Below are 72,089 nucleotides of genomic sequence, written 5' to 3' on the forward strand. Positions count from 1 at the left end.
GCATTAATAAACGTCTAATGGCATCCATCTTCATTGGACCTTTGCTTTTTACATTTGCTCTGATGTATATCCTGTTAAGGCCGTTTAAACGTAGATACTCTAGGGAAGAGGATACCCGTCGTTCTGCAGGATCAAATGAAGTCGTGGATACTCATCGTTCTGCAGGATCAAATGAAGCAGTGAATACTCCTCTTTCTGCAGGATCAAATGCATCAGAGGATACTTGTTTTTGTGCAGGACCAAATGAACCAGAGGATACTCGTCGTTCAGCGGGATCAAACGATGCCAGAGATCTCAAAGCTTTTTCACATTGTCTAATTCCTTCAGCTTGGTGGATCATCGTTTTGTTCCTTGATGGTGATTATCTGGCTTGTGGCTCAACAGAGTGGGAAGGAAGTTATGTTTTTGATAGTGACCTAAACAGAAAGTGGTGTCAAACTAATGACAGTCTACTACGACATGACTATCGGGTGTTTATTGGGGAATCTCAGGTAAATGTCACATATGGTAAGAAATGGTCTTGCTGTTAGTTATAATTTGAGCAAAGAAAGTCATCTACATGTACCCAAACATATAGAAAAAGTACATTTGTGAAATAAACGTATTAATAAATATAAATGTATGAAAAAATATCTGTCCAAAAACTTTTGACTACTATACTGTAAAAAGTAAAAGTTTGATTAAAATTTCTTCCATTTGTAATTTTTTTTCACCTTCAATTTTTCATTTATAGTTCGAAAAGTTAAGTTGATTAAAACTCAAATACTTTAAGTGTTACGAATTGAAGTGAGTGTATTATATGTTGACTTATACCAACCCCAAACCTTATTAAGTTGTAACTCTTTTGATGTATTTTTATCATTTATATTTAACTAATTATGTGTTATAATTTGTTCTGTGTTTGTTTGTTTCAGTTCTATGGATATGTGATGCTTGCTGTTTTCAGTGTCTTGATCCTAATCATAGTGGTAATTTATGACCACAGGACACCCCCACATCAAGAGATACAGGGGGACCACCAAGGCGAGATGCATGATGGGGTTAGGCTTCAAATGTTTTCTTTTGACAAGGCCAACATCTCCATTAACACAAAAAGACAAAAGAAAAAAACCTGAATCAACTAATTTACAGAGCCTGAGTTAGAACAACTTCCTGTTTCATTGCGAAACACAGAAATTTGGCAGGCAACCACGGACACACCCTAAATCGAAACGTCAAGATCTCTACAATTAGCATCGCAAAGGCCTTTACATGACACAGACCAAATATGGTGATGATCTGATTCAATTTCTAGGAGGAGTTTGTTAAAGTACGAACCCCAAAAATGGCAAAATTTGCACTCAAATTACAGAGAAAATTGAAAATGGCTGACTTCCTGTGTGATTTACAGCCTGGCTCCAAGAGACTTTTTTGTAGGTCTTGGAGTGATACATGATCCTACTGCATTTCGTATCTGTATGTTTAATGTAGCGGGGGGTTGCTCTCTTGAATTTTTGTAGGTGGCGCTATAGAGCCACTTTTACACCCAGTTCTGAAGCCTATTTCAAATTAAAAAACTGCCACATTTGACAGGTGTGCAACGTTTCATGACTTTTTGAGCTTGTTTAGGCTGTCAAAAATGTGATTCATTTAGCGATACTTTGCAAGGTCGCCACGGACAAGCCCTTTAATGAAAAGTCAAGGTCGTCGCTATTTATAATCACAAAAAGGTCTTGAGATTACACTGGTGAAATATGATGTTGATATGGTTAAATCTCTAAGAGCAGTAAGTCACATAATAAAATATGGTATTTCCTGCTGCCTCTAGGTGGCGCTATGACTGTTACTGAATTATGCCATGTTGATGTGTTCAGACCAGACCCCTTATCAAACGTGTGAAGTCTGAGGCAGACTGAATTACAACAGCTTCCTGTTTCATGGCGAAACATCACACTTTGCCAGGCTGCCACGGACACGCTCTTCAACGAAAAGTCAAGATCTTTGCTATTTATCATTGCAAAGGGCTTAAGATCAGTATGACCAAATATAATGATGATTTGATTAAATCTCTAAGAGCAGTAAATCACAGCATAAAACATGGCATTTCCTGCTACCTCTAGGTGGCGATATGATTGAAGCTGAATATTGGCATTGAAATGTGTTACGACCAGCTCGTTTAAAGCCGTAACACAAAAGAGGAATCACACAAACCATATAATTAATGTGAATTTTATTACATTAAAACATATGCCACAACCAATAATAATAAACAAATGTCTAGGGAAAAATAAAATAATACAAATTACCAAAACAAAATCTGGACGCTACATGTGAAAGAAAACCATAAGAATGAGCCACTCGAGAGGAAAACTTCCCCCAAGAGTGCCTGCCTCCAAATCAAACACGGAACTTTTATATTCTCTTGGCTAACTATCAATTAGCATGGGCAAAGCCAATCAGGAACTCCCATGATCTGCACCCATGGAATCAGGAAGTAACTCAGGGTCGTCACACCTCCCACTCGAAAAGGAAGTTCTCCCAGAGAACTGACAAAGGGAAAACAAAATTACCAAAACAATACCACCATTTAAATGTGAATGTACAATAACTTTAATACTCATCTCTATGAATCTAACTCCATGTCACCTCCGGAATCCTGGGCCCTAGGACATTGAGGAGAAAAGGAGAAAGAAGAAAGAGAAGAACAGAGAAAAAGACCAGACTCTAACGGTACACGTTACATTCGGGAAAGAGCATCAGCAATGATGTTTTCCTTGCCGCGTATGTGTTTAATCTGTAAGTGGAAAGGTTGTAGAATAAGGCTCCACCTCATAATTCTTTGATTTTTGCCTCGCATTCGATCTAAGAAAGTCAACGGATTATGGTCCGTATATACAATAATGGGACCACAGATAGAGCTCAGATAGACCTCAAAATGCTGAACGGCTAAGACAAGGGCTAATGCCTCTTTTTCCACTGTAGAGTAGACGTGCTGGTGACGATTGAACTTTTTTGAAAAATATGGATGTTCAACTCCGTTACAATCTTCCTGCAGAAGAACAGCACCAGCCTCATAAGCACTAGCATCAACGGCGAGTAAAAACCGCTTCTCAAAATTAGGGGTAACTAGCACGGGAGCATTTGCCAATAAAGATTTCGCATTCTCAAAAGAACACTGACATTTCTCAGACCATTGAAATGGTCTCTTTGGGCTTAACAGGTCAGTCAGAGGGGCAACTACACTCGCAAAATTGTGACAAAAACCTCTATAGTAACCCACCATCCCAAGGAATCGTCGTAACTCACGACGGGTAGTTGGTTTGGGGAAACCGCAAATCGCATTCACTTTAGCATGAATCGGTTTCACACAACCCCGGCCAACCACCTTACCTAGATATGTCACAGTTGCCTTTCCGAATTCACACTTGGCAAGGTTTATGGTCAAGTTGGCTTTAGCCAGACGCACAAAAAGCTCTCTAATTTGATCAAGATGTTCAGACCAAGTGGAACTATAGAGAACAACATCATCCAGGTAGGCCTCACAACCAGTCATCCCAGACAACACATGATTTACCAATCGCTGGAACGTAGCCGGAGCATTTCGGACCCCAAAAGGCATAACGGTATACTGCAGGAAACTATCAGGGGTGACAAAAGCAGATAGTTCTTTAGCACGAGATGTCAATGGCACCTGCCAGTAACCTTTTAGGAGGTCAAATTTGCTAACAAATTGTGCGGAACCAACCCGGTCAACACAATCATCAATTCTTGGTAGGGGATAACAATCAGGTTTTGTTAAAGAATTGAGTTTCCTGTAGTCGGTGCAAAAACGATACGAATTATCAGATTTACTCACTAAAATACATGGAGAACTCCAAGAACTAAAACTAGGTTCTGCCAAGTTATGATCAAGTAAATAGTTCACCTCTTTCTGAAGTAACTTCCTTTTTATAGGATTTACACGATATGCATGTTGTTTCACTGGCTGTGCCATACCCACATCAATGTCGTGCTCAATTACAGACGTTCGCGTAGGAACATCAGAGAAGAGGGTTGGAAATGAGCTTACCAACTCTATTATATTGGTCCTCTCTGACTCAGACAAGTGAGACAGATGGTGAGCAAAATTAACAAGAACTTCAGAGTTATTTAATCGCCCTTCCACTTCTCCTCGAGAAGGACCCTTAAATTCCTCTAAATGGTCATCCACCTCTACAGATGCTTCTGAAACACTTTCAGTTACAGTCATAACATCAACAGGCAAAGAAGGTACTGGGGTCACATAAGATTTAAGTAGGTTAACATGACAGACCTGTATTTTCTTTCGACGATCGGGGGTACTTAATAAATAGTTGTTATTCGGAAGACACTTCGCAATTGTATAAGGTCCAGCAAATCGAGCCTTGAAGGGACTAGTCAAGACAGGTAACAACGCCAGCACTTGATCACCTACTTGAAACTGTCTGGACTTAACGTTGCGATCAAACAACCGTTTCATCTTTCCCTGAGACTTGGCTAGGTTTCTTAGAGCAATAGCTCTAGCTTCATAAAGTCGATAACGGAAACTACTCACGTAGTCTAGAACATTCTCAGACGGGTCAAAATTCGTCCACTCATCTGCCAAGACAGCAGTAGGTCCCCTAACAGTGTGTCCAAATACTAACTCATTAGGGCTAAAACCTATGCTCTCTTGTACAACCTCACGAATAGCTAACAGCATCCAAGGAAGTCCTTCCTCCCAGTCACAGTCGAGTTCAACACAGTACGACCTCAAAAGTGACTTAAGTGTTTGATGGAACCTTTCTAGACCTCCTTGGCTTTGAGGGTGATAAGCACTTGAGATATTATGTTTAACTTCAAGTTGTCGCATGACCTTGGAGAAGTTTCGGGACATAAAATTTGAACCCTGATCAGATTGAATAGTTTTTGGAATACCGAAAATAGACATGAAACTTGTTAAAGCCTTTAAAATGGCTTTGGTAGTAATTGATCTAAGGGGGTAAGCTGCCGGGTAACGTGTAGTCTGACACATTATGGTGAGTAAATAAGCATGTCCAGCCTTAGATCGTGGTAAAGGGCCAACGCAATCAATAGTCAAATGTGCAAAAGGAGTGGAACATGCAGCAATAGGCTGTAAAGGAGCAACTGGAACTTTTTGATTCGGCTTTCCAGTCATTTGACAAGTATGGCAAGATCGTAGAAAGTTAATCACATCTCGTTTACATCTAGGCCAATAAAATCTCCTTAACACCCTATCATAAGTTTTTCGTACCCCCATATGCCCAGCTACGCCCTGATGCGAAAGCTGTACGAGGTCTTGACGAAACTTAAGTGGAACCACAATTTGGATTCTGGGATCGAGTGAAAAATCAGAGCTCATAGGCTGTTGTCTACAAAGCAATACATTTTGGAGAAAATAGAAAGGATATGAAGTTTTGTCTCCAACTTCATGAGCTAAAGAAAACAATTCCTGAAGAGTATCATCCGCCTGCTGTGCTTTAATAAGGTCATCTCGAGTCATACTATAAAGCGGAGATAAAGAACAAGTGTTAACATGGTCACAGAGAAATGGGCTTTCTGGCTTTAAATTAACCTCATCTACAACATGTGACTCATTTACAGGGATCACATTTTCCACATCTGTACACACAGTACTAGGTTCCAACTGAGAGGAGTTTCCTGAAACCAGAAAAGTATCAGAAAGAATATTTTCAGTTTCATCTGGCACACATTTCTTAGCCATTGCTCGAGTTATGGCACATGCAGGGTATAAATCAGGACAGTCAGAAGATCCACTTAACTTCTCAACAGTAGACATCACTATAGGTGGAACACCCCCATCTGACTTTTCCCAAACATTTCCCCCGGCTAGATCATTACCGAGTATGAAAGTGACACCAGGGACAGGAAGCATAGCACGAACTCCAACGACCACATCACCTGACACAAGTTTAGAATTAAGATGAATGCAGTGTAGAGGAACTTCTGTAAACCCCATCTCAAGCCCTCTGACCAGTACATTTGTTCCTGTAGCAGTACGTTCAGACAAGGGCAAAAGTCCTTCCAAAAGAAAAGATTGCCCTGCCCCTGTGTCACGGAGGATACGTACAGGCACCGCCTCATCGGAGTTAGGCAAAGCAACAGTCCCTTCAGTAAGAAAAGGTGCAAAATCAGCATTAATTTTAACAGTCTCCATCTCAGTAACATCCACTTGTTTAATATGCTCGTTACATTGAACAGTAGTATGCTTCACATTTGATGTAGAAATTAAACCAACCGGCTTTATCCCTTTCTCTTTCTTTTTAAGAGCAACACAGTCTGAAATTTTATGTCCTGGTTTCCTACAATAAAAGCAAACCATCTCACCTTTCGTACGTGTACCTGAGATATTATCAGCAACATTTGGGGCACCATTCTGACGTACAACCATCTTTTTACTTTTAACAGCAACATTGAACTTAGGCCTGCTCAAATCAACAGAAAGCTGATGAGTAAGAACAAATTCATCCGCCATAAGAGCAGCATCTGACATTTTGCTTACTTTGTGTTCATTAAGATACATCGCGACAGCATTTGGAACACAGTTTTTAAACTCTTCTAAAAGAATCAGTTCTCTAAGCTGTTCCTTAGTGGTTACTTTTACTGAGGTACACCAGCGGTCAAACAAATTTTCTTTCTCTCTAGCAAACTCAAGATATGTACATTTTTCAGCCTTTTTAAGTCACATGCATTAAATGTTAAAATGTTGCATTATTGGAAAAAGAAGTTTCTAGAAATTTCACATATAATTATAACTAACATTAATGCTTGCAAGATTAATGTTTTTTATGCTTCTGTTCTGTATATTATAAAGCTCAGATATGCGTCTGACATGTTTTCTTAAATAAGAATTTTTTAATGATTCAGATTTGTTTTTGTATATGTAGATGAAGAAGCAGTTGTATTAAATAAATAAAAAAAGAATAATGCCATTGAGTAGTTTGGTTAAGAAACATTTTTCAAAAATCAATTAATATCAATCAAACTGCAGTTGTTGTTTTTTATTTAAGCCTCGTAACAAAAAAAAATACAGCTAAGTAGCACAATTAAACACATAACATAATTATAAACATGTTTTGACCAAAAAAAAGAAAAACTGAGTTATCTTGTTTTGGAACCAAGCTCTTCATTTGTTTATGTATAAAAAATGTGATTTCGGCCATGATTATTCAATCTTTCTATAAATGTCTGAACTACTGTCTGGTTAGTGATGCACAACAGGTTAGTTTTTTACTAGAGATTAATTCATTCCCATGTAATAGTTTTGTTTATAGGAAACTGGATATGATCCCATAGCTGTTAGGAACGACACAACTCAAGAATCCCAATGCAGAGGGTTTTTAATGAAACACTGTATCAGTAGGGTATGTATAATAGAAAAACACTCAATGTCTTCATGTAATGGATGTGTGTATGTATGTATGTAAATGCAAAACACTCTAAGTGGGAAACACAGCAGGGCGGTAGGACATCCACTTTCCGTAAACACTCAACGATATCTTCACAGGGCACAGAGAGAGGTTCCTGGCGGGACAATGAGAGAGAGAGGCGGTCAGATACTTCAGCAGAGTCCGTGCTGGACAGCGCACTGTAGCAGTCCGAGTAAAGCGCAGAATTACGCGCCCGAGAGCGCACTGCGGCTGGACAGCGCAAGGTGTAGAGCAGCGCTCGGAGATTCCACAGACAGAGTGTTCACAGAGGATAGACGGTTGACACACCAATCGGGAGAGACTGTCGGCAGGACGGGAAAAATCTGAAGAAGCAAAGGCAGCAGAGAGCTCGGTGAATAATCCAATAAACGAGAAACAGAAACTTGACACAACAGGACTAGAACTAGACAAGCTAGCGGGCAGGTACATACAAAGACGAACTTGCAAAGAACAAAGGAAACGAGGGGAATTTAAATCAAACCGGATTGGACAATAATAAGAATCAGGTGCGGGACGCAGGTGAGAGAAGTCAGAGGTAATGAGATCACCAGGTGGAAGACGCGCACGTGTGGAGCTGTCAAAACAAAAACACAACACATAGTGAAACAAAGACAAAGCAGCCAATAAGACCGAAATCATAACAGGACTCCCCCCCACGACCGCCACCGGGCGGTCCATGAGGAGGCTCACCCCGTCGCCGGCGGAGATCCTCTATCAGCCCAGGGTCCAGAATGTCCCGGGCCGGTACCCAACACCTCTCCTCCGGACCATATCCTTCCCAGTCTACGAGATATTGAAATCCCCTACCCCGGTGACGCACATCCAGTAAAGACTTAACTGAATACACAGGGGCACCATCTATAAGCTGAGGGGTGGGAGGGGTGGGGGCAGAGGGAACAGGATTAAGGTGGGAAAAATACACAGGCTTCAGTTTAGACACATGAAAAACTGGGTGAACCCGACCGAGTGCTGGGGGCAATCTGAGCCTGACCGTCACGGGATTAAAAACCTTAACAATGCTGTATGGCCCAAGGAATCGTGGAGCCAGCTTGCGAGAAGGCTCACGGAGAGGTAAATCTTTGGACGAAAGCCATACTTTCTGCCCACAGATAAAGCGGGGCGCGGTTCTACGGTGACGATCGGCCGCGGCTTTGGTTCGTCTGGAAACCTGACGTAATGTAAATCTAGCCTTTCTCCAGGTGCGTTTGCAACGACGGACAAAAGCAAGTGCAGACGGAACCACCGCATCAGGTTCTTGTGACGGGAATAAAGGGGGCTGAAACCCCATGGACGCCTCAAAAGGGGACATGTTGAGAGACAAAACAGGGAGAGAATTATGGGCGTATTCAACCCAGGGTAACTGTTGGCACCAGGAGCTTGGATATTGCGATACCTAAATCTTGGTTAGCCCGTTCACATTGCCCGTTGGTCTGAGGATGATACCCTGAAGACAAGCTAGCTGTGGAGCCTATTTGTCTACAAAATTTCTGCCAGAAACGAGAAATAAACTGAGGACCCCTATCTGAAACAACGTCTGTGGGCAGACCATGTAAGCGAAAGACATGTTCGATCATTACCTGGGCAGTTTCCTTGGCAGTGGGTAATTTGGGCAAAGGGACAAAATGAACCGCCTTGGAGAAGCGGTCCACAATGGTCAAAACAACAGTGTTTCCCTTAGAACTAGCAAATTGGTTACAAAATCAATGGCGATATGTGACCAAGGATGAGAGGGGATGGGTAACGGTTTAAGCAGACCAATAGGGGCTTGATGAGAGGCCTTATTGCGGGCACAAACCTGACAGGCTAACACAAACTGTCTGACATCGGGACCCATAGAGGGCCACCAGAAACGCTGACGTATGGTAGCCGACGTTCTCCGAACCCCCGGATGGCAAACAAACTTGGACTCGTGACCCCACCGGATGACCTCGGAGCGAAGCGTATTCGGCACCCACAATCGACACGCTGGGCACCCCTCTGGCACTTCCCCCTCCCGGCCGGCACGTCTCACCCGTTGTTCTATTCCCCAGCGCAGGGCACCCACCACCCGCCCCTCAGGGAGGATGGTTTCGTCCCCAGCAAAACCGGGACTTTCGAACAAACGAGAGAGAGCATCGGGCTTGGTATTCTTTGAACCGGGCCGGTACGAGAGGGTGAAGTTAAATTTGTCAAAGAAGAGTGCCCAACGAGCCTGACGAGAAGATAACCTCCTGGCTGAACGGATGTATTCGAGATTTTTATGATCCGTCCAGACCAGGAAGGGCTCCGAGGTCCCCTCCAACCAGTGACGCCACTCACCCAAAGCCAGTCTGACCGCCAGCAGCTCCTGATTACCTATGTCATAATTTCGCTCTGCTGGGTTTAACCGATGGGAGAAAAAGGCACAGGGATGCACCTTGCCATCCTTAACAGACCGCTGAGACAAAACGGCGCCTATCCCGACATCCGAAGCATCCACCTCCACAATAAATTGAGCAGCCGGATCTGGAATAGAGAGAACAGGAGCAGAGATAAACCGGGACTTTAAATTATCAAAGGCCTCCTGAGCACTTGAATTCCAGATAAACCTCTCCTTAGTGGAAGTGAGAGCAGTAAGAGGCTGAGCAACCTGACCATAATTTCTGATAAATCGCCAGTAAAAATTGGCGAAACCCAGAAACCTTAATAAATCCTTACGGGACTCGGGGACTGGCCATTCGGCAACCGCTTTGATCTTGGCTGGATCAGGACGGATCTCACCTGGGGCGACAACAAAACCCAAGAACGAAACTGACTTACGATGGAATTCGCACTTCTCCGCCTTAACATACAACTTATTCTCTAACAACCGGTGTAAGACTCGGCAGACATGCTGAGTGTGTTCCTGCATAGAGGGAGAAAAGATGAGAATATCATCTATGTACACAAAGACAAATTTGTTAATCATGTCTCTCAGCACATCATTGACCAGAGTTTGGAAGACTGAGGGAGCGTTACAAAGCCCGAACGGCAGAACGCAGTACTCAAAGTGTCCAGTAGGGGTATTAAATGCTGTCTTCCACTCATCTCCCTCTCTTATACGCACCAGGTGATAGGCATTGCGTAAATCTAGCTTAGTAAAGACCTGCGCTCCCTGCAAAAGCTCAAACGCAGGAGACATTAAAGGAAGGGGGTACCTATTCTTAACAGTAATGTCATTCAAACCCCTATAATCAATACAAGGACGCAGGGAGCCGTCTTTCTTTTCAACAAAGAAAAACCCCGCCACTGCGGGCGAGGTGGAGGGACGGATGAGACCGGCACGCAGGGCATCATTAATATACTGGTCCATAGCCTCTCTCTCAGGACCCGACAAAGAATAAAGTCTACCTTTAGGCGGAGAAGTGCCGGGGAGGAGATCAATAGCGCAATCATTATGGCCGGTGAGGAGGAAGGGAGGTGGCCCGGGCTTTACTAAACACCTGAGCGATATCCGCATACTCCGCCGGGACCCCGGTCAAATCGACTGCCGGAACCTGAGGAAGAGAAAGAACAGAACCAGAAACAGCAGAACCAAGACATGACACATGACAAGACTGAGACCAAGACAAGATAATACTATGCTGCCAATCAACGTGAGGATTGTGTTGCGCTAACCATCCATGCCCTAAAATAATAGGAGATAGAGACGCATGGAGGATATGCAACACAATCTCCTCACGATGATTACCAGACACAGAGAGACTCACAGGAGAAGTGCAGTGTGTAATCCGCGCCATCTGCTGCCCCTTAAGGGACCAGACATCCAAAGGGGATTGGAGAGGGACAACCGGGACACCCCAGGCGCGAACCAGCGCTTCATCAATGAAGTTGCCCTCCGCGCCAGAGTCGAGAAGGGCAGTGGATGGATAGTCCCGCCCAGCGAAGGACAACATAACGGGGAGTTGGGTACTGGAAACTGGGGAGAGTTTTGAAGAGGTGGCGCCCACCAGGACTCCCGTAGCCACTGATGGGCGGCGGCTTTTAACGGGCAAGTCTTGGCGAAATGTCCGGGCTTTCCACAATAGAGACAGAGGGGCATTCTGTAACCGCCTCTCTCTCTCTCTCTCTCTGTGACAGGCGCATGCGCCCCAGTTGCATGGGTTCCGACTCGACTGAGGGTGACACAGGGGCCGATGAAGAACTGGAGGTCTCATCCACAAACACACGCTGGCGCAGAGAACGGCGCTGACTGCGAAGCATCCTCCGAGCTTCGATCCGAAGAGCAAGATCAATAATGGCATCAAGAGTGGGGGGGAGATCGTGAACAGCGATTTCATCCTGAAGCCCGTCTGTCAACCCCTCGACAAACTGCGCTCGAAGAGCTGCTTCGTTCCAGTGGCAGGCAGCCGCTAAGGTCTTGAACTCTATGGCGTACTCGGTGACTGAGTGTCTTCCTTGAACCAAATGTGCCAACCGAGCCGCAGCGGCGTCCCCGCGAACAGAGCGATCGAAGAGTTTCTCCATCTCCTCGCGAAATTCATCAAAGGATCGGCAGCAAGGATCGCCGGCATCCCAAACGGCTGTAGCCCATTCACAAGCCTTGCCAGTCAGCAGGGTAATAATGTATGCAACCCGGGTGCGCTCAGAGGCATAACGACGTGGCTGGAGGGCAAAGACCAAGGAGCATTGTGATAAAAACGCTCGACAGGAGGCAGGATCGCCATCGTATGTTGGTGGGGCTGAGGCATGGGGCTCCGTCTCATGCTGCTGACTAGTTTGCGAGGTGTTCTGACGCACTTGGTCAAGACAAGAGGAAAGGTCGGACATGCGTGTGGATAAATCCACGACCTCCTGTGACGTGGTGGTGAGACGGGCCGAGTGTTGACCTAACCATGAGCCCTGCTGGGCGAGCGCCGACCGGAGAGCATCAACCTCCGCGGGATCCATCCTGGCAAGTTCGTCCTGTTAGGAACGACACAACTCAAGAATCCCAATGCAGAGGGTTTTTAATGAAACACTGTATCAGTAGGGTATGTATAATAGAAAAACACTCAATGTCTTCATGTAATGGATGTGTGTATGTATGTATGTAAATGCAAAACACTCTAAGTGGGAAACACAGCAGGGCTGTAGGACATCCACTTTCCGTAAACACTCAACGATATCTTCACAGGGCACAGAGAGAGGTTCCTGGCGGGACAATGAGAGAGAGAGGCGGTCAATACTTCAGCAGAGTCCGTGCTGGACAGCGCACTGTAGCAGTCCGAGTGAAGCGCAGAATTACGCGCCCGAGAGCGCACTGCGGCTGGACAGCGCAAGGTGTAGAGCAGCGCTCGGAGATTCCACAGACAGAGTGTTCACAGAGGATAGACGGTTGACACACCAATCGGGAGAGACTGTCGGCAGGACGGGAAAAATCTGAAGAAGCAAAGGCAGCAGAGAGCTCGGTGAATAATCCAATAAACGAGAAACAGAAACTTGACACAACAGGACTAGAACTAGACAAGCTAGCGGGCAGGTACATACAAAGACGAACTTGCAAAGAACAAAGGAAACGAGGGGAATTTAAATCAAACCGGATTGGACAATAATAAGAATCAGGTGTGGGACGCAGGTGAGAGAAGTCAGAGGTAATGAGATCACCAGGTGGAAGACGCGCACGTGTGGAGCTGTCAAAACAAAAACACAACACATAGTGAAACAAAGACAAAGCAGCCAATAAGACCGAAATCATAACAATAGCTTTGTCCGCCTATAGGTATTATATCAAATATAATATTAGGGCAGGGATTAGTGTCAGGTAGGTTGGTCCAGCTAATGTACTAGGTGTTCGGGACCTTAAATCACAGGCACAGAATGAATTTCTACCGAAAAGCAAACTTCTAATTTAATTGTAAAATCTTGCATGATCATCTGATAGCTAAAATGACATTTCAGGAACTACAGTACTACCAGGCACCATGGACCTACATAAGTAAGTGGTTAACGATTACCAGACAGTGAACAATTGTTTTATTTATTTATTTGAATTCATCTCACACTTTTTAATCAACTTGGTTTAAGCCTAGGCACACATATATACAGCAATCACTCTCTGAGAGCTACCTTTACAGCATTATACAAGTGTATTTACACTAATATTTATAAAACTGTGATGATTAGTGTGGATAGGGGCTCCCACACATCATTCTAGCCTAAATGGCCCAAGACTCGTGCTATGTCATTAGTGTCTGAGTGCAGTCACAGGCTCTTTTGTTATTGATCCTTCGCCCTCTTTGTGGACTACTTAGGTTGCATCCTTCTAAGGCTGTATCCCTTGTAGTCTTCATGGACTTCTGAGGTTGCATTTTTCTGAGTCTGTATCATTCTGAGGCTGCATCCTTCACAGTCTTCATGGACTACTGAGGTTTCATCTTTCCGAGGCTGTATCATGCTGAGGCTGTATCCTTTACAGTCTTTGTGGACTACTGAGGTTGCATCCTTCTGAGGCTGTATCCTTCACAGTCTTCATGGACTACTGAGGTTTCATATTTCTGAGGCTATATCATTCTGAGGCTGTATTCTTTGCAGTCTTTGTGGACTACTGAGGTTGCACCCTTTCTTAGATTGCATCCTTTGCAGTCTTCGTGGACTTCTGAGGTTGCATCTTTCCGAGGCTGTATCATTCTGAGGCTGTATCCTTCACAGTCTTTGTGGACTACTGAGGTTGCATCCTTCTGTAGCTGTATCCTTCACAGTCTTCATGGACTACTGAGGTTTCATATTTCTGAGGCTATATCATTCTGAGGCTGTATCCTTCACAGTCTTCATGGACTACTGAGGTTTCATATTTCTGAGGCTATATCATTCTGAGGTTGTATCCTTCGCAGTCTTCGTGGACTACTGAGGTTGCATCCTTCTGAGGCTGTATCATTCTGAGGTTGTATCCTTCGCAGTCTTTGTGGACTACTGCGGTTGCATCCTTCTGAGGCTGTATCCTTTGCAGTCTTTGTGGACTACTGAGGTTGCATCTTTCTGAGGCTGTGTCATTCTGAGGCTGTATCCTTTGCAGTCTTCATGGACTACTGAGGTTGCATCCTTCTGAGGCTTTTTCCTTCGCAGTCTTCATGGACTACTGAGGTTTCATCTTTCTGAGGCTTTATAATTCTGAAGCTGTATCCTTCGCAGTCTTCGTGGACTACTGAGGTTGCATCCTGGGCAGTCTTCATGGGGTTCTGAAGCTACATCCTTGGCAGTCTTTGTGGACAACTGAGGCTGCATCTTTCTGAGGCTTTATCATTCTGAGGCTGTATTTATCGCAGTCTTCATGGACTACTGAGGTTGCATCTTTCTGAGGCTGTATCATTGTGAGATTGTATCTTTTGCAATCTTTGTGGACTACTGAGGTTGCATCCTTGGCAGTCTTCATGGCGTTCTGAAGCTACATCCTTGGCAGTCTTCATAGACTACTGAGGCTACATCCTTCTGAGGCTGTATCATTCTGAGGCTGTATCCTTTGCAGTCTTCGTGGACTACTGAGGTTGCATCTTTCTGAGGCTGTATCAATCTGAGGTTGTATCCTTCGCAGTCTTCATGGACTACTGAGGTTGCATCCTTCTGAGGCTTTTTCCTTCGCAGTCTTCATGGACTACAGAGGTTTCATCTTTCTGAGGCTTTATAATTCTGAGGCTGTATCCTTCGCAGTCTTCGTGGACTACTGAGGTTGCATCCTGGGCAGTCTTCATGGCGTTCTGAAGCTACATCCTTGGCAGTCTTTGTGGACAACTGAGGCTGCATCTTTCTGAGGCTTTATCATTCTGAGGCTGTATTTATTGCAGTCTTCATGGACTACTGAGGTTGCATCTTTCTGAGGCTGTATCATTGTGAGATTGTATCTTTTGCAAGCTTTGTGGACTACTGAGGTTGCATCCTTGGCAGTCTTCATGGCGTTCTGAAGCTACATCCTTGGCAGTCTTCATAGACTACTGAGGCTACATCCTTCTGAGGCTGTATCATTCTGAGGCTGTATCCTTTGCAGTCTTCGTGGACTACTGAGGTTTCATCTTTCTGAGGCTGTATCAATCTGAGGTTATATCCTTCGCAGTCTTCGTGGACTACTGAGGTTGCATCCTTATAAGGCTTTTTCCTTCGCAGTCTTCATGGACTACTGAGGTTTCATCTTTCTGAGGCTTTATAATTCTGAAGCTGTATCCTTCGCAGTCTTCATGGACTACTGAGGTTGCATCCTGGGCAGTCTTCATGGCGTTCTGAAGCTACATCCTTGGCAGTCTTTGTGGACAACTGAGGCTGCATCTTTCTGAGGCTTTATCATTCTGAGGCTGTATTTATCGCAGTCTTCATGGACTACTGAGGTTGCATCTTTCTGAGGCGGTATCATTGTGAGATTGTATCTTTTGCAATCTTTGTGGACTACTGAGGTTGCATCCTTGGCAGTCTTCATGGCGTTCTGAAGCTACATCCTTGGCAGTCTTCATAGACTACTGAGGCTGCATCCTTCTGAGGCTGTATCATTTTGAAGTTGCATCCTTCACAGTCTTCATGGACTTCTGAGACTGCATCCTTCTGAAGCATCACCCGAATAACTTTGAAAGATGCAGACTGCGAAGGATGCAGTCTCCGAAGGAGAAATAACTGTAGCTAAATCTTCATCCATATATTTGTAGTGTTAGCTTCAATACGTGCATTTCAATAAAATATGTCAAAGACATTTCTCATTAAAAAAGTAATTTTGTTTATTCATGCAGGATTCTGGAAAAACATAAGTTTTGGAAAAACTATTAGACACGTAGAAATATAATTCCTCAATGCAAAGAAGATCAGCATGCAGGAACAAATATTGTCACATAGATTAGTTACATTTTCCAGGGATTTATTTTATCAAGCATCTTTTCATTTGCAATGCATTACTTGTGAAGGATATTCTTCTGGTCATGGTTAACTGCCAGTATCAGCAGGTGCGAGATATTTGAACATTTCTTGATTAGAAAAGTGTAAAGATTTTCATCATGACTTTAAGAAATGTATAGCAAAATCATAATACACATCCTGTAATCCACACGTATGCAGTTATCATGTCACCTGAGATAATCATCTGTTCATTACTCCCAATGAAAGAGTCAATGGACAAATATGTGACCGTACAGCTCAAGATGTTGAAGTGTATTGTTGGTTCTTTAGGTGTTGGCATTATTATTGTAATTTAAAACTGGTTCGATTACTAACAGAACAACAATTGTCTAATAACCCAGTTTAATCCTATACTGACTTTAATAAAAAAACTCCAGAACTACAGACTACAGAGGTACTGTACTTGTATTGTACGGTTACATATAAAACATGGATGCATATGAGAGACTTTATGACCTTATTGAACACAAACGTTTTAAATTGAGCAAAAATAAGCATTGAAAGTCACACAATTTGATTGACCTTATTTAGTTTCGCTTTGCAAAGAGCATTTTGTTTTGCAAATCTTGTGGGCGTGTCTAGACCTTATAAAAAGAAAAACAGCTCCTCTTTAAACTAAAGCATCAGATGCATCTTTAAACTATGGATTCAACAAAATTTTTAACATCCTTAAAACAATTTCTGGGCAAATCTCAGATTTTTGCCTCTGGTCCAGCAAGTATTTTATTATATGGATTAGAGGCAGTGATTGGACAAAAATTTTCCTGCCCGTGCAGTTATCAGCAAAATATATCTCGAACAGCGTCCATCTTCATCGGACTGTCTCTTCTTACATTCGCATTAATGTTTTTCATGATAAGACCATTTAGAAACAGATGCTGTCAGTGTTCTGCAGGAACAAACAAGGCTAAAGATGGCTGGAAGATTTGTCTAAAAGCTCATTTACATTGTCTGATTCCTCCTTTTATATTGATCACCACTTTGTTACTTGATGGGGATTATCTGGCTTGTTACTTGACGGAGTGGAAAGGAAAATATGTTTTCAATGAAGAAATAAACGGCATGTGGTGTAAACCCACTGAATGGCCACAGACAAGAAAGGAGAGCAAACTTCGAAATGAGTATGTGGAGTTTATCCACCGATCTACGGTAAATAGATATCTTAAAATACTCTGTGTTGTTGTTATTACTATAAAAAAATAATATTGTATTATTTTACATTTCTTTCTGTCTGTATTTTCTCCAGACTTACGGTTATGCAGTGATCTCTGTCCTCAGCATTTTAATCATTTCAGTGGGTTATGGTAACTGCTGCTTCTGTATAAAATGTTCAGATAAACAGACGGATCTGCATGGACAGAAAGAAGGACAGGAACTCAAATCACCTGTTCCTCTCCCCAATCCCATCTCTACCACTTCAGAAGAGAGTGGACTAAGAGAAGAAAACTCATGAAACGTCATATTACTTGTTTATGTTCTTTAGTTATGTTTTTGTGGTAAAAAAAAAAGTTTCACGGGGAGCGATCAAAATACAATTATCTTGTTTGACTCTGTGGACCCTGTACCGGGTCCAGAATTATCTTATTTTGACTTAATTTAAAATATTCCTTAAATTTTTAATGGTCTGTCATGGACCCAGTACCACATATGAGATACTGTTTGAAAGCTTAGACTCTCTACTTTCTGCAGATATGCATCACTTTGAGATATGTTTCACTGTAAGAAAGTTAGTTACACTTAATTTACACTATCACCCCCCCCATAATTTTTTATATCATTTAATATTCACATATTTCATATTTTTCAAGTATGACAAACATGGGCAAGTCTTATATCAAATGAAAGCTCTCACTCTCAGGAATAAGGCTGCAGTGTTATTTTTGTCCTATTTTTATCACATATCCAACAATCGTCAAATGAATAATAAGGTAAAAAATGGTCTTTTGTAAACATATGGGAAACTTGAGTGTGGACTGCCTCAGATAGCACAGATAGCCACAAATGATACACCATTTTTTCTCTTAGGTCCTACTCTAAACAATGAGTCCATTCACAGCATTTTCTTTGGTTGTGTGCATGAATTATCCTTTGCTATTTATTATATGTGCAAAACAAAAAATCAACATCTACATGAAAAATGCATTTTCGCACACTTCAGTAAAATGAGAATAACTTTTGAATGCGACATGCTAAAGAGATCATTCTTTTTTTGGGTGTTTACTGTCTGCTGCTGATAACAACCAGAACTGTCTGCATTCTGCTAGAGCACACAGAACCAGAGTTATACACTATCATAGACAGTATTTACAACATAAAAAAAGAAAATTTGGTGTTTTATCATATGAAAAACCACACAAACAACAATATTTGTGACAAACAGCAGCTTTTTATGTAACTTCAAAGGGTTTTCTGCAAAATGATATAAAGATATTGCATTTATTCCACTGTATGTGGTTATGGGAGCACTTCAAATGTTTTTTGGCAGAAATTGTACTCCATAAGCGTATTATTCCTCCCATCAGTTGGAGTAAAATAACTTTTGCATTTATTATGATAGAGAAAAAAAATCCTTTTTCCTCTGTAAGCTGGCAATTTCTGGAATCAAACAAAACTGTCTGCAGGTTTCGTTCCCACTCAGTGCCAGAGTTATACACTTTTAAATAAAAACTTTAGAAAAAAAACATCAAAAAGCGCCTATTTATTTTTGTGTTTATTAGAGGACTGACATCTCATACAACCATGTTTAGCACTTTCAACAGTGTTTTATGTAATTTCAAAGGGTTTCCTGTAAAATGATACCAAACTTTTGTATGTGCACCTCTGCTTGTGGGTAATGAGAAGCTTTTGAAATTGGGTAGGCCAAATCCAGGCGAAAATCCCCAAAATAGCCTCTATAATGAAAATAATTATATACAATAATTTAAAATCTTAAGTTAGTTTTTAAAGCGACTTGCATTTGTTCCTGCATGCACAAATATAAATAATGATTAACTGTTCTGCTTCAGTGTATTCATTTATTCACGGATGTCCTTGAAAAAGATTAGACATTTGTTTACTACAGTGAACATATATTTAAGAATTATACACTAAAATTGTCTGAACAAGCATTGATCAATGTGTCAGCACAATCATAGGGGCGAGAAAGAGAAAGTAAACCTATTAAACATATTATGTTTATTACGTTGCTAAGGGTGCTGTGCATTGATTCAAAGAATCATTGGGCGCAGCATGGTGTCATAATTTTAAGGCTTGAGCTTTTATAGGTCATAAAGGCTGCAGTTGTCGTAGTCTTCATAGACTTCTGAGGCTGCATTTTTCGGAGGCTGCATCCTTCAGCTATAGCTGTGTCAAAATTCGAAGGCTGAATCATTCATAGTCTTAGAAGTCTACAAAGACTGGAGGCATAGGTCATAGGTATGATGCAGCCTCAAAATGACATAAATATGTACAGAATTTGATGGAGAATTTGTTAACAAGCATTCAGAGAAGTCATTGCAGTTAAATCTTTATTAATGCATGTGTAGTTTCAGCTTCAATATTTTCATAAAATATGTGGGGAATTTTTGTCTTTCGGAAATGTGATATTTTCCAGAGATTTGTTAACTTTTATTTAGCATTTTTTCATTTGTAAAATAGTAGTTCTGAGGCATATTCTTCTTGATAGTGACATGCTTACCTGCAGCAGCCAGCAGGTGTAAGATATATGAATTTGTCTTAATTAGAAAAGAGTAGAGATTTTCCAATTGTGTTGACTACAAACTTCAATAGCAGAATGTTGAGACATATTGTTGTGTCATCTGAGAGAATAATTTGTCCATTAACCACTGAAAGAGTCAATCAACTCTCAATACTCCAGATGTTCATCAGAAACTTTTGTGAGTATTTAAAGGCAGCAGGTGGCACCGAACGCTCCTGTCAACCTAAATCACTGTCACTAGATACTCATAAAAATCAATTCAGCAAATCAAGAAAGGTAATAGTTAACATCTACTTTACAACGTTGTATTTGTGTATAGCAATTGCATTAGCTAACATGAACAAACAATGAACCATACAGTTTATCAGCGATTTAGCAATAAATAATATTTGTTCATGTTATTTAAGGCAGTAAAATTGTTCATGTAAGTTTGCATTACTTTTAAAAAATATATTTTAAAATGTATTAGTGAAGGCAGAAATTAACATGAACTAAGATTAATTAAATCTGTGAAAATATTAATAATTTTAAGTTTCAATTAAATGTAAAGAGAATTTGAAGAGATCTGTCAGACATCTGTGCTAGATGTTGGTCTGAGTGCATCTGGCAGGACCGTGATAGTATTATGTTCTGTGTGGGGACATGTGGAATCACATTGTATGCGTGGTTTCCACATGTTCCCGGTGTCTTGTGGCTGTCGTGATCTTGCCAGACCTTAGTATAGGTTCAGGTCTATGTTAGAGGGGAAGACCATGGCAGCCCAGTGTTTTGTGGCTGTCATGGTCTTGCCTGACTTTGGTTATAGTCCAGGTCGGATGTTGGCAAGATTATGGCAGCATTGTGTTTATGTGGGAACACGTGTGTTTTCACATCATGTATGTGTGACACGTGTTCCCAGTGTCTTGTCACTTTTACCCTACTCCCTTATGTATTCGTGTCTTAAGTGATTAATTATGTTCACCTGTTCCCCATTGATGTGCTGTCTATTTAATGCCCTCGTGTTCTCTGTGTGGTGTGCGTGCGTTGTTGTTGTATTCCTGTGTTATGCTTCCCGTTAGCTGTTCCAGTTTTGTGTTTCATCACAGTGTTTTTGTTCCTTTCTGTTTTTACCCCCTCGTGGGTGTTTCTGTTTTGTAAATAAATCATAGTTATATTTTCATACATCCTTTGCATTTGGGTTCTTCTTTTGTTACCACAATCCGGTGTTAAACCGAACGTGACAATCTGCCTGTTTAAAAAGTCTGTTAAACAAAGATACTGTTGTAAATAAATTAATATTGACTGTAAATCTGTTACTCATATTATCTTTACATAGATTGATGTTGATTCAAGACACTGTAAATATGTAGTCAAAAGTGAAAGTGAAACTAACTCAAAATTGCAACATTATTACAATACTTAATTTAAATATTGCATACAAATCCATTACAGCACTGAGGCTATAAAACCCTTTAAGTCCTAAAAACTCTTTTCACTTCATTGTGATGCTTGGGGAAAACACACACTATGGAAAATGTACAATATAAAAGTTGTTAGTTTATATTTTATACATGGGTCGCTTGTTTATTTTTTAGAAATTTTAAAAAGGAGTGTACTGTAAGAAACAATTGATACTTCTCATTGAAACAAACATGCTGTATATTCACCTGCTGTAATGTTATTTTGGTATTGTAACGGGGCGTGCTTTGAAGAAAGCGAGTGAGAGGGTGAATCCATGTGCAGAAGGTGTTTATTATGTAAAATCCCAAAAAGGGCCAGCAAACATATCCATAAAGGGTGATCCAAAAACGTAATCCAAATCAGGCACAAGGTCAAGGCAGGCAGAGTTCAATCAAAAATCCAAAGAAACAGGCACAGGTCAGAAACAGGAACAGATACAGATAACTAACAGATACAAAACAGGATAACAGGTTGCAACAGGCTAAACATTAATCAGCCAGGAGCAGGTGAACAGGAAGTGACTTATATACAGACAGACAGGAAGTGTGAACTGTGACATGGCATGATGAATATCAAAATAAAAGTCAGAACAGAGCAGGGTATCAAAATAAAAGTCCAAAATACAAAAATACACAGAACACAAGTAAACACAGAACAAAACCATTACAGAACCCCCCCTCTAAAGGGCGACTCCCGGAGCCCAACAAACAAAACATACAGTCCAATAGAGGGTGGGCGGGCGGGCCAGGACCTCTTGGCAAAGGCAGGGCAGTTCAGGAGAGGTCCTGGGTCATATGGCCAGTATGGTCCAGGAACATGAGGCAGATGCGGGCCTGGGTCATGGGGCAGATGCGGGCCTGGGTCATGGGGCAGATGCGGGCCTGGGTCATGGGGCAGATGCGGGCCTGGGTCATGGGGCAGATGCGGGCCTGGGTCATGGGGCAGATGCGGGCCTGGGTCATGGGGCAGGCTAGGACCTGGGTCATGGGGCAGGCTAGGACCTGGGTCATGGGGCAGGCTAGGACCTGGGTCATGGGGCAGGCTAGGACCTGGGTCATGGGGCAGGCTAGGACCTGGGTCATGGGGCAGGCTAGGACCTGGGTCATGGGGCAGGCTAGGACCTGGGTCATGGGGCAGGCTAGGACCTGGGTCATGGGGCAGGCTAGGACCTGGGTCATGGGGCAGGCTAGGACCTGGGTCATGGGGCAGGAATAGACCTGGAACACAGGGAGAGGAAGGGTCCGAGCACACTTCGGCCTCCGCCTTGGTGTCCTCTGCCTCCTCCCTGTGTCCGGGTACTACCCCCCCAAAAAAAAACTTGGGAAAGCTCCCAAAGCCCAGGGTGGCGATGTCCCAGGTGGTGGACCAGATGAATCAGAATAGTCAGTTGAGCCAGGTGAATCAGACAAGACAGGTGAATCAGGCAAGACAGACGAATCATGTGAATCAGGTGAGTGAGACGAATCATGTGAATCGGGCAGGACAGACGAATCAGATGAATCGGGCAGGACAGACGAATCCGATGAGTCGGGCAGGACAGACGAATCAGATGAGTCGGGCAGGACAGACGAATCCGATGAGTCGGGCAGGACAGACGAATCCGATGAGTCGGGCAGGACAGACGAATCCGATGAGTCGGGCAGGACAGACGAATCAGATGAGTCGGGCAGGACAGACGAATCAGATGAGTCGGGCAGGACAGACGAATCAGATGAGTCGGGCAGGACAGACGAATCCGATGAGTCGGGCAGGACAGACGAATCCGATGAGTCGGGCAGGACAGACGAATCCGATGAGTCGGGCAGATCCGATGAGTCGGGCAGATCCGATGAGTCGGGCAGATCCGATGAGTCGGGCAGATCCGATGAGTCGGGCAGATCAGATGAGTCGGGCAGATCCGATGAGACGGGCAGATCCGATGAGACGGGCAGATCCGATGAGTCGGGCAGATCCGATGAGTCGGGCAGATCCGATGAGTCGGGCAGATCCGATGAGTCGGGCAGATCCGATGAGTCGGGCAGATCCGATGAGTCGGGCAGATCCGATGAGTCGGGCAGATCCGATGAGTCCGGCAGATCCGATGAGTCGGGCAGATCCGATGAGTCGGGCAGATCCGATGAGTCGGGCAGATCCGATGAGTCGGGCAGATCCGATGAGTCGGGCAGATCCGATGAGTCGGGCAGATCCGATGAGTCGGGCAGATCAGATGAGTCGGGCAGATCCGATGAGACGGGCAGATCCGATGAGACGGGCAGATCAGATGAGACGAGCAGATCCGATGAGACGGGCAGATCCGATGAGTCGGGCAGATCCGATGAGACGGGCAGATCAGATGAGGCGGGCAGATCCGATGAGACGGGCAGATCCGATGAGACGGGCAGATCCGATGAGACGGGCAGATCCGATGAGACGGGCAGATCAGATGAGGCGGGCAGATCAGATAATTCCGATGGTTCAGATACAGAGCCTGGAGGAACACAGGGGACAAACGAGCAGAAGGCAGACCAAACGCACCACAGGGCCATGGCAAATTCAGAAAGTATACAGTCACTGAGACATACCTCTGTGGTGGTCGATTCGGGCATGGCGGCCATCTTGATGTCAGGTGCTGGGTGACTAAAAGCCCTCGTGAGTACAGGTGTGGTGGTGATGATGGCCCTCTGAGTCACAGGTGCAGGAATGATGGTCGCTCTCATGAAAACAGGTGCAGAGACAGGCAGGATGGCGGCCATTTTAGGGACAGGCAGGGTGGCGGCCATTTTGGGAGCAGGCATGGTGGCGGCCATTTTATGATCAGTCATGGTGGTTGTTTTCTCAAACCCAGGTGCAGAAACAGGCATGATGTGGCTAGGCGTGTCGTGAATATTCACTGGAGGTGCATCCCCAACACCCACAGTGAATGGTGAACCACACAACAACAGAGCGTGATCGATATACTGTTCTAATGTCCAGTGTGGTGTATGGAGTGGCATGGAACGGGCAATGTCGCGATTTAATCCACAGTAAAAAATGTCCTTCAAAAATGAATCTTTAAAGTTCACCAGACCAGATAGTTCACAGAACTCTTCAACAAAATCCTCAATAGGTTTGTTACCTTGACGAAGACCAACAAGACGATCCGCTGGAGTCATGCTGCTGGTGGGAAATTTCCAACCTCCGCTGGATTCCGGTTTTGGCTGATTAATCTGTAACGGGGCGTGCTTTGAAGAAAGCGAGTGAGAGGGTGAATCCATTTGCAAGAGGTGTTTATTTGAAAAATCCCAAAAAGGGCCAGCAAACATATCCATAAAGGGTGATCCAAAAACGTAATCCAAATCAGGCACAAGGTCAAGGCAGGCAGAGTTCAATCAAAAATCCAAAGAAACAGGCACAGGTCAGAAACAGGAACAGATACAGATAACTAACAGATACAAAACAGGATAACAGGTTGCAACAGGCTAAACATTAATCAGCCAGGAGCAGGTGAACAGGATGTGACTTATATACAGACAAACAGGAAGTGTGAACTGTGACATGGCATGATGAATATCAAAATAAAAGTCAGAACAGAGCAGGGTATCAAAATAAAAGTCCAAAATACAAAAATACACAGAACACAAGTAAACACAGAACAAAACCATTACAGGTATTAACTGTTTTAAAACTTACAATGTTCCATTACACATATTATAGAAAAGATAAATCTAAGCTCATGAAATAGCTTTTAATATTCATTATTTAGTAGAAGAATCAATTAATTAATACACATTTTATTGTAACTTAGTTGTATCAAAATATTATTTTTTTTAATTATTTAACCATTTAATCTGTAGTGATAAAATACAGCAGCAGTCTGGGAACATCTAAATTACATAAAAACATCTGTAAATGGGCATACTGTATTTAGTATGTGGGTGTAAAATGAATTTATTCTGCATTTAAGTGATTTTTCCTAAAACAAATTAGGCAGATTTTTCCTAAAACTAAATTTTTTTCCATTATCTGATTCCTTCTTTGATATAAATCATAACCTTGTTACTTGATGGGGACCTGGATTGTAGCTTGATGAAGCTTTACAAAATTTTTCTCTTAAGGAAGAAGATGAAGATTTTATTGGTACATACCTAGTGTTATGCTGTACTGACTTTCTTTATATAGAAAGTAAAATGCAAGATACCCACCCATGTATACATTTAACGTGTTGGGACTGGTGAGGATAAGTTGAAATCAAAGAAATATCATCACAACAAGACAAGGGCACGTACAGTAACTCTAAAATCATCTCTCCGCTTTGATATACCTTTCTCTATAAACACTTTTTTAAAATGATGTCTAGTGTGTTAACATCATAAAAGTAAAAGGTTTATATCAATTTCTAAAATATTTATCTGTATTTCTTTTATAATTATGACTATTTTCAGAGTAGTATAAATAGGGCTTTGTATACATGTATGTTATGTCATCAATTGATCAAGTTTGATCGGTGGCCTGTATAAAGGTTGACCAGATGACTCTAAAGCAAATAACTGGGGCAAATTTGTCCGTAACTGATTTCAAAGAGCATAATGCCATTTTATGAATGTTTCTGTTATGTCTCGTGCAATGTGAAGCATATCGGCTTCAAGTGACGGCCGGTGACTTCTTTTTCAAGGGCACTTGATGTGAAGTTCGTCACAACATGTATGTAGCCCGTCATGTGTGTGGTTCATAATTTCAAAATATGTGTTCTGCACGTCGAGTGATCCTATATGCATCACGTGTCTTGTCAAAATAAGTGCCCGCTGCTAAAGGGTTTATGATAAAAGAGATGCTCGTTTGCTCAGTTACTTGCATAATCTTATGCGTAATCAGAATTTACTGTTATGGGAGTGTCTTGCATGTATTTTGTGAACGTGAGCGTCTCTTTTATCATAAACGATTTTGACGTGTGTGCAGCAGGCACTTATTTTGACAAAACACGTGATGCACATGGTTCACATAACGCAACAAACACATATTTTGAAAACAACACACATGACACTCCAAACACTTATTTTGAATTTGCACCCATCGGAAGAGCCGCCGCTGTTGGCTTTGCAGTGTTGTACTTTTGCATTTTACATGTGTACTTTTAACATGGCCATTTTAAAAACATTTACTATGATTGATAATAAATGTAGCAAACTTTCTACAAAGCCATAGTCTTGGTTATAATTGCTCGAAAATAAGTTGGTTATAGTTTTACTAATAAATTGAATGAATTACACTGGTAATATGAATACAGGTACACTGTAAGCCCATACAGGTTGATTGAACCTAAAAAATGTATGGAAACTCGTTGCCCTAAAAAAGTTGATTTTGCCTCGTTGAAATAACAATTAATTTTAAGTTTAATGTACTTAATGTTTTAATTTCTTTCAATGCACTCTTAACCCAGATTAGATGACATTACTAGAAATGTGTGAGGAAACCTGTTGCATATAACTTTAGTTTTTATCACTTTATATTACTTTTGATGTTATAAATGGTATTATAACAAAATTAATGACTGACTTTAAGTCAATCATTGAATAAACGTGATTCTCCACAGAAACACACAAAAAATGTGTTTTGACATACATTGTAAGTACAGTGGAGAGAAATACAATAAAATGTTTTGAACAGGGTTCATGTACGGAATCACTGATCACAATTATCATTTACAACAAAACAACATCAATGATATAAGAGCTTAAACCTATATGACATTTTATTAACAAATATTTGAATAGAGAAAGTTCTTATCAGTTTTTAATTTGTGAAAAAGTAAAAAATAATCTAAATAGTCAGGCGCAAAGGATTATGGGTATTCCTTACAACATGAACTAATAATTTTAAGTTCATTTTACTTGAATGTTTTAGTTTAATAGATTTTGTAAGGTTAACAGTTAAATCAACTAAACTTTTTAAGCTTTTGCTTCAAAACAGAAAATATTAATGATTTTTCCTTGATTGTTTGAGTAAAGACAATTTCTGGGTTAACAGTGTAAGTCTAAAATCATTTAATAGACTGCATTGCCTGAGACTTTTGCAGTGTTTGCAAAATTGCAGCTATAGAAACAGTGAAATATAAAAGCCTAATGCCTTTAAATGCTAGAATTAAACAAACTTTTTGATAACAGATTATCTTTTAACAGAACACAAAATGACATCCTACTAATGTAGTTAAGTGAAAGGTAGTGCAGATTAAGAAATAAAAAAATATGTAATTGTTGTTTCACTGATATAAATAGTAATTTAAATTTATTATATATTTTCTTTACTGAAAGGCATTTGAATGTCCTGTGGATAGAACCACTGATGTTTTGAGAGAAGGATAGACGAAAGTACCACAAAAGATGCCTTCACCACAACATTTTTTACATAACTTAAAAACAGTTCTGACATCATCTGCTGGTGTTAGCTCTGTTCCAATGATTCTTTTGTTATTTGGACTGGAGAAGTTTACTGAATCGCAACTTTTATGCCCATGCAAATATCCGTGGAATAAACTGTTAATAGCATTTATCTTCACTGGACCTTTCTGTTTGACACTGGCATTAATGATCATTCTGTTCCGACCCTGTAAAAACAAAACGAGATGTGGTACTGCAGGATCAATCAATGCTGGCAATAATGCTCCTTCTCTTAGACCAAGTGACGGTACCAATGTTGCTCCTCCAGGACCAAGTGATGGTGCTAGTGCTGCTTCTTCTTCAGGAACAAGTGACGATACCAGTTTTGCTACTTCAGGACCAAGTGCCAGTGCCAGTGCTGCTTCTTCTTCAATACCAAGTGACGGTACTAGTGTTGCTTGTTCAGGACCAAGTGACGGTGCCAGTACTGCTTCTACTTCAATACCAAGTGACAGTACCAGTGTTGCTGGTTCAGGACCAAGTGGCGGTGCCAGTGCTGCTTCTTCTTCAATACCAAGTGACGGTACCAGTGTTGCTTGTTCAGGATCAAGTGGCGGTGCCAGTCCTGCTTCTTCTTCAATGCCAATTGACGGTACCAGTGTTGCTCATTCAGGACCAAGTGACGGTACAAGTGCTGCTTCTTCTTCAATACCAAGTGACGGTACTAGTGTTGCTGGTTCAGGACCAAGTGGCGGTGCCAGTGCTGCTTCTTCTTCAGGACAAATTGACGGTATCAGTGTTGCTCATTCAGGACCAAGTGACAGTGCCAGTGCTGCTTCTTCTTCAATACCAAATGACGGTACCAGTGTTGCTCGTTCAGGAGCAAGTGGCGTTGCCAGTGCTGCTTCTTCTTCAGGACCAAGTGACAGTACCAGTTTTGCTCCTTCAGGACCAAGTGGCGGTGCCAGTGCTGCTTCTTCTTCAGGATCAAGTGACGGTGCTAGGGTTGCTTCTTCTTCAGGAACAAGTAACGGTACAAGTGCTGCTTCTTCTTCAGGTCCAAGTGACGGTACCAGTGCTGTTTCTTCTTCAGGACCAAGTGACGGTACCAGTGCTGTTTCTTCTTCAGGACCAAGTGACAGTGCTGCTGCTTCTCCAGGATCAAGTGCTGGTGCCAATGCTTCTTCTTCTTCAGCACCAAGTGATAGTGCCAGTGTTGCTCCATCTCCAAGACCAAGTGACAGCGCCAATGCTCTTCCTACTGCAGAAACAAATAATGTTGCCAGTACTGCTCCTTCTCCAAGACCAAGTGACAGTGCCAATGCTCTTCCTACTGCAGAAACAAATAAAGGTGCCAATGCTTATCCTCCTGCAGGAGAAAACAAAAAATGTTTGCAAAACATTGCACATTGTTTTAGTCCTCCTGTTATGTGGATCATCATCTTGTTAATTGATGGTAATTACGTGTCTTGTTTCTGGACAAGTTGGGAAGGAAAATATGTTCTTGATGAAGAGATAAAAAGAATGTGGTGTCAACCCACTGAACAGGCCCATAAAGGAAATGAGAGTGATTTCCGAATTGAGAATCAGAAGTTTATCTGGGGATCTCAGGTAAATATTACATACAGTAACTTTTTTTCTCTCAAAAACATAACATTTAAGCAAAAAGGCAAGCCATATACACAGTGAGGGTTGAAACAGTGATGTCATATCAACAGTGCTTTGTTCAGTCCTTTAAAATTACAGATGCTGGTCATATAATTAGAATATGATCAAAAAGTTGATTTATTTCACTAATTTCATTTAAAAGTGAAACTTATATATTATATTCATTCATTACACACAGACTGATATAGTTCAAATGTTTATTTCTTTCATTTTGATGATTATAACTGGCAAGTAAGGAGAATTACAAATTCTGTACCTCAGAAATTTGGAATATTACTTAAGACTACAAAGAAAGGATTTTTAGAAATCTTGGCCAACTGTAAAAGTATGAGCATGTACAGCACTCAATTGGGACTCATTTTGCCTGAATAACTGCAGCAGTGTGGCGTGTCATGAAGTTGATCAGTGTGTGTCAGAGCTCAGGTTGCTCTGATATTGGCCTTCAGCTCTTCTGCATTGTTGAGTTCAGCATATCACACCTTCCTCTTCACAATACCCCATAGATTTTCTATGGGGTTAAGGTCAGGCGAGTTTGCTGGCCAGTTAAGAACAGGGATACCATTGTCCTTAAACCAGGTACTGGTAACTTTAGCACTGTGTACAGGTGACAAGTCCTGTTGGAAAATGAAATTTGCATTTCCAAAAAAGTTGATCAGCAGCAGGAAACATAAAGTGCTCTAAAACTATGGCTGCGTTGACTGTGGACCTCAGAAAACGCAGTGGACCAACTTATCGCAGTGGAACTTTATTGTGTGCCTCTCCTCTCTTCCTCCAGATTCTGGGACCCTGATTTCCAAAGGAAATGCAAAATTTACTTTCATCATAGAACATAAGTTTATACCACTCAGTCCAGTCCTTTTTGTCTTCTGACGCTTCTGACGCTGTCTGTTGTTCAAGAGTGGCTTGACACAAGGACCAACTTGCCAAAGTTTAAGTACAATGGTATCCCTGTTCTTAATTGGCCAGCAAACTAATTTGCCTTTAACCCCATAGAAAATCTATAGGGGATTGTGAAGAGGAAGATGTGATATGCCAGATCCAACAATGCAGAAGAGCTGAAGGCCACAATCAGAGCAACCTGGGCACTCATAACACCTGAGCAATGACACACACTGATCGACTCCCAAAAGGAGCCCCAACTAAGTATTCTGTGCTGTACATGCTCATACTTTTAGGTTGGCCAAGCTTTCTAAAAATCCTTTCTTTGTATTGGTCTTATGTAATATTCTCATTTTCTGAGATACCGAATTTGGGATTTTCCTTAGTTGTCAATATTAAAATGAAAATAAATAAATAAACATTTGAAATATATCAGTCTGTGTAATGAATGAATATAATAGTGAAATAAATCAACTTTTTGATGATATTCTAATTTTATGACCAGCACCTGTATATTTTAAAGTATTTTTTCAGTAACACTTTATAACTACAACACTTAATTAACTACAACATGACTCATCACATGAATTTAGTGTTATTTAATACATTAACTAACAACAAAAAATGTCATGTTGTATTTTATGATGACTCTTTATATGTTTCTGATTAGTACATGCTTTAACTCAGCTTTAGTTCATGCTAAAGTAAAAATACTTTAATGTCTTAGTTCATTATGACTCATGGACCCGTATTATAAATTGTAACCATTCTGTCTTGTGTTTACTTTTTTTCTCAGATATTAGGTTATATATTGATCACTCTTTTCAGCCTTTTAATCATCATCTTTCTGTGGGTGTATGACTGCTCCCCTGGAACATGTCCCTGTTGCACAAAAAGAGATCCACAGACATAAAGGGATAGCAAAATAACTCAAACTATCTCAGTCTCATTGCTTTAACTTGATGCTTCTTACAAATTTCAAGTATTACATTCATGCCCTAGCTGTATTCATCTGTTTATTTGTGACCTTTCTGTGAAAACCCAGATTAACTGAGTTTACACATAAAATCATCCTACAAAATGTAAAGAACATTCTGTGAAAATATAAGCTTGATATCTTCAATTTTGACTGAATAAGATCATGTCAATGATATAAATCGATGTGAAATTAACGAATTTCAAATTCTGATGCTTTTAATTTCACCATTAGATTATGAGACTTTCACCTGGATTCCATAGACAGGATCACATTTTTGCGGTGATATCCTTTGTTTAAAGTCAGTTTTTGACAACAGGGCCAGCCAGTGGCATAGGGAAGATAGATGGCTGTCTAGGGCACAAAATGACTGAAGGGCACCTCACAATTTTTTTTTCGTTGCAAGTGCACCCTCTCATGAACAGTACACTGTAAAAAATTTGCTGTAATTTTGCAGCTGGTTGCCAGTAACTTACTGTAGGAGATAAAGTCTAAAAATGTTTCATGTTCATTTAACTTTGAACAAAATGTTGCCAGTAAATAACATAAATGTAAAATCTACAGTAAGTTACTGGCAGCTAGTTGCCAGTAATACCCAGTAATACTGTAATTTCTACAGAATTTTTTTACAGTGTATATACAGTATTTTGCAAATCACTGGCGCCAATCGCTGATTTGATGTGTGTGACTCATGCATTGTTGAGTAGAACAAGTGGCTTATGAGGAGATACCAAGAAAGAATTTCGAAAGCAGACAGTTCTTGTATCGCTTTAATGTTACTTTGATCTCATATTTGATGCGCAGTGCTGCATGAGTCAAACACATGACGGATCAGATTTTGATGTGTTTGACTTGCGTAACACTTTGTGAGGGACCCAAAAACATGTTTGAGGGCCATTTACTGCATCTGTCAGGAGCAAAGGTCTTTAAAACATTAATAAAAAAACTTGCTTGAATAGATTCATGAGAGATGTTTTACACTGGTAGCAGTTTATATTAAGCAGGAAAACACGTTTGTTATGGCTGCTGGCATATCAGATCTTCTGTGTGTTATTTTGTATGGTGGCAATGGACTGTTATATGTTGCATTGTGGTTTGTCTGTGTTGTTTGTTTGATATTATTAACTTTCAAAAGTTCATGTCTCTGGGGGGTGGGGGTTGTGGGGGTGGGGGTTGTTTGAAAGACCCACAGACAGAAACATAAATTAATGCCTGTTTTGCAAATGCCAAAAAAAAAAACTTTAAAGCGGATTGGTTTATATGGCTACAGCAAATGTGACAGCACCTAGATAAACTTAAAAGCAACAACATGTTATTTTGAACTAATATATCTGCATTTTGATGTGATTATAATAAATTACCTTAAAGGGGCTCTCCATAAGTTGAGAAATTTCTAACCCTTACTTACACCAGTGGCCGTTATAGAAACTGGAGCCAGTCTCATGCTCGTTCTCGGTGGGCACACTTGTACAAGCACGACCACAACAACCAGAGTTGCCGTAGCAACCACAGACAGCTCATTGAGATTCACCAGCATGTTTACAAATGTAAGAAAAGTTACAGTACTGTAAGGTTATTGTTTGACAGAAGCCTGACGTTGTCAAACTCAATTCTAGTCAGAATTTGAGTCTGATACCGCTCCATTGAGCTATAATTATGAGGCGTGTCTCAACCGAAAAATGCCTCTGCACTCAATTGGATAGACCTACGACCAATCAGAGCAACGGAGTGTGTGACGTATGCTGAAATTACGTCTTTGCAGCCTGACCGAACTGCTAGTTATTTCGCTACAATGACACTAACATTGTGATTATACTGAGTTAGCGAATGTACATCAACACCTATTATGTTTACAACATTTCGTTTATATCACAACATTAAGTATTTACTAAGTCATACAGTCAGACTATCCCTTTCCATTTGTACTTCATCCACGACGAAACCCATTACGTTGGCTTGAAAATATTGGAGCCTAGCATGTCCCTCCACTTATTCAGCAACCACGATTCCGGGATTCCGAAAAAAAGCTGGCATTTTGCTGTTATTTTAGTTTTACTCTGTAAAGACAAAGACTTGTAAATGTTTAATGTTCATTTAACTTTGAACAAAATGTTGCCAGTAAACAACATAATTTAAATCTACGGTAAGTTACCGGCAACCCAGCTGCAATTTCTACGGATCCTTTTCATATAAAAAGTGAAAATAGCAAATTATATGGTGTAATCAGGGTTCTAAATTAACTTTTTTGACCACCCGCCAAAGTGGCTGGTAACTTTCTAAAGTTACCAGCCAATCAGCATTTCCACTAGGCAAATTTTTTTCAAGTGAAAATAAGAGAAATTATGAGTGCCACTGAATGCAACAATGATTCGTTTTTTCTTTCGCGTGCATGCGACAATCCTGACAAAACATGACATTTTTGTGATGAAACATAAGCTTTCTTCATTTCTCTGTTGATAGACATAAAGCCTAACTGGGGCACAGGCCCCACATTTTTTGCTGACTTTTTTGATAGCCTGCTGTGTTCTGTACAATGTCCTTTGCTTAACCCACTATTCTACAGTGCAACAGGTACTGCGAAAGATAAATATGTATTTAAAAATATTTAAGTATAATCTTCATCATACCTTACATTATTAACATGTTTGGAGGCATTAATGGCATAAAATGTTTGGAAATAATGACAGCAGAGAAATATTTTCTACATTATACAATGATAGCAATGTTTAATAACTTATTTTTACAAGAATATTTTAAGGAACCAGACTTTTTATGACTGCTAATAATCTCAGTCACAGTTACTGCTAACTGTTTATGTAGTGTCCTAGAGTAAATATTAGTAAACGTAATATTAATTTCATATCTGTAAATACAGAACAGTATAAAACATACATCTGTTGATTTTCTCATCAACAATGCAATCCTATAGACTTGACAAGGGGTTTTCCTGAGATTTTTCCTCTAATATTTGAGAACTGACTGAGTGAGGATGTAGTTTGTCTTACCTCCCTTAAACTCATAATCTCTCCTTTCTGCTTCCATTTCCCTGCTTTGCACAAATAATTTCTGATGCCCATCTACAGAAGCCAATAATGTTCGAGTCAAAATAAGATTATCATTATTATTTAGAAACGTACTTCTCGTCATGTTTTCATAATTACTCATTCGCGAGGCGTCCCCTTTTGGTTTCGCTGCAAACTGCGCGCAGCCAATTGGCGTATGAAACATTATCACGTAGCATTACGGCACAGTGTTTATGGGAAATGTAGGAAGTACTGCCAGAGGGATAAATGACCGAGAACGGAGCTTTAAGTATCATGCTTGCAATGCCTCATGCATCACCGGCCAAACTGGCTAGTAAGTTTTTATTAATACCCGCCAAAATGAATTTTAACCCGCATTTGGCGGGTTGGCGGGTGTTAATTTAGAACCCTGGGTGTAATAGCAGGTAGCCTAAAACAGAGAAATAAACAGGTAAGAAAAACAAGTTAAGGACTGTTCATGTCATTGATGCTTATTTCCTATTTTGAAATTCTAGCTTTAAAAGAATTAAAGAATTTACAGTATAATAGAATTAGATGTTACATTTGAATTTACAGAGTAATTTTCAAACACAGTAATACAGTAAAAATGTCAGTGCAAACTGATTTTTTTTTTTTTAATAATCAGAAGGTAATTAGATATATGTTGTTATTTCTTAGTAGCTATTGATATACTTCACATTTATGTTAATGCTTTTCATTATTATCATCATTTATTTTTGTGCTGGAGCTGGCGACAATTTAAAATCTTGCCTACAGGGCACTAACAGAGCCTGGGCCGGCCTTGGTTGTCAAAGATATAACTATGCATTGTAAGAATAAAGTCTTAATGTGCAGTATAACCACAATGGTTTTTGTTATAGAAGTAAGAAAGCTGAATTGTATAACTTTTCTGTATATACCATGTGCCTGTTAATATGCAATAAAAAGTAAAAACTGAAAGTGAAATTGAAGTCATGTGAATGTCTTTTGTAACAAAAATGCACTACTTTCCATACATAATTAGTAAATGTATAATCGTATAGCTTTACATAATTTCTTAATTACAAGTCTATTTAAATTCAAAGAGGACGTTCTTCCTGTGCTTCACAAATAGCCAAAAAGTGACAACATAAAGCTTGGTCAGAAAAACTGGTAAAATGCAAGAATGTGTTTGTCACTTTTTGTTAAGTATAGTTCTTGTGTAAGAAACAAAACTACACCGTTTTAAACTGGTAAGAAAACAAAAATTTTAACAACATAAACTTTATTGATAAACTGACTTTGTTTAAAACAATGCAAGGTACCCACCGATGTAAATATTTGACATGCTGGGACTAGTGAGGAGTTGAAATCACATACAGCCCATCATAACAAGATTAGATCAAGTGCAGTGCATATAAGAGCAAGTACATTACCTGAGAAAAAGGCAAACATGTTTGTCTATTTGTCTTTGTCTGTATGTGTATTTGTTTTAATTTATTTTATTACTTTTTAGCAGGACAGTACATCACAAAGAGATGACTGTTTAAGAAGCAATCCATTACCGGATAACAGAAAAATAACAATACAATGTCATAAATATATTTAGTGCTATGTTTTAGGCGTATTACCTAATCATGATATATAAATAATTATACAACAGTTCTTTCTGGTTCTCGAATCTGATTGGCTAAGAGCTATACGATATTGTACTGATATCGGCACTGTAGCCGCTTCACCTTTCGTATTATTCCGCCACCTAGTGAATGGAGGTCCTAAGCAGGCTCATCTCTGAATGGAAAAACACAGACGAGCTGTGTGAATCACTCTCCGTGTGTGTGTCTCATTAGTTTACTAGCTCATAAATCAGTCTGTGAATCCCCAATCAGAAGTATTATTCCGTCAAAGATCAGCGCTCTTGGATGTTACGTTAAAGTTAATGGGAGAAATGTCTTGTCACATCGTGTGGACGATTAACACTTGGAAAGAGGAATATAAACACTCGTTTTTTTCTGGAGCTATATCTTTTATAAGAACGCGAAAACACCGTGGAACTGCAGGTAAGCCCCGCAGCTTTTAAATGTGGACATTGATCATTTACTTTATCGTGACGTGACTATTAAAACATGTTATGAGATATCGCCACTGGTATATTTATAAGCAGCATGCAAAAACATCTCTCTGACACTTATAAAAAACCGTTTTGTATAGTACTGACAAGAACAAAGTTTAATAATAATAATCGAGTGCTCGTATCGCGTTAAGAATAAATGAGAAAGCAATAGTAACGTTTCACAAGTATAGTTTTATTAACTTTTACCTCGCGCCAAAACAATAACAACACAAAAGACACTAAATATGAATAAAAAAACAAGTACAAGTTTGATCATGACACCAAATACTGCTGATTTGATCTTATTTTGACGATCATAAACAAACAAGGCCAACATGAGAGCCAGGGAATCCCTTTCAGAAATGTAGCCCAGAGAGGGCGGTGGTCAGCGGGGCGAGTGAACACTGATGTCCGCTCATGCTTTGGTTCTCATTTGTACCGAATCTCACTAAGCAAACGTTCAAACAGGCGCTATCTTTACTAATCGACTGCAGATTTAAATATAATACAGATACATTCTCGACTGAACTAATCTTAAAACTACACTTTGTGACCAAGAAACGGTAATATAAAGAAACGGCTTTTCCGTCCATTGAGTTGTTATGAGCTTCAAAGCAGCCGAAAGTTTTACCTGTCATTCTGGCCGCCCTCAAATCCGTGGCGGAAGAAGTAGTTCTCAAACAAAGAGGCTTTTAAAATAACTCCGTTGTTGTTTTCTAGTTTCCGTTTTTCAAACGTGTGCCGTCGAACTGTTGTATAAAAGCAATATCGCTCTCGGAGTCGTGTGATATAGCTCTATATCATCACGGCTGTGATTGCCTCCGGCACTCGGCCTGCGGCCTCGTGCCTCTGGCCTAATCACAGCCGTGATGATATAGAGCTATATCACACTCCTACTCGAGCGATATTGCTTAAATGTAGCATGTATACAAAACAAAAGCAGAAAGCATATGACATACTGTAGCTGAACTCAAGCTTGTTTCGCAGTGGTGAAGGGGGAGAGGAGAGGATTACAAACTGTTGTAATCTTTTTCTCTTGGGAGTTCTCTAAGATTTATCTTGAGAGATTCCAATTTGTTATCCAACTCAAAGCAGTTTGGTCAAACTGATTAGTAATATTAAACTGGATATGGCTCAATCTAAGACAGTTTAGTACACCAGGTGTAAAATGTACAATGTTTTATAGTTAATTTATGCAGTTTGCTTATATTTTCTAGACATTTTAAAAGTACAGTAAGAAACAATTGACACTTTTTATTGAAACACACATATAGCCCTAGATTCACCTTGTGTTTTGGTATTAGATTGAATTGTTTGAAGCTTACAGTATTCAAATAAATTTCAATTCAATTTTATTTATATAGCGCTTTTCACCCGTCACAGGCGGTAACCACTGCGCATGTCGGAGTCAGAAAGTCATTACAGCAGATTGAGTTAGGTATCGTCAAAAAGGCCTACTTGTGTCGTGGGCTTTGAAAATCGACAGGTCTGGTTTTCGGAATTCCTGCAGAATCTCAAAAACAAAAAATACAACGTCTGTGGCTGCAAGCAATTAAACGTGGATACTGGGACAATGCAAAGATCAAATAGGCTTGTGTTTGTAGCCCTCTTCATTTCAGGGAAGTCATCATTTTTCAGCCCTGTTAGACTAATCTAGAAAGCCTAAATTGTATGAACAGTTTGACCCCATGCTGTGTGCGCGCACCCAATAGTCACTCAATGTTTACAAACCTTGAATGGGTCTATTAGTGAACAAGCAGTGATGTCACCAGCTGCTGTTAGAATGATATGCTGTTCACAAGTTTTAGCTGCTTAAATGCTCTTTTTAAGCATGCAAACTTTTTCTGAGACCGCACCTGTGCAAGCTTTGCTGCAGACTTGTTCTCGACAGTCAACAGTTGAATTTACACTGCAAACCTTAACGCCCACTTTCAATTTGTTGCCTGTAACAGCGACTCGTATCAGATACCAGCATTTACACTGAACACTTGGCAAAACAATTCAAGGTAAACATTCGGACCCAGAACAGCTTAAACCACAGAGGACGTAAAATGTTGTGATATGCAATGACACAGACAAAATGATTATACAATATTATAAAGCTTTATTTCTGTAAAAAGACATAAAACTTCTACATAACCCCACCAAGTGGATCCATCGTCCTCCATTGCACTGCCAAGAAGAGTCATGTGATCGCGGGTGATGTCCACCTGGATTGTCGTCAATTGCCAGTGTTGCATTTTTAATAACACATGGCAGGTGTTAAGATGGAAAATTCCATTCTGTCCGCTTACATTGCGGAAACAGATGCATTAATCTGCTTCATATCAGATTTATTTCCAGATGAATGAGGCCTGAAACCGACCAGAGAGTATTGTATTTTATGCGCTTTATTCCTGCTTACATGTCCTTGGGTCATATCTGATCTGTGCCACTTGAGGGGTAAAAATCAGAATTTAGTCACTTCATTCAGGTTGTGTAAATGCGGCCATAGAAGCGTTACGTCATGAAAGTGCGAACTTGTTACATATTTCAGGGATTTATTAACTTTTTTTAGCATGTTTTTATTTGTAAAACATTACTTGAAGCATATTCTTCTCAATAGTTACTTATATCAGCAGGTGTATATTTTAACTTTTTTTATTAGAAAGTGTAGAGATTTTCTTGTGTAGAGTAAAAAAATAAATCACGGTCACTGTAGAGGAACTCATAAAATCCCACCTGAACAACACAAGACCTAATAAAACCCCCAAAGATCAGTATGATATACCGAGACATTTTGTTAACTTCAAATATAAATATCCAATGTAAAAATGAAATCTAATGTACAAATGAATGCAGGTATGTTTACATACTTTTTTGCATACTGAGCTTTTAGACATTTTATTAATTTGCATAATGGCAATTTTTAAATACTTTATATGGAAAATGTAGGGGGAATTGAGATTGAAAAGTGAAATATGCTATTTGCTTATCAGTGGTAGAGTTTTGCCAACAGGGTCTAAAATCTTGTTTCATATGAGGGTCATTCTCATGAAATACGGCTTATGAGGTGTCATGAAACATTTTGATAAAAAAATAAATGCAAAGTAAGAGTATCAAAATAAGAAGCATACAGTTACAAACATATTTTCATGTACTATTTTGCACATGATTTCAAATGACATCATACAAACCAATTTTGTTGTTTTTTTCCACATTTAAGGGGAAAATTTTCATTACCGCAACGTGTCCATGACTGGATTTGGGTTCTTTGACATGGAAATATTTATAATTTAAAAAAATCTAAAAAATAAAAAGTTTCAGTGCATGTTATACTATAAACATTTACAGTAAAGAAACATGTGGTATTTGGCAGTGTTGGGTGTAACTAGTTACAAAGTAACTAGTTACTGTAATAATATTACTTTTTTCAGTAACTAGTAGTGTAAGGCATTACCCGTCTGAAAATGGTAATATTATTACAGTTTTCCCGAGCTAGTTACTTGAGTTACATTCGCCAGTAGCACCTTCATCACACAAGGCACAAAACACAGAGAACAAAAGGGAAGGGGAGGAGGGCGTGAATGGAACAGTGATTGGTCTAAGTTTGGCACGAGGTATCATTTACCATCACCGATTGGTCGACACCCGGCAGCCAGCAGCACAGAGCGGCAGCGGCACACTCAAAGACAGATCGGAAAAATGGAAGCGTCAACAACGGCAAACTCTTTTTCAGAGGAAGGTTCAAAGCAACAGAAAGCTAGTTTCGACGGGTGGAGATTCAGTCATATTTTATTATGTTCAACGGAAGGAAAATAACTTGACGGTGAAGTGCACACTCTTTAATGTTTCTCCGAACGCTGTCCCAGCTAGAAATAAAAAGTTCTAAGAACGTTCCCTGAAAGTTCCCAATGTTCCCAAAAACATTCTGCCAAAGTTAAAAGCGATTAGTTTTTTTTAAGTTCTAAGAACGTTTCTGTTGTCTGAGTAATGTTACATTTTACCATTTTTAAACGTTATGACAATGTCATGTTTTAATGTTCACACAATGTTTAAAACGTCAATATAATAAACAGCTGTTGTTTTAAACATTGTGTGAACATTAAAACATGACATTGTCATAACGTTTAAAAATGGTAAAATGTAACATTACTCTAACGTTCAGACAACAGAAACGTTCTTAGAACTTAAAAAAAACTCATCGCTTTTGGCGTTGGCGGAATGTTTTTGGGAGCATGTGGAGCTTTCAGGGAACGTTCTTGGAACTTTTTATTTCTAGCTGGGGTGCCCCGCGTCCGGTAGCGGGTAAGGAAGCCAGCATTTTCTTGGCCGTGGCTTGCCCAAATAGACATTCTTGTCCAGAAAAAAAATGTAACTAGTAATATAACTAGTAATATAACTAGTTACTTTCTCCAGGGAGTAATAAAGTAAAGTAAGGCATTACTATTTTTGAGAGTAATATGTAATACGTAATATATTACTTTTTTGAGTAACTAGCCCCAACACTGGTATTTGGTGATCATTGGTAAATGTAGAGACAATAATAAGGAATATAAATGTGTCCAAGACCAATTTTCGCATCGTCCGCAACAATTTTCAATCATTGTTTAAGCCCTCAAGGAACGAACATTTTCAAAAAAAAAAATTGTTGGAAGGGACATAATTGACTGTGACACTCAAGATGGCTACCAGGTAAGCAGTTCTTATTTTTTTCGGTAACAATTTACAATAAGGTTCATTAGTTAACATTAGTTAATGTATTAACTAACATGAACAAACCATGAGCAATAGATTTGTTACAGTATTTATTAATCTTTGTTAATGTTAGTTAATAAAAATAAAGCTTTTAGTTGTTTGTTCATGTTGGTTCACAGTGCATTAACTAATGTCACAAGTCGGGGTGGACCCAGATGTAAATAAGGTCACGCCCCTTTTTCCACCTCGAGGAGATTCCCAAAGCCACCCCAATGACCAAACACACAAGGTAGGCATAAATTAAAATGTATTTTATTTAATTTACTTAAAAATAATAAATAGGGCAGGGAAAAAAGGGGAACTTAAAATAACGGCCCCTCTAGGCTCTCTTCACAGTTCGTTATCTCGGCGTTCACGCTGTCTCTCTCTCTCCACAGATGACTGCTGGGACACAAAGGCACAGTGAATCGGTTTTCCAGTGGTTTCTCTCACCTCGTCGCTGACTACAGCTTTGGGTAGGTATGGCTCTCTTCACAGGTCGTCATCTCAACATTCACGCTGTCTCTCTCTCTCCACAGATGACTCGTCGCTGACTACAGCTTTGGGTAGGTATGACTCTCTGCACAGCCTTCACGACACACTCCTCTTCCCTGTCGATTGGGCAGTTTTAACAAGTTATATTTCACTTAACAGGGTGGCGGACTTACGGTGGCTGGCTACGCGATGCGTCAACTGGACAGTGGTTTCCTAGGTGGCGCCGGGGGCCAAAACCCTCTCGGCGAGCTTGTTGGTCTATAGAGGGGCGAGAACGTCACGCCGGCTCACCGGGTCGAGCGCTGCCCTTTCCTCGAGACCCGTGGGTCAATCGAAAACTGGACCGGGGCGCCCCTTCGTCGAGACCTCGGGCCGGCGGATCTCCTTCGCCTCAAGCTCTGTGATGATCAAAAAGACACAGGTAAGGTAGCAATATCATGGGTAATACTCACACACCGTCAGTAGCACAGTTCTTCACCGCCACTCCTAAACTCAAGTCCGCCCAGCGTTTGGCTGGGAAAAATACTTCGAGGTACCACTCCGTGATTCGAAGACTGAAACACACTCACAGCATAATCATGTACAGGTCTTACTCTAGGACCGTTCTTTCCTCTTCGTCGGCTCAGGAGCGAGTGACTGGAGGCGGGGGTACGTCAGACAAGACAACAGCAATCCCACTGCAATACACAGCATTACACAGCACCACTTCAAGTGAAAATTTCTGCATCCAAAACTCACCCACCACTCAGTGCACACATTAGACGCCCGTCTCCCTTCACTTTGCTCTGGACGAGAATGTAGCGATGGTGACACGGCCTAGTGTTGGTTTTCGTCACTGGAGTTGTTTTCCTCACAAAGACCCTTCGGCTCACCCACCACACTAGCTCAGGGGTAGGGCCTTCCACTCTCTTTCGGAAGCACTCAGAGAAACATACAGGTCAAATACATACACACACTCCCATAAGAAGGTTTCCGTTACTCACAACTGCTGTAATTTCTCCGTCTTAGGTTGCCTTCACGCTGCAATAATTCCAGATGCACAGACAGGGCGTTTTCCAGCCACCATCAACACTTTTCCACAGACGTATACTCACAACGGTGCGTCTTGCCTTCGTTTCTTTCATCCAAGATCAGCATTCGTTTAATCCTTCCACCTATAAGGTCGTCGGTATCTTCCTCAATGTAAGTCAACAACAGGGATACTAAGCACAATGCTCTCCTCGGGGTGCTCCTTTTCTCCACCACGTATCGCCTTTCCCTCGCCCCCGGCAGCTCCTGTCTTCTTTCCGCGCGCTCCAAGCGCAGCCCGGATCAACAGAGCCTGCCGGCTCTTCAAAAGGTGCGTCGTTACTTTTTCTGCCCTAGGCAGAGGAGCTTTCCCCGCGTCGATCCCCTCTCATTTCCGAACTCCCAAACTGTGCTTTAACTGCTCTTTAAATACTCCTTCGTGTACTCTAACTGTCCAATCACCCGGCGATCTTCTTAACTATACACAGCTGTGCTTGATCGGCTGATTACAGCCTTCGCGAGACTGCCGGATGTCCGGTGTTTCTTTTCTCCGGTCTGGGCGGAAACATCCGGGCGGAACCAAACTTTCCCAACTTTTGGTTCCGCCCCGAAAAGATCGTCACCTTGTGACATCCTCCCCCGCCAATCCGTTCTCGTCCCGAGAACGCGTTGTATGTGGACTGATAGAGCGTTGATGGGAGCTTTTCTTTTAAAAAAAATGTGGTAGGCCATTGGGGGACCTTGGTCTCAACCCGAGGTGGACTGCCGACTACGCCAAATCTGTCACAAGTCGGGGTGGACCCAGATGTAAATAAGGTCACGCCCCTTTTTCCACCTCGAGGAGATTCCCAAAGCCACCCCAATGACCAAACACACAAGGTAGGCATAAATTAAAATGTATTTTATTTAATTTACTTAAAAATAATAAATAGGGCAGGGAAAAAAGGGGAACTTAAAATAACGGCCCCTCTAGGCTCTCTTCATAGTTCGTTATCTCGGCGTTCACGCTGTCTCTCTCTCTCCACAGATGACTGCTGGGACACAAAGGCACAGTGAATCGGTTTCCAATGGTTTCTCTCACCTCGTCGCTGACTACAGCTTTGGGTAGGTATGGCTCTCTTCACAGGTCGTCATCTCAACATTCACGCTGTCTCTCTCTCTCCACAGATGACTCGTCGCTGACCACAGCTTTGGGTAGGTATGGCTCTCTTCACAGCCTTCACGACGCACTCCTCTTCCCTGTCGATTAGGCAGTTTTAACAAGTTAGATTTCACTTAACAGGGTGGCGGACTTACGGTGGCTGGCTACGCGATGCGTCAACTGGACAGTGGTTTCCTAGGTGGCGCCGGGGGCCAAAAACCCTCTCGGCGAGCTCGTTGGTCTATAGAGGGGCGAGAAACGTCACGCCGGCTCACCGGGTCGAGCGCTGCCCTTTCCTCGAGACCCGTTGGTCGATCGAAAACTGGACCGGGGCGCCCTTTCGTCGAGACCTCGGGCCGGCGGATCTCCTTCGCCTCAAGCTCTGTGATGATCAAGAAGACACAGGTAAGGTAGCAATATCATGGGTAATACTCACACACCGTCAGTAGCACAGTTCTTCACCGCCACTCCTCAACTCAGGTCCACCGAGCGTTTGGCTGAGAAAATACTTCGAGATGCCACTCCGTGATTTTAAGACTGAAACACACTCACAGCATAATCATGTACAGGTCTTACTCTAGGACCGTTCTTTCCTCTTCGTCGTCTCAGGAGCGAGTGACTGGAGGCGGGGGTACGTCAGACAAGACAACAGCAATCCCACTGCAGTACACAGCATTACACAGCACCACTTCAAGTGAAAATTTCTACATCCAAAAACTCACCCACCACTCAGTGCACACATTAGACGCCCGTCTTCCTTTACTTTGCTCTGGACGAGAATGTAGCGATGGCGACACGGCCTAGTGTTGGTTTTCGTCACTGGAGTTGTTTTCCTCACAAAGACCCTTCGGCTCACCCACCACACTAGCTCAGGGGTAGGGCCTTCCACTCTCTTTCGGAAGCACTCAGAGAAACATACAGGTCAAATACATACACAACACTCCCATAAGAAGGTTTCCGTTACTCACAACTGCTGTAATTTCTCCGTCTTAGATTGCCTTCACGCTGCAATAATTCCAGATGCACAGACAGGGCGTTTTCCAGCCACCATCAACACTTTTCCCACAGACGTATACTCACAACGGTGTGTCTTGCCTTCGTTTCTTTCATCCAAGATCAGCATTCATTTAATCCTTCCACCTATAAGGTCTTCGGTATCTTCCTCAATGCAAGTCAACAACAGGGATACTAAGCACAATGCTATCCTCGGGGTGCTCCTTTTCTCCACCACGTATCGCCTTTCCCTCGCCCCCGGCGGCTCCTGTCTTCTTTCCGCGCGCTCCAAGCGCAGCCCGGATCAACAGAGCCTGCCGGCTCTTCAAAAGGTGCGTCGTTACTTTTTCTGCCCTAGGCAGAGGAGCTTTCCCCGCGTCGATCCCCTCTCATTTCCGAACTCCAAACTGTGCTTTAACTGCTCTTTAAATACTCCTCCGTGTACTCTAGCTGTTTAATCACCCGGCGATCTTCTTAACTATACACAGCTGTGCTTGATCGGCTGATTACAGCCTTCGCGAGACTGCCGGATGTCCGGTGTTTCTTTTCTCCGGTCTGGGCGGAAACATCCGGGCGGAACCAAACTTTCCCAACTTTTGGTTCCGCCCCGAAAAGATCGTCACCTTGTGACACTAACGTTAATAAGATTTTAATAAAGTATTAGTAATTGTTGAATTTAACATTAACAAAGATTTATAAATGCTGTATAAGTGCAGTTCATTATTAGTTCATGTTAACTAGTTAACTAATGTTAACTAATGAACCTTATTGTAAAGTGTTACCATTTTATCTCCAGATAAAAGTTGAAATTTTGTTCCCTTTCAGTCGGTCACTACGACGTCACGTCGTGACCGACGAATTGGGAACCGCTTCGCGGGTGACCTATCTGCTTCGAGAAACCTTTAAAACGCCAATGAACTTGGCATGCAGATAATTGCATCTGCCGGCGCCGCCCCGCCGCACAGGTATTTAATGAGCGGCAGGTGCAGTTATCAAATCAGCTTTTTAGCTTCGAAAGCTGGCAGACTGACTGCTCACGAGAAGCTACTCTCTGCTCTTTGGAGAACTCTGCGTGTTCGATTTGGTTGGGCAAAGGCATTTCAGCGGAGGCTCGCGGGTGTTCCACCTCTATTTTTAATTTTTTGACTTTTTTCTCACTCTTAGTTGAGTGTGTGCGTAGCCGTTCCCCTGTGTGCTTCATCAACATCAGCACATTAAAAGAGTATTTCCTCTAAAGGAGTATTGCGGTGTTCTGCGTCTTTTTAAAGACAGCATTTCACTTGCACTGAGACGGGAGCGTCTTTTTAAAGATGTCTTTCCGTCCGTGTTTCTGGATGTGGCAAATGGCCCCGGGTGGCCACGATCGTTTTCTCTCGTGCGCAAGAGTGCATGCTGAGGCTGCGATCGTGGAGGGTTCATACTCCTAAGAGAGCATGAACCTCTTGGATGGCGGAGACGGGTTTCGTACCTCCGGGAACGTCACCCCCGTTTTTCCGTTGCGGAGCCCCGTTAAAGGTGCGGTGGCAAAACTCCGGAAATCTTATCTCCGTATAAACGGTGCTGAATCGGTTAGCTGGTTCGTCCAGTGACTCTCAGCACCCCCATCCACAGCCAGAGGTGCCGTAAGAGACGGGTGGCGCGTGTTCTACGCACTCTCGTCCTCTTTCAGTCCTCACGAGGATTCTATGTCTGTCACAGCATCGGAGAGGGGGTCGTCTATTCGGTCGCCGACTCGGACCCACTCCCGCCTTCGGGTTGGGTAGGGGCTTCCGTGCTCGACCCCGAGTGGCGGCCATGTACGCTCGGGAGCGCGGAGACGGTCTGCGTGGAGCGGAGAGCTCCTCCCCCACCGCACCGTCCCGCCTAGATGATTGGCACTTCAGGACTGCAAGAACAGCCCCGACCTTCTGTGCCTTTCTTCCCGGGGTGCATGTTGGTTGACACGGTCGTGGAAAACTCGTTTTCCTCCCGGCACCGATCGTGATGCAGGTCCGCCAGGCTAAGGCACTGAAGGATCTGCACAGGTGAGGTCACGGTCTGGCAACTAAAGAATCCTGTGTGGCTCTGACCTGGCGCTACGTGCGACTGGGTTCACCCCACAGGCCGCCGGACGTGCTATGCCCACCCCCGGTGGTCCAGGAACGCCATCTCTGGTTGTGTCTTGCGGGCATTAAGTAGGTCGTTAATAATCATCCTAAATGTTCCATTTTAGACCAGCCATTTCGGCGACGCGGCTGAGAGTGTCCAACAATGATCGGCCGCTTTAGAGCAGACTGAGGCATCATGCCACATCGGAGCCTAGCTGCCCCCTCCGTTACGTCAGTATATTGGTCTGCTTTTCGCCGAGGGCGTCCTGCTACGGCTTTTTTTGTTCCTTCATCCCGGCAGCTCTGAGGAACCTGTCGTAAGCAGTACACCCGCCCACTCAGCCCGCTACAGAGGTGGAAAATGAAACTTAGCGGCTCTAAGTCGGGCGATCTGAAGATTGAGAGGATCGCTCTTCAGGAGATGGTGAAAGCATCATTCTCCCCCCCACCCTGGAGGAGGGCCGGGTGGGGAATCCTTGGTTTCGTTTTGTGTTCCGCCGACTTCAATCGGCACCCACTAACCTCAAAGAGCGAATTCCTCTTCTTTCTCCAGATCACCGGAGGCATATAGGAGTTTCGGACGGGCTCAAAACCCTAAGTTCTCCTCTTCCACTTTCGCCAGCGGATGTATCGAGCGGGACATCTACAAAGGAGCCTTTGCTCAGCATCCATCAGCGGTTTCGGGTGAGTGTTTCATTACACACAACATCTCACAATGCGGCCAAAGAGCACGCGTCGTTGAGTTCCCCGTCTCCGCTCGCCACGGGTACACACATCGTGCCGTTAATTTCCTCTCGCTCGGTATCTGGGGGCCTGGGAAGAGCTTCCCAGCCCGTCGCGTTGGCTTTTACGCACGATCCGTCTCGGTTACGCATTCGATTTGCCCGGCTACCTTACAAATATTCAGGCATTCGCTTCACCACGGTGAAGGCTGTCGATGCGCACGTACTGCGTGCGGAGATTGCTGTCCTATTGGCGAAAGGACGCGATCCAGCCGGTCCCTCCAGCCGAGATAAATTCGGGGCTTTACAGCCCTTCATTGTACCCAAGAAGAGTGGCGGGTTGCGTCCGATCCTAGATCTGTGCGTACTGAATCGAGAATTCACAGAATTCACATTCACAGAATGTTGTTCAAAATGTTTACGCAGAGGAGCATATTTTAATGCATCCGCCCATAGGATTGGTTCGCAGCCTTCAACCTGAAGGACGCGTACTTTCATGTCTCCATACTCCCCCAACACAGGCCGTTTCTTCGCTTTGTGTTCGAGGGGAGGGCATATCAGTACAAAGTCTTACCGTTCTGGCTTTCTCTCTCTCTCTCTCTCCCTGTGTCTTCATGAAAGTTGCGGATGGCGCACTGCAGCCCCTGAGAGAGAGAGTGGTGTTTGCGTTTTGGCGTATTGGCTCATAATAGCTCAGTTTCGTCAGATGCTGTGCACACACATAGATCGTGTACTTAAACACCTCGCTCGTCTCGGTCTTCAGGCCAGCTGGGGAAAGAGTAAACTTTGCCCCGTGCAGAGAATCTTTTTTCTCGGAAAGTAACGAGATTTGGTCGATTTAACAACACGTCTCATAGAAGCGCGTGTTCAGTCAATTCTGGCTTGCCTCAACATTTAAAGGCAGGGTTGCGGTTCCACTGGAATAATTTTAGAAACTTCTGGGGCATATGACAGCAGCCGCGGCCGTGACACCGCTCGGGCTGCTCCATATGAGACTGCTTCAGTGTTGGCTTTATGACCGAGTCCCGAGGAGAGTGTGGCTCACCGGCTTTCACAGTATTATAATTACATCGAGATGCCGTCACACTTTCACCCCGTGGTCAGACCCAGCGTTTCTCAGGGTGCGGGTGCCACTGAGAGGTCTCCAGGCATGCTATTGTTAGCAAAGATGCCTCTACCACGGGGTGGGCAGCCACGTACGGCGGGCTCGTCGCTTCGGGGGTCTGTTCGACATTCCAGCGACATTAGCATAAATTGCCTCGAGCTGTGCACTGTATTTCTTGCGCTCGTCCGTTTCGTCAACGTGATTTGATGCTTAAGATGTAGTGCGCACCGACAACACTGCGGCTGTAGCGTATATCTATCGCCAAGGCGGTCTGCGCTCTCGTCACCTGTCGCATCTCGCCCGTCTCTCCTCCTCTGGAGTCAGAAGTATCTGAGGTCTCTTCGTGCCATTCACATGTCGGGGTCGCTGAACACAGCGGCAGTCGCGCTCTCACGAGCAGCGCGCTCCGGCGAGTGGCGACTCCACCCCCGGTCGGTTCAGCTGATTTGGAAATGTTTCGGCAGAGCGCAGTTAGATCTGTTTGCTTCTTCAGAGACAACCCATTGTCGCCTGTTTTATTCATTATCCGAAGGAACACTCGGCGTGGATGCACTGGCACACAGCTGGCCGCGGGGTTTTCCCCAGTAAGCTTTATTGCGCAGACACTGTGCAAAGTCAGGGAGGACGAGGATCGCATTCTATTAGTTGCGCCGTACCGGACAACTAGGAATTGGTTTTACAGAGTTCACTCTCCTCGCGACAGTCCCTCCCTGGCTGACTCCTTGGCACATTATGGCACCCTCGCCCCCGATCTGTGGAACCCCCATGTGTGGTCTTTGGACGGGGCGTGGAGGTTTTAGGTGGTTTACCCCAGGCAGTATCTAACACCATCGCTGCAGCGCGAGCACCGTCTATGAGACAGGCGTATACGCTGAAATGGAACCTGTTTGTTGTTTGGTGTACCTCTCAGCGAGAGGAACCCAGAGAATGCTCGATCAGTATTGTGCTTTCATATCTCCAGCACCGCTTGGAGAAGAGGCTGTCACCATCTACTATTAAAGTAGATATCGCGGCAATATCCGCGCATCACGCACCTATAGACGGTAGATCTGTGGGTCAGCACGATCTGGTCATTAGGTTTTTAACAGGGGCACGGAGGCTGAATCCTTTGAGCCTCCCTCTATTCCTCCTTGGGACTTGTCCATGGTGCTGAAAGTTCAGCACTGCCCTTTCGAGCCTCTGCTGACGGTGAGCGTCAAGTTTCTCACTATGAAAACTTTGACGCTCCTCGCATTGGCTTCTATTAAAAGGATAGGGGATTTTCATGCATTTTCGGTCAACGATTCGTGCCTTCAGTTCGGGCCGGCTGAATCCAGCGTTAAACTGAGACCCCGGCCGGGCTACGTGCCTAAAGTTCCCACCACTCCCTTTAGAGATCGGGTGGTGGACTTTTCAAGCGCTGCCTTCGGAGGCAGACCCAGCTATGGCTTTGTTATGTTCTGTACGTGCACTACGTGTGTATGTGGATCGCACTCAAAGCTTTCGGACCTCAGAACAGCTCTTTGTCTGTTACGGTGGTCAGCAGAAAGGGAAAGCTGTCACTAAACAGAGGATGTCTCATTGGATTGTAGACACAATCGCCCTGAAATATGAGAAACAGGGCATTCCCTGCCCTTTTGGTTTGAGAGCCCATTCAACCAGAAGCGTGGCTTCATCTTGGGCTTTGGCTCGTGGTTCCTCGCTTTCAGATATTTGTAGAGCTGCTGGCTGGGTGACACCTAATAAGTTCACTAGATTCTACAGTGTTCGTGTTGAGCCGGTATCCTCTCGAGTTCTCTCGTCAGATCAGTGAGAACATCGAGGAACGGCTCCTGTGTCGGCTTGGAGCCTTTCTTTTTGGCTGCGCAGAAACCGCACCATTATGGAAGGCCATTAAGGCAAAAACGTTACAAAAAATGTTTTTTGTCTTTTCCACCGCTTGGTGACCGATGTTGCGGAGCATCGGCTGCCAGCCTCTCACTAGATGTATTCTTGACTATCTGGGTGAGGCTAGCGCCCACATTGCGCCCCCTAGTGGTTTCTTTGTGAGTATTTCCGTGGAAAGTTTATGATTTACCACGTTTCCCTTAGCGGAGTTCGTTCCGTGCCTCTCTAGTGTTGCTAAGAGAGTGTATTTTTATAGACCTCGTGTCTTTTTATCCATCACCTTAGTGGTAGACCCCTAGAGGGTTTTTCTTCCGCAGCGATCTTAGTCCCGCCTGACGAGTTCGCTTCCCAGTTCGCCTAGTCACTATCGTGGGTTAAGGAACAAGTAGTGACCGGCCTCTGCTTCAACCCCATTTCCGTTCCCTTAAAGAGGAGAGTCGGAGGGTTTATGCAGGCACTGGAAGGGTCAGCTTCAGTGGCGCTTTGGTAGGGATTCCCAATTCGTCGGTCACGACGTGACGTCGTAGTGACCGACTGAAAGGGAACGTCTCGGTTACATATGTAACCCTCGTTCCCTGAAGGAAGGGAACCGAGACGTCACGTCCCGTCGCCACAGTTTGCTGTTCCACTGCTGATATCGGCCGGACCCTTTCCTTCTGTCCAGCTTTCTCAGCAAAAAATAGCTGATTTGATAACTGCACCTGCCACTCATTAAATACCTGTGCGGCGGGGCGGCGCCGGCAGATGCAATTATCTGCATGCCAAGTTCATTGGCGTTTTAAAGGTTTCTCGAAGCAGATAGGTCACCCGCGAAGCGGTTCCCAATTCGTCGGTCACGACGTGACGTCTCCGTACCCTTCCTTCAGGGAACGAGGGTTACATATGTAACCGAGACGTTTTTCATAGTACCTAGACTACTTTTTAGTTCTCATTACTGAAACATGAGATTGTAAATTTAATGTAATATCATGTTGTGGTAATGATCATTTTTGATAATGATAATCCACAAAATGTAAATAATTCTATAAGAAATATTTTTAAAATCCTCTACAAATAATGGTTATACTAAGTTCAGATCTTAATCTTATATGTGCAAAAAAATGGCTTCAAGGGCTTTTTAAGAAATTCTGATGCTGATTTTGTGAGAATCACCCATGAGATGTTGGAGCTTCTGACCAATATGGAGATGTGACAACTTTTTGTTGCATTTCATCTTGATAATAATAGGGTTTTAGTTGTTAATGAATCTCAATATTTTTTTTATATTGTCTTATATTCCCAGGTTGAAAAAGATATTAAAAAGCTTTATTTTTGTTTAAACTGCTGTTTTTGCTCTGACTGTGGTGATGTTCTTCCAGAGTGAGAGGATTAGATCTGTAAGGTCAGACCAAACAAATTGCATTTTGTTTTATATTACTATAACAAGCATGTTCCCTGCAGACATAATGCCCTTAGATTTAGAGACTTACTAAACTATTAATTTAGTGTTGCACTGGCTTTTTAAAAAAGAAAGTAAAATGCAAGATGCTCGCCCATGTAAATATTTGACAAGAGGGGACGGATTGGAATGTTTTGGAATCACATCGTCATAACAAGACGAGCAAGTACAACGCAAATAAGGGGAAACGTTACAAGATAAAATAAAAAAATTGGTTATATGGCAACGGCCGAGTAAAAGGTCAGTTTGTGTATTTATTTGTATTATATAAACACTTTCTTACAGACGATGTACAATGTATGGTTAACTTCATAGAGTTATTCAAAAGTTTTATGATCTTATTCATGTAAAATTGTAATAGAATATTATTATTTTACAATGATTTTGCATTTGTCATAGAACATCTAGGCTATGTCACCTATTTTTAAATCATTTACGTTTGCTCTGGAAATCTGTTCATACTTTAGTTCACTGTAAAAATGAATGTATTTTTACAGAAAAAAAATGGTAGAATTTAACAGTATTATCACATTTTGATCAGAACTGTGAAAATGAATTGAACGCCTTTATTGTCATTGTTTTTCTGCACACAACGAAATTAGGAGCGCTGTTCCATAAAAATGCATACATTAAGACCTAAATGCATTTAGCCTTTTCTTTAACTGGTTAAACGTGTTACTAAAAAAAATTGCATTTTGTTTTCAATAAATATAATTGTTGTGTATTTTTAACCTGACATGTCCTTAAAAAACATTCATGTTTTTTTATTGTCAGAGTTGCATAAAAAAAATGTACATTAAATTTTACAGGGAAAAACAGTAGAATTTCACAGTCAAATTATATTTTCATTAAAATTGCAAAATTCTTCATAAAGGCATACATTGACACCAAATAAAACCTACATTTTTTCAAGTTGAATAAGGCAGCAGGTAAAGTATATGTACATGTGCAAATAGTGATATATTCTAATAATAAATAGTAAATATTAATTAGATGCATACTTCTATTGTATAATTAGATCTATTCTTCATATTGACATGTACTTGTGCCTCAGTATTTTTGTACTTTTAACATAGAATGTCAATGATTATATTTATAAAGTTATTAAATGAATCCTGCATTACTGAGAGAATAAGGGTGTTTTCAGACCTAAGCCTTTGTTCCGGAACCTGGTGCGTTTACTCTCTTGGTTCAGTTTGTTTAGGCAACAATGCGCCTGAACACACCTTGTTTTTAGACCAGCATGCCCATGGGTGCACAAATGGGCACAATTGTAATTGCTATTTAAACAACTTGATGCTGGACGTGAAAATGTTAAGTTTGCTGCTGAAACTGCAAAAAAAAAAAAAAAAAACACTTGAGTTGCGCATTGCGTTGCATTGCGCCGGGCATATGATAGGGCCCAATAACATCATTAAAACAGTACAGAAATTATATTGGCTAAATGTAAAATTACACCTGTAAGCAATAATCCAAATAAAAAAAATTGCAGCATATATGCCATTACAAATAATGGTTCGTAACAGGTTTTTTATTATTTCGTTAACACGCGTTACTTCAAAACATGCTTTGTTAAGTAATGGTTTAAACATGTTATTTAAAATGTCAGTTATTCATTTTAGATTACATGGTAAATCTACCATTTTTCATGTTGCTGTGTAAACATGTTACTTCAGTTCATTAATGGCAAATGTGTGGCACCCTCTGATGCAATGCATTTGCTTGTTTTCTGCATTTGCTTGTGTTTTTTACAGTGTACTTCAGTTTTAAAAATATGACTTAATTTAAATAAATGAATTAAATAATCATTAGTATTCTGTACTTGAACAGGCATTTTTATTTCAAGTTCACGTGCATCTTGCTGGACAAGCAGTTCCCCTGACAAACAAATCTGTTGCTGAACACACAAGTTGTGTGGTGAATCAAAAGATGCCTTCACCAAAACGTTTCCTTACCTCAACTGAAGCTTTCAAGACTTTTCCACTGAATTGTTTGTTAATCGGATTGGATGCTTTGATCGATATGGAATTTTTATGTCCTTGCAGTGCTGACTGGAATTATAGACTTTACAGGCTAATCTTAACTGCTCCGGCTTGTTTTGCCTTTGTTTTGATGTTTTTGTTTATAAGGCCCTGTACATATAAATGCAGTATCCATATGGAAAGGCCCCCAATACCGAAAAACGTTTGTGAGTGTATTTTTCATTGTCTAAGACCATTTGTACAATGTCTGGTTCCATCGGTTGTATGGTGGTTCCTTGTGCTTCACGAGGGTGACTATTATGCTTGTGGCTATACAGACTGGAATGGCAAGTATGTTTTTGATGATGAGTTAAACACAAAATGGTGTAAACCCACTACAGGTGGAGAAGCTGAACGACGGGATTTCACTCAAACTTTACTTGCTCAGTCTGAGGTAAATTATACTTTACTAATTATTACATTTTAAAAAATACATTCTTACATTGTAAATATAAATGATTATATACGTTTAAAATCTTGTTACTTTTTGGAGCTCATCACAACATGAAAATATTTTATTTATTTATTTCTTTTATTTTGTAATTATTTAATTGATTTTCATTTTTTTCCAGCTTTATAGTTATGTACTGCTCATTGGATTCTGTGCTTTCACATTTATTGTGGTGGGACTCTATGACTTCTGTGAATGTAAACTTTTTGAAGATTACAGACGTTCACATGAGGACAACGTAGATCAATATATGAATGTGATGGAAAACAGATTCACCACAGGTTACTTTGAAGAGTAACAATGAACTATTTCTAAAATCAAGTTCAATTCTCTTTATCATGATGTAAATGCAAGTATTTTACTTAAAAAAATTAAACAAAAAAAGAAATTAAAAATTAAAAATTATAATAGTTAATAAATGTATTCAGGAATCAAATTTGTTAGTTTACTGCAAGATTTTAAAATAAAGTTATTTAAGATAAGATTAAAAAAGATTTATACTGTTAGAATAATATATAAAAAGAAACTTCATTGTGACACTGTGTTTATTTGTTTAAGTATTATTATGTTAAATAATAGAAAAACAGTATATTTACAGAAATATTATGTTTTTATGTCAAAATAGCTCAGTGGCCCTCCGACGAGATGTCAATCTCAGAAATGTCCCTAAGCCAGTTTGGGTTTGAGACCCCTGATGCACAGCTTTTGTTTATATTGCTGTTTGTAACATCTAGAACGTTAGATGCAAGAAACGTAAGGTACAGCAGCTAAACTTCCACACACAAACAGCACAGCACAGCATATGTATTTATCAGAAGATTATATTCAGAACTTGATTAGAACTTGATTTTTTTGTGACAAAAAATACATAATAGCCTGTAAACTTAATAATATTTTATAGGTACAATGCAATTTGATATCATTATCACAAAACTGCATACTGTAGACATTCACACACAACTCTTTCTAAATTTTTCTGTCTCACACTATTTGGAAGAAAAATACTGTATGTGTGTCTGCAAGGAATGCTCCATGTGCCCTTTTAACTTTGAGCACCTGCCCCTCCAGAGCACAGCTCTGATACATAACAAAACATTGAGTGAATTCCAAATGTTGAAGGGCACTTTGGGAAGGGGATGTAGGAGAAACAATCACCCCATAAAATTGTTTTCATTGCTCTGTTCGTCAAGAGTATTTTAATTGGTCACAATATGAGACAACTGACAACTCCCTCCACAGTTTACACACACCTGTAAGCAATGTTACCTTTATAAAATCGCAGATCACCTGCATGTGTGCATACATAAATAAGACTTTATTCAATCTCATTTAAGTTCAAGAAATCACAAACTGTGTGATCAATTCCCCTTGTCTCCAAAATGTGCGTGCGCATAGGTCAGAGTTTACTTACAGGTGCACACATTTTCCCTTCAAGTTCTTTTTTATAAATCATGACCTTTGCGTAGGAAGTGGCAAACACATCTTTTCAACCATATTTTGTGTATAAGCATGCTTTATAAATAAGTGCAGGGCTTTGGGATGATTACTTCCAGTTGAAATTTACCAAATATATAAAAAAATCACTTATCTCCACATCCAACCATCTTTTGACAATTGTTTCATGTTCTGCTTTGGCATGGGTCTTCCTTCATTTTATATTTTTAGTTGCTGCTGGAAAGGGAGCTTTGTAAATTTGTTGATCCAGGATCACATTTTACTTGGTGAAATCACGGCGACCGTATGTTGTTGTCATGTGACCTTAGCAGAGGTGGGTAGTAACGAATTACATTTACTTCGTTACATTTACTTGAGTAATTTTTTTGGGTAACTAGTACTTTTAGAGTAAATTTAAGGATGGGCAGGGGCGGAGTGGGACCAAAATATCTACCGGGAAATTTCGTAGACCACCAGCCCTCCGTGGTAAAAAAAAGAAAGAAAGAAATGACTGCACAACAATATGAAATACCAACTGTAATAATTATTATTTTTAAAAGATCTTTAAGTTAACAACAGTTCCCTAGTTTCAGGTAAGCGAAAGATTAATTTGGTTGCCAAGCAGTTGCTTATAAAATGATTAAGCCTATTAGGAGAGAGGGATGTTTAATGTGACAAAATGTCAGTCATCGTGTAATAACGAAAACATAACGAGGCCTAGCCTACCTGTTCTGAGTGAGTTGTCAGTGAACAGGCTGTATGTTGGCTAAGTTACAGACACTCTGTAACAAAAACTGTTGCTGATTATCTGGGAAACATTCTCTAACAGCAGTCAAGTTGTCATTGTTTGTGTCAAACAAGTTGTGCATTTGTTGTAACATTAAAACAGCAGTGGCGGCGTTTCACGAAAACCTAGGGTATGACAAAAATTATTCGTACAAGAAGGCCATTCTCAAAAAACTAATCTATGAAACCACATGTGTACATACTCCATCAACCTGTACAAAATTATACTGATTGCACGGATGTACACTTACTGACAACAATATGGAAGCAATACAAATTAAAGCTGCAAGCAGCGATGGAAGGGCCCTCGCACGCATGTGCACCGCTACCCTATGGCATTAGTAAAGCAGTGAAACAGGGGGATATGAATTAAAGTGGGTAAATATAGGTGGATATTCAAAGGAAAATTGATGTGCCACAATGCCTGTGTGCAGTAGGTGGCACTATGACTGTACCTGATTATTGTTATATTGACGTGTTCAGCCCGGGACCCTTAACAAACGTGTGAAGTCTGGGGCAGATCGAAAAATGTATGCCTGAATTACAACAGCTTCCTATTTCATGTCAAAACATCACACTTTGCCAGGCCGCCACAGACACGCCCTTCAACGAAAAGTCAAGGTCTTTGCAATGTATCACCGCAAAGGGCTTCAGATCAGTCTCACCAGCTATGATAATGATTTGATTAAATCTCTGAGAACAGTAAATCACAGCGTAAAACAAGGCATTTCCTGCTATCTCTAGGTGGCGCTAGGACTGAAGCTGAATATTGGCATTGAAATGCGTTCAGGCCAAGACTCTTATCAAACATGTGAAGTGTGGGGCAGATTGGACATTGTATGCCTCAGTTATAACAATTTCCTGTTTCATGGCGAAAATGCTGAATTTGTCAGGCCGCCACGGACACACCCTCCAACGAAAAGTCAAAAGCTCCGCAATTTAGCATTGCAAAGGCCTTTAGATGATACTGACCAAATATGATGATGATCAGATTAAATCTCTATGAGGAGTTCGTTAAAGTACGAAGCCTGGAAATGACAAAATTTGCACAGAAATCACAGCAAAAATTAAAAATGGCCGATTTCCTGTGGGGTTTAGAGCTTTGCTCTAAAAGACTTTTTTGTAGGTCTTGGGGTGATAGATGACCCTACCAAATATTGTATCTGTAGGTTTTTCGTAGCGGCAGGGCTGTTTTCTTGAAATTTTGCATGTGGCGCTATTGAGCCATTTCTACACGCCCACTTCTGGCGCCTATGCCACATGTAAATTTTCACCACTTCTGACGTGTGTGCAACGTTTTATGACTTTTTGAGCTTGTTTAGCCTGTCAAAATGCGATTCATTTAGCGATACTTTGCGAGGCCGCCACGGACACGCCCTTTAATGAAAAGTCAAGGTCGTTGCTTTTTATCATCACACAAGGTCTTGAGATTACACTGGTGAAATATGATGTTGATATGTTTAAATATCTAAGAGCAGTAAGTCACAGCGCAAAACATGGTATTTCCTGCTGCCTCTAGGTGGCGCTTTGACTGTTACTGAATTATGCCATGTTGATGTGTTCAGGTCAGGACCCTTATCAATTTGTGGGAAGTCGGGGGCAGATCGGACAATGTATGTCGGAATTACAACAACTTCATGTTTCATTGCAAAACATCACATTTTGCCAGGCCGCCACGGACACGCCCTCCAACGAAAAGTCAAAAGCTCCGCAATTTAACATCGCAAAGGCCTTTAGATGATACTGACGCAATATGATGATGATCGGATAAAATCTCTAGGAGGAGTTCGTTAAAGTACGAAGCCTGGAAATGCCAAAATTTGCACAGAAATCCCAGCGAAAATTAAAAATGGCCGACTTCCTGTGGGGTTTTAGAGCCTGGTTCCAAGGGACTTTTTTGTAGATCTTGAGGTGATAGATGTGATGATCCTACCAAATTTCGTATCTGTACGTTTTACGTAGCGGGAGGGTTGTTCTTTTGAAATTTTGCAGGTGGCGCTATCGAGCCATTTCTACACGCCCACTTCTGACGCCTATACCACATGTAAATTTTCGTCAATTCTGACGCCTGTGCAAAGTTTCATGAGTTTTTGAGCATGTTTAGGCCCTCAAAAATGCAATTCATTTCGGAGAAGAAAAAGCAGAAGAATCTGAGCAAAAACAATAGGGCTTTGCACCTACGGTGCAGGCCATTCTGGCCTGCTCCTCGGTGCTCGGGCCCTAATGAAAAACAAAAATAGAAATCATGGTTGTTTAAAATGCTTTTCAAATGTTGTAATTCTTAAGTGCAACTCCAGCTACAGATAAACTAAAACAAGATAATATCAAAACAAAACATTCTGTGACATCCCTTCACAAATCTTGTCATGTCAACCGCCAATAAACACTTAATAAACACACAATAAAGACTTTTAAATGATGTGATAAAGCACACGTAGTTAACCAACTAAGACTATAACACTAAATAAAACTTAGTAAAACAGGGCTACATGCAAAAACAAGTTTTACCCTTTTTGTCGTCGTGCAGTTTTCATTCCACAAGTGGCCATATTCAAAAATGCGCGCAAATAATTAATACAATTGACTTCGACTGTGCTACAATTTCCCAGTGAAAGAGAACATGTATATTTATTCACAGAGAACAAATCATATTACTTCTGGAATAATGTATGCAATATGCATAGCGCGAGTGTGGGGGAGAAACGAGTCTGTTTGAATTTTAAAACAAAAAAAGGAATTTACTTGCGAAAACAAAGATTACAACAGCAGCGGTCATCATGAGACCTCCTGCAGGGAAAGGTTTGGGAACCCCACTGTTCAACTTCTACCTGCGCTGCAGGAACGACAGGCTGATGACATCAAAGAACCGCAAGGGTGAGTCGAGAGATCATCGGAAGAGTTTGCTTTCGAACCGCTCTCGCGGCACGTTGATGTCATCCGCTTGTTGGTTCCTATGTTATAGCATAAAGTCGAACACACGTGTAAATTATCCCTATTAGTGATGTACCAATGTTCAGATATATGTTCTACTGAAAATATTTCAGCATGATAGCCTGTTGATTTCTGGTGTTTTGTCTTCTCTGTGGGTGAACGAGAATAAGCTTGTTTATTGGTTGTTGCGTTAAATCTTACCCAGATACAAGTACAACAGTGCTATTTTCTGATTGGCTATTGTGTAGCCTCTTTCTTTTATTTTGATTGGCTGATAAGCGGCACTCTCGACTAGAACTCCAGGGGAGACGACTTCGGCTTGATAGAGTGCTGCGGCATATTAAATGATATACATGACAAAAGACTGAAAGTCCGGCTATTTTCAGCCCTTGCGGCCTCAAACCACTACTGGCCCACCGGGAAAAGTCCCGACTCTCCCGATTGCCACTCCGCCACTGAGGATGGGTACTTTTTACTCTTACTCAAGTACATTTCTAATGAAAAAACTGTACTTTTACTTCGCTACATTCAGTGGCGTTACTACGCTACTTTCAAATGGTAATAATTAATGAATATATTTTATTTTTATTAAGTTTATATGGCTTGTTCGAAAGTCTCGCAAGACGTTAGAGAGGCAGCTTGCGTTGCGAGGGGTGGCTACGTTTCACCCTTTAGCGCGCGTAGATGAAAGGAGAGGACTGAAGCGGAGGATGACCTATGCAAGCTATCGGAGGCAGATCACGCGTGGCCTCAGACACGTATTGGTCTATGTTTACACTACAAAAGGTCAAAAAGAATAGTTTCATAATGCAATGTATGCTTTGTGCACCAAAACAAACTGACATCTCAGCATACAGGAATTCAAGCTCCAACATGAAACAACACGGCGGTAGGTGTCACTTTCTGCAGTGCCTTATTATAATATAATTTCATGCACTGTTTTTGTCATATGCGATCTTGTGCAAGCAATGAAAATTACTCTAACCTTACAAACAACACACGTTCACATCTGCACATTTCCATATCATTTCCTCATAAAACTAAACAAATTGAACAGCATGTTAAGTCTTGCATTAATAATACGGGAGAACCGGGGCAAAAGTAACGCTGGACGAAAGTAACAAAGCGATTTTCTAAGAGGACTGATAACATTTGCATCCCAAACTATGACAGCATCTTTGCAACCCTTGACAGAGCTGACAAATATCGCGTTATTTACTCACCCATTTTCCGGGTGTAGATCCAGAAAGGTGTTTTCAACCATAAGTAAATTCCAAAAGCGGTCATTGTTTTCTTATAACGCGTTGTGTTTCTCGTTTCATCAATCTTCAGGTTATTTAGTGCTCTAACAAATCCTGAACTTTGACTTCTCAAGAGTTTTTCAAAATAAAAGTAAATCGGGTTTAAATGTGAGGAGATCCTGTCGGGACGAAAGTAACACTTACTTTTGTACCATTTATATTATTCTAATTTTATTTTATTTAATTTTCATAGTGTTCAAACTGTTGAATTTAAGTTTGTACTGTTGGTTGCTTTTGAAACATTTGATAAAACTGAAATTTAAAATGAAAATATAGTTTCATTATTTTTTACAAAGATAAATTACAAAATATGTTTGCAGTTACATATTAAAGAGGTCATAGTCATGTATTGTTAATAAAAACAAGTGTAACACGAAAATCTACATTGTTTTGTTGTGTTAAAAAAAGTAACAATTCACCACTTATGTTCAAAGTGAAATTATACTAGTCATTTTACATTTGTTCAAAATTCCACCTGGTATTGATAGACCACACTTGTGAGTTACTGACCACAGCAAAAATATATCTCTGTCTGAAACATTGTACTTTTCGCCTGTTCTCCCCTACACATAACCGGACACCTTCCTTAAATGTAGAAAATACATACGAATAAAAACTGGATTGTGTTTTATTTAATTCCTTCCTAAAGAATCTATATACTTCTATAATAAAAATAAAAGAATAAAGTATGTTTTTAAAGAAACATGTTTTATATATTATAATAAATGTAGAGTTGATTTGCAAAAACAGATAAGTTCCATTTGAAATTCTAAAATAAGCATTTTATCAAGCTCCTTATGTTCATTAATTGCACATTAATGGCAATGAAAATAACCTATTCATATAAAAACATGATAACAAACAGATACACACATTCTTTTTTTCTTACTGTAAGCTTGTTTAAAGGCAGATGCAGCCAAATTTTGTTGTCACTTGGTCTCCTTCTCTTAGACCAAGTGACGGTACCAATGTTGCTCCTCCAGGACCAAGTGATGGTGCTAGTGCTGCTTCTTCTTCAGGAACAAGTGACGATACCAGTTTTGCTACTTCAGGACCAAGTGCCAGTGCCAGTGCTGCTTCTTCTTCAATACCAAGTGACGGTACTAGTGTTGCTTGTTCAGGACCAAGTGACGGTGCCAGTACTGCTTCTACTTCAATACCAAGTGACAGTACCAGTGTTGCTGGTTCAGGACCAAGTGGCGGTGCCAGTGCTGCTTCTTCTTCAATACCAAGTGACGGTACCAGTGTTGCTTGTTCAGGATCAAGTGGCGGTGCCAGTCCTGCTTCTTCTTCAATGCCAATTGACGGTACCAGTGTTGCTCATTCAGGACCAAGTGACGGTACAAGTGCTGCTTCTTCTTCAATACCAAGTGACGGTACTAGTGTTGCTGGTTCAGGACCAAGTGGCGGTGCCAGTGCTGCTTCTTCTTCAGGACAAATTGACGGTATCAGTGTTGCTCATTCAGGACCAAGTGACAGTGCCAGTGCTGCTTCTTCTTCAATACCAAATGACGGTACCAGTGTTGCTCGTTCAGGAGCAAGTGGCGTTGCCAGTGCTGCTTCTTCTTCAGGACCAAGTGACAGTACCAGTTTTGCTCCTTCAGGACCAAGTGGCGGTGCCAGTGCTGCTTCTTCTTCAGGATCAAGTGACGGTGCTAGGGTTGCTTCTTCTTCAGGAACAAGTAACGGTACAAGTGCTGCTTCTTCTTCAGGTCCAAGTGACGGTACCAGTGCTGTTTCTTCTTCAGGACCAAGTGACGGTACCAGTGCTGTTTCTTCTTCAGGACCAAGTGACAGTGCTGCTGCTTCTCCAGGATCAAGTGCTGGTGCCAATGCTTCTTCTTCTTCAGCACCAAGTGATAGTGCCAGTGTTGCTCCATCTCCAAGACCAAGTGACAGCGCCAATGCTCTTCCTACTGCAGAAACAAATAATGTTGCCAGTACTGCTCCTTCTCCAAGACCAAGTGACAGTGCCAATGCTCTTCCTACTGCAGAAACAAATAAAGGTGCCAATGCTTATCCTCCTGCAGGAGAAAACAAAAAATGTTTGCAAAACATTGCACATTGTTTTATTCCTCCTGTTATGTGGATCATCATCTTGTTAATTGATGGTAATTACGTGTCTTGTTTCTGGACAAGTTGGGAAGGAAAATATGTTCTTGATGAAGAGATAAACAAAACGTGGTGTCAACCCACTGAACAGGCCTATAAAAGGAATGTGAATGATTTACGACTTAAGCATCAGGAGTTTATCTGGGGATCTCAGGTAAATATTACATACAGTAACTTTTTTTCTCTCAAAAACATAACATTTAAGCAAAAAGGCAAGCCATATACACAGTGAGGGTTGAAACAGTGATGTCATATCAACAGTGCTTTGTTCAGTCCTTTAAAATTACAGATGCTGGTCATATAATTAGAATATGATCAAAAAGTTGATTTATTTCACTAATTTCATTTAAAAGTGAAACTTATATATTATATTCATTCATTACACACAGACTGATATAGTTCAAATGTTTATTTCTTTCATTTTGATGATTATAACTGGCAAGTAAGGAGAATTACAAATTCTGTACCTCAGAAATTTGGAATATTACTTAAGACTACAAAGAAAGGATTTTTAGAAATCTTGGCCAACTGTAAAAGTATGAGCATGTACAGCACTCAATTGGGACTCATTTTGCCTGAATAACTGCAGCAGTGTGGCGTGTCATGAAGTTGATCAGTGTGTGTCAGAGCTCAGGTTGCTCTGATATTGGCCTTCAGCTCTTCTGCATTGTTGAGTTCAGCATATCACACCTTCCTCTTCACAATACCCCATAGATTTTCTATGGGGTTAAGGTCAGGCGAGTTTGCTGGCCAGTTAAGAACAGGGATACCATTGTCCTTAAACCAGGTACTGGTAACTTTAGCACTGTGTACAGGTGACAAGTCCTGTTGGAAAATGAAATTTGCATTTCCAAAAAAGTTGATCAGCAGCAGGAAACATAAAGTGCTCTAAAACTATGGCTGCGTTGACTGTGGACCTCAGAAAACGCAGTGGACCAACTTATCGCAGTGGAACTTTATTGTGTGCCTCTCCTCTCTTCCTCCAGATTCTGGGACCCTGATTTCCAAAGGAAATGCTAAATTTACTTTCATCATAGAACATAAGTTTATACCACTCAGTCCAGTCCTTTTTGTCTTCTGACGCTTCTGACGCTGTCTGTTGTTCAAGAGTGGCTTGACACAAGGACCAACTTGCCAAAGTTTAAGTACAATGGTATCCCTGTTCTTAATTGGCCAGCAAACTAATTTGCCTTTAACCCCATAGAAAATCTATAGGGGATTGTGAAGAGGAAGATGTGATATGCCAGATCCAACAATGCAGAAGAGCTGAAGGCCACAATCAGAGCAACCTGGGCACTCATAACACCTGAGCAATGACACACACTGATCGACTCCCAAAAGGAGCCCCAACTAAGTATTCTGTGCTGTACATGCTCATACTTTTAGGTTGGCCAAGCTTTCTAAAAATCCTTTCTTTGTATTGGTCTTATGTAATATTCTCATTTTCTGAGATACCGAATTTGGGATTTTCCTTAGTTGTCAATATTAAAATGAAAATAAATAAATAAACATTTGAAATATATCAGTCTGTGTAATGAATGAATATAATAGTGAAATAAATCAACTTTTTGATGATATTCTAATTTTATGACCAGCACCTGTATATTTTAAAGTATTTTTTCAGTAACACTTTATAACTACAACACTTAATTAACTACAACATGACTCATCACATGAATTTAGTGTTATTTAATACATTAACTAACAACAAAAAATGTCATGTTGTATTTTATGATGACTCTTTATATGTTTCTGATTAGTACATGCTTTAACTCAGCTTTAGTTCATGCTAAAGTAAAAATACTTTAATGTCTTAGTTCATTATGACTCATGGACCCGTATTATAAATTGTAACCATTCTGTCTTGTGTTTACTTTTTTTCTCAGATATTAGGTTATATATTGATCACTCTTTTCAGCCTTTTAATCATCATCTTTCTGTGGGTGTATGACTGCTCCCCTGGAACATGTCCCTGTTGCACAAAAAGAGATCCACAGACATAAAGGGATAGCAAAATAACTCAAACTATCTCAGTCTCATTGCTTTAACTTGATGCTTCTTACAAATTTCAAGTATTACATTCATGCCCTAGCTGTATTCATCTGTTTATTTGTGACCATGGGCGAGGCTAGCCCCTTTTTAGGGGTGCTTCAGCACCCCTAAAAAAGAGCTCAGCACCCCTAAAACTTGGGGCAAGAAATTTAATTATTCTAAAATGTTCGTTCGTCTTTGACCAGGTTAAATAATGTCCAAAACATACTCCGTAGTTTGTGGTTTAAAATGTATAATAAGGTAGAAAATGAAAACCTCCTTGCTTAGCAAATGGTGTCACCCTCTTCTTCTACTTCTCTGTACCTGCATCGCTTACCGTCATTCAGCGCGAAACACACGCAGAGTGAGAATCAGTTAGGTGTTGTGATGCAACTTTTTTGTTCAAATCTTACAAAATGTTTACGTTATGTTAATAATGAGCGAGTACATCGCGAATCAATCTTTCAAGTCGTGTTTTTGTCTTATAATTAATTACCATGGTACACGTATAATAAGGGTTTATTTTCGGATTATTTAAGTCCGGCGGGTACCCGCGCGCTGCGGAGTAGCAAAGTAGCTGGGTGACTCGTCCATAGACTTAAACGGAGAGAAGTAGCGCCGGTTACAATGTTCTTCCGCAAGACGCATGCAGTGCGTCTCAGTGGGTAGTTGCATACGTGTGTCTCCGTTGTTAAAGTTTATTGTATGATTTATCGTTAATTTGAGACTTATTTTAACAATCGGGAGTCATGTAAACATGACATCACGTGCGTCTTTTCTGGTCAGTCGTCATGAAAACATGGCGTTTGGAACAGAGTGAAAACAAACTACATATCACTGTATACCACCAGTACCGGTAAGTTATGTGTGAAATCACTAACTGTCTGACTATCAAACTAGACAATAAATATTTTTTTAGTTTGTCATATGTAGACTAATATGAAGGTGATAACGTTTTTTACCTTTAGTGCAGGAGTCACAAGTGTTTTGTTTTAGACATATAGTAAAGGTAATGGTTCAATTAAAGGACTGTTAAAAGAAAAGCTGCAAATTAACAAACTATGAATAAACCTACCATATGTTGTAGGCATAAAAGTTATAAATTAGGAGATTTGTCATTTTGACAAAGGCAAACGATACACTGTATATTCACATAAAACCATACCCACACTGCTGGTGTAGCCCACCTTTTGTCTTGAGACTTTAATATGGCATTAATGGCAAAAATGTGCTAGCTCACCATTAATTAGAAATAAAAAGGTTGGCAAAAAAATGTATCTGAAAACTCACCAGATTGATGCTTTAAAATATGTAATTTTAAAAAAATTCTAAGGGGGAGCATGCTCCCAGACCCTAGAGGGGTAATATTCTTCTCATCTTTTTCACCCCTGACCCATTTTCATGCCTGAAAGGTCTCCAAAAAAATCTTTATTTTGGAGTTAGTTGAACCAATGTTAAAATGATAGCTATTTTACAATAGATATATTATTGGTTTCTGTAGGAAAAAAGGGCGGGTGGTGGCAGCGGAGCTCATTGGGTGCTCAGCACCCCTAAAGCTCTAACCCTAGAATCGCCTCTGTTTGTGACCTTTCTGTGAAAACCCAGATTAACTGAGTTTACACATAAAATCATCCTACAAAATGTAAAGAACATTCTGTGAAAATATAAGCTTGATATCTTCAATTTTGACTGAATAAGATCATGTCAATGATATAAATCGATGTGAAATTAACGAATTTCAAATTCTGATGCTTTTAATTTCACCATTAGATTATGAGACTTTCACCTGGATTCCATAGACAGGATCACATTTTTGCGGTGATATCCTTTGTTTAAAGTCAGTTTTTGACAACAGGGCCAGCCAGTGGCATAGGGAAGATAGATGGCTGTCTAGGGCACAAAATGACTGAAGGGCACCTCACAATTTTTTTTTCGTTGCAAGTGCACCCTCTCATGAACAGTATATTGCAAATCACTGGCGCCAATCCCTGATTTGATGCGTATGACTCATGCATTGTTGAGTAGAACAAGTGGCTTATGAGGAGATACCAAGAGAGAATTTCGGAAGCAGACAGTTCTTGTACAGTATCTCTTTAATGTTACTTTGATGCAGACATGGGGACTTGTGACTTGGTGACTTGGACTCGAGTCGACTCGAGTCGCTATTTTTGTGACTTGTGACTTGACTTGACAAAAATTAAAATACTTGAGACTTGACTCGGACTTGGAAGTTAAAGACTCGGGACTTGACTTGACTTGAGACACGATGACTTGAATGACTTGAGTGTTAATCACATCATGTTTTCAGTTTAAATATAAATATATAAATTATTTAAAAAAATGAAGTCGACCCAGCTGGAGCACAGGCTGAGAATGGTGTTGTCATGACTGAATCACGACACTATCATTCATCATGCCCTCTCGTACCTTACGCACACCACGCCCACTTAGATCAGATATCAACATGTCAGCCGGAGGGGTACCGAGGGTCATTGCTTTCGGCTTCAACAAGATGGCAAAAGACGAACAGTGCGTTGCAAGAAATGCAACATTAAAATTACGGGCAGCCAGACGACAACCTCCAATTTCGTTCGTCATTTAAAGACCCATTATGCCCAGTAAGTGCTTGTCATTTTGTTAATATCTGGTTAGTTGGTAGTTAGCTAATGTAATAATAGCTAATGTAGCCCTCATCATACCGTGTTGGGGACAAATGTGGGGAAAATAATTTTTATTTATTTTTTAAAATACTTATTTTTTAATACTTATTTTTCAAGTTTGCCACCTGAACACACACACAGAGAAAAATTACTTGATTCTACAATGTTAGGGCCGGTTCACATGTCGCGTCTTTTGCGCGCTCAAGTTCGTTATTTCAAATTTAGGCGCGCGAACAGAAGAGGTGCGACGCGCTCGTTTTTTCTGGGCGCATGTTTGAGAGAGAGAGAGAGAGAGAGAGAGAGATAGAGAGAGAGAGAGAGAGAGTGTGTGCAAGAGAGAGAGAGAGGAGAAATGTAACAAAGTTTAATGTTGTATGTAAACTGTGTTTGAGAGAGAGAGAGGGAGGTGTTCAGAGAGGGGTCTGTTGGATGTTAAGCTGTTATTTGTTTTATGGACTCAATGTGGAAAATTTCAAACACGGTTGGCAGAAGTGCAAAAATAAATAATTTATGAAGTTACAATTTTGTTTGATTCCATGATGTATTTTATTGAACATGAGTATTTACAATGCAAATCCAAATTATTGTAATTTACTGATAGTTACTTACTGTATATCTTGTCACTTTATTAAGATCAGATTCTGCAGGTAAAATTACAATAATAAGGTGACTTGACTTGGACTTGACTTGACCTACTACAGGACTTGACTTGACTTGGACTTGACTTGACCTACTACAGGACTTGACTTGACTTGACTTGACATAGCCTGTGACTCGACTTGACTTGACTTGCCCAAGAAAAAAAATACTTGGGACTTACTTGAGACTTGAAGGTTCAGACTTGAGACTTACTTGAGACTTGCACATGTGTGACTTGGTCCCATCTCTGCTTTGATGTCATATTTGATGCGTAGTGCTGCATGAGTCAAACACATGACGGATCAGATTTTGATGTGTTTGACTTGCGTAACACTTTGTGAGGGACCCAAAAAATGTTTGAGGGCCATTTACTGCATCTGTCAGGAGCAAAGGTCTTTAAAACATTAATAAAAAAAACTTGCTTGAATGGATTCATGAGAGATGTTTTCCACTGGTAGCAGTTTAAATTAAGCAGGAAAACACGTTTGTTATGGCTGCTGGCATATCAGATTTTCTGTGTGTTATTTTGTATGGTGGCAATTGACTGTTATATGTTGCATTGTGGTTTGTCTGTGTTGTTTGTTTGATATTATTATTTGATGCCTGTTTTGCAAATACCAAAAAATTACTTTAAAGCAGATTGGTTTATATGGCTACAGCAAATGTGACAGCACCCAGATAAACTTAAAAGTAACAACATGTTATTTTGAACTAATATAATATCTGCATTTTGATGTGATTATAATACATTACCTTAATTATGCATGACTGTGTTTTGCCACTACCATTTGCCAATTACACTAATAGGATCCTTTTCATAAAATAGCTAATTATATGGTGTAGCAGGTAGCCTAAAACAGAGAAATAAACAGGTAAGAAAAACAAGTTAAGGACTGTTCATGTCAGTCATTGATGTTTATTTACTATTTTGAAATACTAACTTTATAGAATTAAAGAATGTACAGTATAATAGAATTAGATGTTACATTTGAATTTACAGTGTAATGTTCAAAACACAGTAATACAGTTTTAACTGAAAAATGTCAGTGCAAATTGAATTTTTTTTTTTTTTAAATAATCAGAAGCTAATTAGAAACATGTTGTTATTTCTTAGTAGCTATTGATATACTTCACATTTATGTTAATGCTTTTCATTATTATCATCATTTATTTTTGTGCTGGGGCTGGGGACAATTTAAAAACTTGCTTAGGGCACTAACAGAGCCTGGGCCGGCCTTGGTTGTCAAAGATATAACTATGCATTGTAAGAATAAAGTATTAATGTGCAGTACAATGATTTTTGTTATAGAAGTAAGAAAGCTGAATTGTATAACTTTTCTGTATATACCATGTGCCTGTTAATATGCAATAAAAAGTAAAAACTGAAAGTGAAACTGAAGTCATGTGAATGTCTTTTGTAACAAAAAAGCACTACTTCCCATACATCATTAATAAATTTATAATCTTATAGCTTTACATAATTTCTAAATTACAAGTCTATTTAAATTCAAGGAGGACGTTCTTCCTGAGTGTGCTTCACAAATAGCCAAAAAGTGACAACATAAAGCTTCACTGTTAAAAATAAACCGTAAATTTTACGGTAGAAAACCGGCAGCTGTGGTTGCCAGATCTTTACCGTCAAAGATACGGTAGCAATGTTATTGGTTTTACGGGATTGCACCCATTGTACTGTATATTTTACAAATTTTCACTGTTTTTTTACAGTTTATAACTGTCTATTTAACATGTTTATGTTGCTAAAACAGTTTATATCTGTCAAATTCAAGGGTTAACATTGTAATATTTATGGTTCATTACCATTTTTTACAGCTCAAAACTATTTATTGTAAAGGTTTATGTTGTACAAATGACGGTTCAGAACCATCTATTTTACAGCTCAGAACTGTCTAATTTAAATGCTACACTGTAAAAAAATCAGTAAAATAGATTACCAGTACTATTTCCATTATGTTTATAGACATTTCCTTTAAAGTGTGTGTTGAAGGTTAACCACCACTGTCGATTAATGGGTACATAAATCACTCAAGATATGTGTATAATTTTTAAAATGTCTCAAAAATGGTCTTAAAGACCACTTTTTTTACGTTTTTGGTATTAACGGTTTTTTTAACGCAATTCTGCGATGACGTCACGTTGGGGAGAAGTGGAGAAAGACTCAGCCAGAGCCATAGAGATAGATGAGACATTTATTGCTGTTTAATACTTACGTATATAATTTGGAAATCATATATACATCGTAGGAAATATATAATGTGTTATACTGCAAAGTTACCTTGCTAATTATTATTTATGATATATGTGGAGATAAATAAAACTTCGCAAATCTGCTGATTTGATCCATTCATGTCCTGACCACCAGGCTAGAGATTTTTAAACATCCTTAATCCACACTTACTAGTCTATCAAATAATATCTCAAATATATTGTTTTGTGAAATAAAAGGATGCTTTGTTATATTGTTTATGCGATTATAACGAATCACACGATCATTTTATATGCAGCAGCAGTCAGCAGCTGCAGCATACTCGGATCCGACCGCATACATACTGTAATAAACAGGCGTTCGGCGGCTTTTTACATCACGACAGACTATGCCATTTGAGGAGGAACCGCTCATTGATCACCGTATTTTTATAAATCCTGTACATGTTTGGTCCTGCCGAACAGGTTGAGCACTTTTATATACTTTGTTGAGCAGAAAGGCTGCTCAGTTTGACCAGCGGGCTGCGGGAACCGGCGCACATCACGCCGCCAGACGGTGTTGCTAATATAACTCGAAATGTATAGCTATTATCAGGTCGGGCCACCGGGAAAGTCCCGACTCTCTCGATTGCCATTCCGCTACTGGCTGTAAGAAAGTGAGTGCGTTTGGGTCGCTGGTACACGCAAACAGACGTGACGTGCTTCACTCACCTTCCAGGATTAGAGACATGCTGCCAAAACCGTTTGTGCTGAAGATCGCATAAAGTTACACCCATTTCAGGCAGGATCATGGACCCCCTCAAGCAAGCATGCACGAGTATGTTAATTGTTTGTTTACTTTCTACACGAAGATATGCTAACGTTATGCTATCTGTCTGCCTATCTCTCTATACTAGCCTATCCATCTGTCTGTCTATCTATCTGTCTGTCTGTCTATCTATCTATCTATCTATCTATCTATCTATCTATCTATAATCTGCGCTATCAGAACTCTACTTTACTCGTCTTTCTATAGTCATTCTCAATGCTCTCAAGGCGGCTTTGGTCAATTCTCTCCCCAGCGTGACCTCATACAGTGCGTTGTGAGGGAAAGGAGAATCATTGCAAATTGCTGTACTTTTTCATACTTTTTAAGGTTTTGTGATACCCAACAACATAAAATACAATGGATAACAGTTTAAATGTTTATTATCAACAAGCAAATTGCACAAATTCGTTGAAAATTTTTACCTGCAAAACGCCCTTTAATTCCTTTAAAATACTGTAGATTTTCAGTACATTCTCCGTAGTCTTTACAGACACTTTAATCCGCCTATGAAACGCAACAATGGTGACATTCAACAACAAAGCTTCATGCTGCAATGCATGCTGGGTACCAGGATTGTAGAAAACTCATTCATAACTCCCATCATGCATTGTGACATGACAAAATTGTGCAACTTTCTTACCATTTACTGTCACCATCGTTGAGATTTGTATCCAAAGTGTTGATGTCTAAAGAAACTAAAAAAAAGAAACTAACTAAAG

The 72,089-nt window shown here is 40.9% G+C and overlaps 1 long non-coding RNA gene across 1 annotated transcript in view; it reads left to right on the top strand.

Moving 5' to 3' along the window:
• LOC129453849 (uncharacterized) overlaps positions 1–2,040 on the top strand; it is a 5,061-nt gene extending 3,021 nt beyond the window's left edge. The window contains exons 3-4 of the long non-coding RNA XR_012365790.1: positions 1–491; positions 915–2,040. The exon at positions 1–491 is cut by the window's left edge and continues 183 nt beyond it. This is a non-coding gene — a long non-coding RNA (uncharacterized lncRNA). The remainder of the gene's footprint in view (positions 492–914) is intronic.
• Positions 2,041–72,089: the final 70,049 nt, after the last annotated feature.

Source organism: Misgurnus anguillicaudatus, chromosome 23 (genome assembly GCF_027580225.2).
Source record: "Misgurnus anguillicaudatus chromosome 23, ASM2758022v2, whole genome shotgun sequence".
Lineage (NCBI taxonomy): Eukaryota > Metazoa > Chordata > Actinopteri > Cypriniformes > Cobitidae > Misgurnus > Misgurnus anguillicaudatus.